Raw genomic sequence first — 72,089 nt, 5'->3', positions numbered from 1 at the left:
TTTTCTTGTACTGTAATTTGAAATTTTACTCAATAAAACGAGTTAAAAAAAAAAAAAAATTAAGTGAAAGACAATGTTCATAGAATGGTAAATGAGCCTAGTAGCCTGTAGACATCATGAAAGTTTCACTTGGAGCCATAGTTATTTCATATAAGATGTGATGAAAGTGAACATAAAATGAAAATGCAAATCTATACGCCAACCTCTACTGCCGTACACAAAATATTGCTGAGGCAGATTTAGGTATAGCTACTTTATTCATCATGAAGCGGTTTCCCATCTCAGGGTTTCACTTGCCCCCTGTCTCCTCTCCCCTCCACTTCCTGGTTTTCAACTCAGGTCAGCAATGTCCTTCATGCTTGTTCTAAATATCAGATATCTCTGGATGTACATTATCAGGGCTCAGCAGCTTAAAGCAATATTCAGAAAGAGAGAAATGGAGAATATATGTGGCCAGAAAGGGAGACTGAGTCATAAGCTTGACCACTAGTTCTAAAGAGAGGTGGTCTGTAACCTAGGCAATGCTGGAAACACTGAGACATGATGAGCAGTATCTGAAACACAGAGTAAGGTAGATAAAGCAATGCATTGGGTAAAACACTTCAGTTAGTTTAAAGAAGACCTTTCATGTCCTCAGGCACATGCGGTTTTATATGCCGCTAGAAAGCCGACAGTGCGCTGAATTAATATAATTGAAGTCTGTCAGTAATATATTAAAAAATGAAACGGTCTTACCAATATCTGATGGTTAGAGAAACCATGGTATTGAGGGTGCAGCACAGGAAGAGAAAAATCAATCTTTCTATGCTTAGGAGTCCAGAGGGCAGTTCTACTCAGTGATTGACAGCATTCCCTGCATGACTTTACTCACAGTGTGAGCAGTCAATCACCCCTACATAGAAACCGAAGGGATTTCATACAATGAAATACACGCCATGTTAAATCTTTACCCACAAAGTATATATCTATCTGTTCCTAAGAGACCATGTTCAACATGACAGCTTGTTTTCTAGTGCATCTTGATGTAACTGTAGTATAAAGCTATGTTCTAATATCTGATGTGGTGAGGTATATAATACAGGATCAGAATAATTCGTCATGTCTTAGCAATATGCATGCTGGACAAGTTTTTCCTTTTCTTTATTTAAGTAGGACTGCACGATACACGTATCTTAGCATGCTGGTTTCTGCACAGCATATCAATAAGCGATTCTGTGCCCAGAATAACATGAGTGGGTACAACTATTAGATAAAAATATGTGCCCTGCAGCTCTTTTCAAAAGAGCAGGCAGCAAGAAATCTGTTGTGTGCAGTTCACTTAGCATAGAAGTAGAGAAAGAGGAAATATAGTCTTTCCACTGACATTTAAAGAAGCAACGTCACCACACTTTTTGATGTCATTTTCATTACGTATCTCTGTGCTGACGGAATTAGATTGTAGGCTTGGGGGAGTATATTCTACATATTAACTACTTAATAATACAGCTGTAATATTAAAGCTTTAGACATGTCTATAAAATGATATCTAGAGCTTTGGCTTAGAATATATAACAGCAATGAAATTGCATATATAGTCAACTAGCATTACCCGCGACTTCGTCCGCGCTGCCCTCACTCCCTGCACGAATCACCTCCTATGCGGCCCCAGCCTCCCTCGCGCACCCGTCCTCCTTCCCCCTGCATGCGTGTCAGCGCTGAGGCTGTTTCCCCGCCCTGCCGCAACCAAGGACGCCACTCCGATCCATGCTCAGCAGCCGGAGCTGTCCGCGGCACGTAACAACTCCCCTCGCCAGTTGTTTACATACAAACTCCAACAAGCGGCCCCACTACCAATTCCCTCCCACCACCACCCACCGCCCCCCCCCAAGCAAAAGCCACCCAGCGCCCCCCCCCCAACCACAAACCACCCACCACCTCCAACCCAAACCACCCACCGGCCCCCCCACCCCAAACCACCAAGCGCCCCCCTCCCCTGCTCCCTGTATCCATTGCACTCACCATGTACATGCTGTGTAGGCTGCAACATCCGCTGGCATGAGCGCTCGTTCCCCAGCCGTCTGTTGTACCGGCCGGCCAGTATGCTGGTACTGCAGCTGCATGCTAAGCCGGCAAGAGGCAGTGTGTAGCCGGCCGCCATGCCGGCCAGAGGCAGTGTGTAGGCGGCCGGCATGCCAGCAAGAGGCTGTGTGTAGGCGGCTGGCATGGCAGCGCGCCCGACACATGCGGGCTGCTGCCATGTTCAGCACCGTGACCTCGGTCAATCATCACGCCCACATTTTGCCGCCAACATATGGTGCCGCAGTGCTGGCTCCAAAGCCCGCCCACACCCTGCCATGCACCAATAGGAGGTACGTGGAAAGACCTGCACTAGCGTAATGCCAGGTCCTACAGCGGAGCCGGAGGGAACTTTTGATGGTCGCGGTGGTGATTTGGGGTGAGTGAGCCACATTTAGAGTAGCCTATCTTTCCTTCCTGGGCAATATGTCGGTCTGTGTGAAATTTGTGATTGAGGTCTGTGATTGAGGAACAAACATGCAAACACAAAAACCCACAAATATCCAAACACAAACTTTCACCTTCATAATATTAGTAGGATTACAGTGATAGCTCGCTAGAAGACTTTGAGAAGACTCCCCCTCCAACAAGGACCATTTTTTATGTGACAAATTTTGATCCTTATTATACCTTATAGAAGCTACCGTATAGGCAGACCATTCTAACAGAAGACCACTTTTTTATGAAGTTTTTCAATGGTGGAACACACAAGATCAGGAGACTTGCAAGAGACATCAGGGGAGGGAAGCTTCCAGGATCATGCACAATCATTGGGGCAGAGAGGAAAGAAGGAGGAGCACTTCCAGCAAAACAATACATCATTGGAAGTAAAGGAAGGCTGTCAGGGAATGGGGAAGAGTGTAGCTAGCATATGCTTTGACATAAACATAGTTAAAGAATTTTCCATAGTAAAAACAAATTTGGTGATGACAAATTTGGTGAAAATAAAGTTACTCGCATCATCTTCTCCATGGTAGCCAATCACTGGTCTCAGCAGTCACGAGCAATATTTCATTACATGCAGGGCATGGACTCTACTGTGAAAGAACATCCTCGACCCCCCACATTCCCCTTCCCGTTCCTTGTTTCAACACAATTCAACCTCTCATGCCTGATCTCCGGTATGGTTTCCCCTTTAATTTGTGGTCCACAGCAAGGTACCTCTCAAAATGTTGGTTCTCAGCTTGGTTTTCCTTCAGGTTCCCTTTATGAGAACCAAGAAGAAACTATGTTGGGGATTAAAATTTGTTGGTTTTCCAAGCTGGGACCAAAAATGATGAGGCCATCTTTCACCAGGAAAATTGCAGAAGGAGGATTAAAGAAAAGAGGACACCTTCTATGGTTGTGTTTGAGGACTAGGGCTAATGTGTATGCAATACAGCTGTTTTATTAGTCCTAGTTTAGACCTTGTTCGATATGATATGTTGGTATGATGCCAAGTATAAAATACATGATTTGTTTTTTTTTCATCGATATTAGATTTTTGGAATTGTACATATTTGGTACTCTGCTAAGCACTTGCTTTCAAAGAGGGTCCATCATATTATTCCATAACTACTGTATTTGCAGGTAACTGCAGAAACATAAATCAACATATGCATTCTTTATCATGGAGTGAGAATAGAGTCATGTGCAGAAGATGCGGGAATCTACTCATTTTGTGTAGTTGTGCATGTAGTAGCCAGTCATTGTCAGGAAAATGTAAGGTATAGAGGAAGAGAGTGCTAGAGCTGAGTAGGGGTCAGTGGACCATTAGCTAAAGGGCTATAAAGCCAAAGTATTCTAGAATTCATTTAATAAAATCATCAAAAATGCTACAAAGAAACATGCTGATTCTTAGACCCTGTAACCAGCAGTGTAAAGTTGTACGTAGAGCCCACATTGTGTTTTCTTTTTGCTCTCCGTTATGAAGGCCTATGAAGTTCTCTATTGTAAAATGCCAATGTCATTCACATTGGTTGCACCGAGCCTGCACTATACATTACATCAGAAAGTGACACAAACTTATGACACATAGTTTGGTCAACTTCTTATATGATTGAAAACAAAGTGACTCAACATTGTGACTATAACCCCCACCTCTACAATGTAAAAAGATACGCTTCAGATTTCATAACATTAAAAGTGTTATACTTGTATTGTTTCTATGCAACAAGGTTGGAGCTTGAATAACCTGAGTTGGTACAGTGGTTATATTTGTGTCCAGGGTACACTGTCAGTGGTCATTACCGGGTCCTGCAAACAGAAGGGACTCCAATGGCCACTCTATGACAAAAAAATATACCATAATTATAAATGGCACATGGTAGGTAGGGGGGCCATTCTAAATTTTGAAGTTGGGCCCTGGAGCTTCATGTTACAGCTCTGTTTGTGACTTGTCACTTATTCTCTAATGTTGCAGATCTGTGCCATGGAGACTTAGCGTCAGTCCAATAATTACCCCATTATTACAGCACTGCAATTTAAGGAATATAAAGCCCTCCCTTCACTGCACAGATAAGAGATATAATAATTTATGAATTATGGATCAGGTGCTATGAAAGATTTTACGCTACATACTGTGGTTACACAGCAGTATTCTCCAGGGCTTCCTGCAGCCCAAAGTACAGGTTACTTTCAAGAAGTGGTCTACAACTGTATGCAAGATTTTCAGAGACACCTTCTGGTAAGGGGCTTCTTAATCCCAATTATCTCAAGTAAGGCCACAGCCCAGTGTAGGTCAAGATGTACTAAGTGGTGTCACAGCCTCAAGTGTGGCTTGTTAGCTGGACCCAACTTCACTCACAGACCAAGTTGGTTTTCTGCTGTAACACTTGACATTCAGTGTGGTGTGTCACATGCACCCGACACTAACTATTCACACTCACTGCTCACTAAAGGACCACAAGGCAAGCAAATTAATTCTGTATATAGCTTTAGCTTCACCCTTTGTTGGAGCCCATGCAATACCATGCTCCGGCAAATATGGTGCTATATGGTATAATAATGAGGATAGTGCTTCAGTGATTAATGGCTGCCATGTCCAAATAATAATAATAATAATACTACATTTTATTTATATAGCGCCAACATATTCCGCAGCACTGTACAATTTGTAGGGTGCAAGTACAGACAAAAAGATACATTACATAGAAATAGTCACTTCATACAATGGGACTGAGGGCCCTGCTCACAAGAGCTTACAATCTATGAGGTAGAGGGGGTGACACAAGAGGTAGCAGGGGCAGCATTACTTATACAGTGGTCAGACAATTTTTTTTATAGAGGTGACTGTGATTACACAAACATAAAACTGTATGAGCTGTCACCAGTCGTGTCCTTTAACATGTGGATGGTGCCTGGATATATAAAGTTAGTCTGAAACAGCATCATATCATGTGGGGTAATGTGGGAGCGGGGACAGAGGAGAGTTTGTTTTAGGGATTCTAACTACGGAAGGGTTTAAGAATAATGGTGCAACTCGGGAGAAGTCTTGTATACGAGCGTGGGAGGTTCTGATAATGGAGTTGCATCTGACAGTCATTGGGGAGGAGGACAAGGGACCAAAGGGATCACTGCCTTCATAAAATGTAGTTGACTCATAAATCTGAGTCTACTGTATTCATTCTTAGCTTCTATTAACCAATTATCCAGTGTTGATTGTGCCATTTGGGCTAATGCCTGCAGTTTGCTGCCCTTACTCAGGGTTTGTATAGCGCAGTGAGAAAGTAACTTTAAAGAAACAATATTACTTCTGAAACTGAAGAAACTCCACATAAGCAACCTATCAAGAGGAAATTAGAGAAAATCTGGAGGGAATTCTGTATTCCAAAATCTCAGTGTATCAATCTACAATAATATTATTTTTGCTACGGTAGGCAATGATATTTATTCTGGGGTTAATTTCTCTAATTAAATGTGCTAAATGTAATAAAATGTTGTCCAAATTGTTCTATGGCGCATACGTAGGCAGCATGAGTCTTTGACATATATGCACTGATAAAATATTGAGGGCATGAGGTGTGTGCTGGTTACAGCTAACAATAGGTGTATACACAAATGATGCATTATTGATGTCTTGAAAAGTCAATTAGCTAAGAAGAAGGATTCTGTCACCATATGTGTCACATCCTTATAAGATCAATGAAGGTAATTTACTGAAAATCTGCATGCAGCTTATTTTTACTGAGCTTACTGAAACTAATTGGAAATGGACACACATAATAAACATAAAAAAGATATATAATTTGGTCAAGTGAGTACTCCAATGATATCAGATTAAGAAATCTTTATAACTGAATATATAATGTTTCGTCTTTTGTCCTAAAGTTTTTTTCATGCATAGGATTTTTGTATATAATTAGCCCATTTTGCAAAAATTCCAGGTTGTACTTTACAAACTCTACGGATATATGAAATTTGTGGGCTGCACACATGTGCTGTCTGCTTTTAATGGACTCGCGGATATTCAAAGTATATGAAATTATTATTTTTTTTTTTAAAAAAGCTGATGCATTTTTAACGGATATGAATAAAGGACAACCATGGACATCACACCGCAGCAACTTATGAATGTCAGATTGTGAATGTATGAATAAGCTCTTAGAATAAGCTCAAAATTCCTCGGTGTGAGCATACTCTTAGGGGGCGTTCACATGGAGTAAAGTGGCGCTGATTCTGCCACGATAACTCGTGGCAGAATCATCGCTGATAAAAAGACTCCCATTGACTTCAATGGGTTCCGTTTAACACGCGGAACAAATTGAAATCAATGTGAGGCTTTTTTTCAGCACTGAAATTCCACACCAAATTCCTCACCATTTTCCTCCGTGTGAATGGACTCTTAGGCTAAGGCCCCATGTTGCATTTTTTTGTAGCAGACTTTGGTGCATTTTTCTGATCCATAACCAGGAGTGGCTAGAAAAGGAATGAGAAATATAAAGGGATCCCATCTGCTCAATCGACTGCTGACTCAAAAAAACTCAAAAAAACTTTGAACAACATGGGGACTCAGCCTTAGTCCCCTTGCAGACGACCGTGGCCATGATGAGTGTGTTATCCGTGTATTTCAGAGATAGCACACTGACCCATGTATTTCTATAGGCCTGAACACATGACTGTGAATTACACGGTCATGTGTGTGGGCCAACAGTCTAGGCTGCAAAATTTAGAACAGGTCCTATTCCTGTCCTACTTTGCAGCCTATTCTTTTAATGAAAGTAGCCACAGAATCACGGACAGTGCACGGGCGGCACACGGGTGACAACTGTGTGTTTCCTGCTCGCTGCCCGTGTCTTTAATTCACAAAAAGCACACGTTTATCTGCAGCTGGCCTTATGTGGTACTATGTACTATGCCACACATTAGTCCATGGAAGCAGTGCATACACTGCTATATAGGCTCATTGTCTCCACACTTTGTGGTTTTATTAGAAAAGCAAATTATTCGTTTTGCAAAAAAAGAAACCTTTCCAGTCCAAGGAAAACTAAAGCATAAAACTTGTAATAAAACAGGGTCTGTTACGTAGAGCACTATTGTATGTTGTACATGATCCATGTAATCCCTTTCTGAAATGTCTGTAAAGAGGATGCTAACTCTATCCTTTGGAACAGAAAGATTAGCCATGAGGTTACGGCTAATTACCTTATATCACAGGGCTTCAGGGAAACCAGGGAAGGCTTTAGAGGGGGATTGAATATTGCTAGAGAAACCTTGCCAACTGTGTCTTACAATGAACTCTGAAACACAGAGTAAAATGGCATAAACTGATATTGAATGTAACTATTCTCTGAAAAGCAGTAACATGCATTGTCTCATCCTTAGAACATCTCTTCACTTTCATTCCACAGGCAACAAATACATATAAGATAGTTTAGTTGTTGTCTCTCTACAGTTCACCAGTTACAAATGGTAGCCGCCATGCCTGTCAGCTGACTTGGCAAAGGGAAACTTGTCTTTCAACACAGATTTAACAATTAATTCAAAGAGAAAGTTTTGCATTCAGACTACTTAATCTTGGCAGCGTCTCCAGTAGCGCAGAATTGTTGTGGTTCTGGAGAATTAAGAAGAAATTTTTCATTACTTGGTTTGGTCATTTCAGTCACGGCAAGATATAACATTACATTACAGTGGAAAAAAACCCATACAAAGTATGTAACACAGCCCACTCACGTGTTCCTTTGTTTCAGCATAATCTAATGGGAACTTCGGATGCACGGATACACCGCTTTCAGTCCGAGGCAGAAAACAGCATAGAAAAAAAAGCCAAAAAACCTTCATTGTTGTAAAGTTCTAGCAATCAGACCCATTACCAATAATAATGACTAAGGGAATGTCAATCTGAAATGTGTAAGCGATTTTCATACCTATGACATCAGGATTTTTTTATACAAGATGTTAGTATCTTGTTCCCATTAAAAATTAAGTTTTAATATATTTTTCTTAATGGGTCTGTTTGCAGGATATATTCAACTAATTTTTTGTTTGTTTGTTTTTCCATTACATTACAGTGCTGTTGCAGGGTTTGTGAACCCTTCAGAATTTTCTATATTTCTGCACAAATTTAACCTAAAATTATATCAGACTAGCTGGTACCCGCGACTTCGTCTGCGGTGATTGTAGAAGTGGGTAAATACAGGCACGGGTAAGGTTTTCGTACTGTGTATAAGGTATGGGATATGAAATGTAACTGTGTATCTTGTTGTTGCTGTAATTCTGAGAATACATGAGACTTTTGTGTTGAATGTAGTTTGTTTTTCAGCTGCTATACGATGTTGTGAGAAACTGTACATAGTGTCTTCGGGACAGAGGTATTTCAAGTGAATATACTTGGATATACGACATTGTATGATTTGTTATTTTCCGCCAGTACATGTAAGTTTTGGACACAGGATACTCTCGAGCAAGCAACATAAAGTCTGGCCCTGTGCATGACAGTTTAGTAACTCCATGCGCCTCTTAATAGAAATTAACCCCATCACATTAACCCTTGTGTAAGAGTTACTGATATGTGAGAGACTTGGAGGTAATAATTAAGTATCTTCATTATTGAGGTCTTTTATTAGTACCTCCATATGTCTCACATATTAGTAACCTTTATATGAGGCACACAGAGGTTAATATGAGGGACATGATGGGGTTTATTCCTATTAATGTGAGGCACACAGGGGTTAATATGAGGGACATGATGGGGTTTATTCATATTAATGTGAGGCACACAGGGGTTAATATGAGGGACATGATGGGGTTTATTCCTATTAATGTGTGGCACATGGAGTTACTAAGACTAAACTAATAACCCCAAATGCCTGACATTAATGAGAATAGTAATCCTATGTACCTGTGTGTTTTTCAGTTTCACTTTGCTAGCAGCTTCCTCTCCTCCTCGGGGAATCTTTGCAGGATGCAGACCACTATAGCAGGCACAGACCTGAGCGATTAAGCTCCACCCCCTGGGTTTCCTGCACCCCTCTCAAAGGGGAGTGTCCTTATGCCTCAGCTCTAGCAGAGCACTGAAGGGACGCTTGGACTTCATTTAACTCTTGCAGGTCCTGTGCTGCTGGTGTGCCAGTGAAATATGGCAGGAGTGCCACTCTTGGCACGTGTGCCAGGGGTTGCTGACCTCTGCTGTAGAGGGTAATATGAAATCTGATACAAAAAGTAGATAAAGAGAACCAAACCAAAGAAGTGATTCAAAATATTTAACTTGAAATGCTATCACTAGCTCATTTGGCAAGACTACAGGAACAATGTGTTATATTGTAATCAGAAATTGGATGTTCCTGAGGAAAGTGTGTCTCCTCCTGAGGCCCTTTGAGGAGGCCACCACATTTGCTTGCAGGGAAAATTGCAGCATCAGTTATGTCCCCCCTGTAATGCATATATTACAGAATAAACACCCATGCAATGAGGAACAGAAGAAGAAGAGCAGCTTCAGTGTCTTGGTCCAGCTCTGAGTCTTTTGGGGATCCCATCCAGCACTTCATCCAATACACAGGCAGACATGTTAATTTTTCAAGGCTTTTTATTTTTAAAACGTCAGTGACTATGCAGTCTATGTCTATACTAGAAATCTGTATCCACTGCCTACCATCCGTTTAGACATACTGTATATATGCTACTGTCAGTTTGACATTACTTTGGCTGTGTTTGCCTTAGAGAGCTAGAAATGGGTTAGATAAAGCCTTATGAGCCCTGGCAATCTCATACACTATGTTTGAGGCAAATTTAAACTCTGATTAGGAAAAAAATGGATTTCGACCAAAACGAATGATGGGACCAAACCAGCCAAACCTGCAATTAAATGAAAACTTAATAAGTTTGTTCATCTCTACTAATTACAGTTATGGAGCTGCCTAATATGGGTAATTATTATTGGTTTGTAACTGTTATATAAGAATAAGTATAAATATAAGTATTATATCTAAAGAGATTGTATTTGTGGTATTTATATTTTTCAAATTTTTCACTGCTATTTATAATTTACTTTATTTACAATTTCTAATCCAATAATGGAATCTTTATGATTATACTATATACATATATGCAAATACATTAGCATGTGTACGTATAAGTCTAATGCTAAGTTCATACGTGAATTATGTGTGGCGTAATTTGGTCCGGAAAAAAAAACGCTTCCTAATTAGGAAGCGGTTTTTGGACCTTGAGGCGTTTTTTGGAGCGTTTTTTTGGTAAAACCCGCTTCAGAAAACGCCAGGTAGTTTTTGGCAAAAAACTGCAGCGCGGTTTCCGCCTCCCATTCACTTCTATTGACTTCCTGAGGTGGAATCCGCCTCAAGAAAGGTCATGTCGCTTCTTTTTTCCGATAGCGGCAACATGCCGCTAGTGGAAAAAAGAACGCTAGCGGTCTCCATAGACCACCATTGTGAGGGGGCGGATTATGACAAGGATTCCGCGCCATAATCCGTCCCCTCTGTGCCTGTGTGAATGGGCCCTAAGGCTTTCAACCTAGAAAAGGTATGGTTATAAATTGTATTACAGGAATTCCCTGTGATGCATTCAAGCAGTGATCGCTCCTTTGCTTTCCTTTTCTATGTCACAACCTGCTTTAATTGTGACATACAAAGGGTTAAATAATTTTTTGCCAGAGCAGGACTTTGCATGGTTACAGCCGTGGCCCTGCTCCTAAATGTGTAGACACAGTGACAGTACCATTCATTAAGAGCACCTTAATAGTACAGCATGGGTTTTCTGTAGCCTCCTGCCTGCTTCATACCATTCTACTTCCATCAAGAAGTTAACAAATTAGGGTTGGCCTCATTGGCTTTACTGGAAAAAAAAAATACTATCTGAAATTATACAACAATGCTAAAAAATCCAAGGGAGAATAGTAGCCTAGTAGGGAAAATGATTCAACAAAATACTTAAAAAAGACCTTTCATCACCTCCAATAAGTCCAGCTATTTGCATCCTGGCTCAGTTGGCATTTTTTCTCTAGCCACCACCATTCCTGAACAATCAATGTTATTAGTTTTGGTGCCTCATATGCTACTTAGGCTCTGTACTGTCAGGAGGACACTTTCACTCCTTATCTATCACTTATCTGTGGTAACTCACATACCAGCTGTTACAAAAGTATTATACATCACTTGGAGAAGACAGTAGCTACAGAGGGGTCAGAGGTCAGGGAGGGGAAACTTTATGACACAGGGGGTTGCAGATGGATGGCAGCAAGTTTACCAGGGTTTTTTGTTTTCACTTCTCAGCTGGGCAGTGGGCCCCCTTGAACTCCATGGGCCCCAGCCTAACACTGACCTTCTGACATTACAGAACTTAAATAGCACATCAAGCATCAAAATTATCTGTTCTTGTTGATCAGAAATGGTGGAGGCTAGCGAAATAATTCCAACTGCACTGGAATCAGTAGAGCGGCGCCTATTGAAGGATGGAAAGCACTGGAATTGTTGGAGTTGATGAATGATCCTCTTTAAAGGAAGATATGAGTGATTGGTTTAAAAAAAAAAAAAAAAAAAACTATTTTGATGCTGAATGTTGAAGTGTGTAGTATTTTAATAACATGACAATAGTGATAACCAGCACGTCAATGCCTCTGTGTTGCTAAGAGACATAGAAATCTGGATTATCTGTCTCTTATAACTATATGACTAGCCCAATAATATAAGTGCAGAACAACACAATTTAGTATCCACCTAACATGTTTCACCACCGCTTACCCTTGCTGGTGAAATATATAGGTGGGCACTGCGCAGGGGCATGGGGGGGGGGGTCCATGTCAAATGTTCGCCTTGGGGCCCCGCCATTTCTAGTTACACCATTGGCAATGCATGCATTGTTCTGTGCTTTATTAACCTTCTGTTAGCATTGTGGTTATATATTACAGACAAACAAATTACACAAATATCACTACTGGTTTTTTTTTTGTTTGTTTGTTTTTTATCATGGGTTCTCAAAAAAATAGTAAAAAAAGAACAATGGAGTCCATGATAAATAATACAGTAAGTGTGGCATTTAGTATGCCTATTGGTGGCACCCATGGGCCATGGGGTTGGTAATACAGACTAATAGGAACTGGATGTGCTGCCATACAGACCCATGTACGTGCATGAGATGCTCATTTGAATTGTAAATAGGGAGTTTGAGGGCAGGTTTCGAACACAAGCCTTATAACCTACATTAACCTGACATACCTCTATTGTTTCACATATGTCTAAACATATGAAAGAAGAAGCAATGTAAACATATCATTTGTATACAGCACACAGCATTCACAAGCACCTGCAAGGTAAAAGCTTTATTCCAATTATGTCCTTGTTTACACTTTGCTGGTCCCATACAAATAGCAAGCTGTAGTAATACATATTGACGTCAAAGTCAATAGTATACTTCCTCTAGTATACCTATATATAGGTTGTATATTTATGACTCCTACTTACTTTCTTGGATCAGTTTTCCTGGGGCATGGAAAGGCTCCATATAATTTACCATTTCATTGTTTAGGAACCATAGTGAAAATGGTAGCAGCATAGTTCTATAGCTATCTACACAATGGCAGTGGCATGCAAGACCGTCATTTAACTCACGGACATACTGTAGTAAAATAAAGTATTTTACTACTCTATTTGCTGAATGTTGGTCTTATCTTGATTAATAACTCCAATAGGTGTTGAGACAAGTGTCTATAAACCATGCACTGATCAGCGATATTTATATAGAAATTGTTGGTCCAACAAACTTTGCCTAAATGAAGAGTACAAGTGATTGAGAGAAACTTAGTGATATCTTATCAGAGAGGAATGCCTCTTTCTGCTCCTATCAGACTTTTCACTGCTCCCTTTTCTCTGCTAACTTGACTTTCACTGTGAAAATTACTGCTCTGTCCATCTTGCAGGTTACGTCACTCACGTCTAAAGAGATGGGAGTGGGAAGGAGAGAGTAAAGAATGAAAGAGAAGAAACAGAAACATTCATCACAACCAAAGTACATTTGAAACTCTACAGGAGACCCACCCTTTAAAAGACCAATTTTTTCAGTGACCAATTTTTTCTCCCTTATACTCTATGGAAGATACTGCTCTAGACCACCCCCTTATCCAACCAAAGACCATTTTTTGAGTATTTTTTTTTTTCAGTGGGAACCTCTCTGAGAAGACCACATGTCGAACATGCATATAGGGTTAGACCAATATGGACACAGCTCTGTGCTGTGCTGCATCACTGGACCTCAACAAGCAAGAGCCTGGCAAGAGGCAACATACTGGAGCAGAGAGTTAATCTCATAGTCAATGAAATCTGCCACTGAGGTGCCGAGGTGCCAAAAATGGGTGTTTTATGTATGCAACATATCAAAAATTCTTGAGGTTTTCCCAGGTGGGTTTGAAAGTTCAGATCTTGGGACTAGGAATGAGAGGGAAACCATGCTAAAAATCAGGAAAGAAAAGAGTAGTCATGCCGGGATCTAGAAAGGGAACCATGCTGGGGACCAAGATTCAAAGATTTGTGGACTGTGAATGAGAGTGGAAGAGAGTGGAACCATGCTAAGGACCACAATTTAATAGTGGAACGGTGTGCTGGTGATTAGGACTGAGTGGGAACCCATGTTGGGGACCAACATGGGGACTGATGGGTTTAGTTTGAACTTGGAAACTTGGGCCCTCTATGATGATGTATGTGGGTTGGGGTAACTTGTGTACACCACCAAGGCTGTTTCATTAGTGCAGTTCAATGTGATACCTGGTTTTGTGTAACATGCTGAAGCATAAATACGTGTTTTTTATAGCCCGTTCATCATTATTTGGTAGTTTGGGGGTTGTACATGGTTGCTGACTCTAAGAGACACTATAACCTGCATTTGGTATATGTTGTTCTTGAAAGGACCATTTTTCTGTGCAGATTTATGTGGTCAACTCGAAGAGGTTTCGCTTCATTTTATTCACAACAGTACATGTCAGTACTTCTCTCTATATTTCTTGCACGGTCCTGGGACTGAGTAAAAGAAAGACGGTTAATGTATGTTCACACAGGACCAACCTCAAAAACGCCTCCCAACTATTCCATTAATTTCTCTATTTTCCTCTAGCTAGTTTTTCAGCTGGAAAATAATAAGTGTCATGACCTATATTTAGACAGATTCCACTTTGCCAGCCCAATTGAAATGAATAGGAGGCAGTGGGTAACTCAATCAAATTTTAAGACAGGCATTCTTTGAGCTAATAGTGGGTACATGTAAGTCAACAAACGAGAAGGGAGCCACCACACCAAGCACCACACTTGAAATCAAGTATGCTGTCAGCAAATAACCACAGGTCAAGAAGGGTAAGAAAGGTAACAAAAGGTGAGAATGAATGTTTTTTTAAAAAATTATTTGGCTGCGTTTGCCTTAGAGAACAAGACATTGGGAATATAGACCCCAGAGTATAATAGGTGGAGGCCCAGGGGAGGAGACAAAAAAACCCCCAAAAAACAGTTGTACTCACCTTCCATTACTTCTCGTCAAAATTTGCCAAGTTTAAATACAAAACATTAAATATAGTTATTAAAAATTAAGATCTCTGAGATATCTATACCAAGTGCTGTTTTTAGTTTTAACTCTCCCCTACAACTAATCTTAAGAAACACCAAACCTTTCACAAACCTTGCATTATGAATCAGTAGCACAGTATGTGTACATGAGGAATATCATTATATGACCATTACATGACTATTATTTCACAATAAACAGTGTACCCTCTGCAGTCTCACTCTGAAGTTTTCATTCCTGTCTGAACCAGTGGCTGGAGGCTAGTTGCCAAATGCTGCTTACAGTAGGTATAGGAGAATCTGCTCTATAAATGTCTCTCTCACAGCCCCATGATAATGTAGGACATACAGATGAAGGCATTGAATCTGATACCTCACAGCCAAAAGCCATTGAAAGCAATGGGAATAAGATATTTTCTTTATATATTAAACATACTAACATGTACTGATATACAGAAAGTTCTTTGGCTGTGATAGAAAGCTCCTATGTAGCTGCAGCATCAGACTAAGTCTTCCTTTATTCTCTTCTTCAGTGTACTTTGGTCAGGCTTCCCCACTCCACTCTCCATAGAGTTCTATAGATATGTATGGCTCACCTGCAACCCAGATAAATATAAACAGAGATTTTCTGATTTTTCAAGATATGTTACAAAGTTTCTTAGAATCGCTTGAAATATTGATTTATGCAAAGTTTGTTGAACAGTTAGTGACCATTAAACAAGTAGTCACAGAGTCATAGCTTATTTGTGTTAAGATTTTTCAGAAAGTATGCTTTGTCAATAAAATTATCTTAGCGATTCCCTCTGCCTGAATATAGTGTATTCTTTTACTTTGAATGTAGCCAACCTGTTCCTACCATGACACTACATCTGCCAGTCTGATATGTCATTGTATCTTCTGTTGCCAGAAATCACTGTATGCCAATTTTGTTTTGCACCAGTAATTCATTATGCATATGAATGAACTACGACATTGTACAAGTTCCAGATTGTACAGAGACGTAATACAGCAACCACAAAAGCATTCTGCACTCCTACTCAATACTATATCTCCATATGCCTACAGTTTCATGTTTACTCTTGGATTCATACATAATATGACAGTAAAATAATTAGACCATATTCCATCAGAGGCCTTATTATGTTAAAGATGACCTATCACCAAATCTGGAAATCCCAATGACTTACATCATATAGGTGCTGTCATTTTGGTGTTTTGTGTATCCCATTCCAAAGATATAAGCGCTTTAAGTGTTGATGCAAATTTTAGTGTATGCTAGCCAAGTGGACTACATGATATACAGCACACAGGTGACCTCACCCCCAGAGAAACCACAGTGTTACCGCCCACTTGGCTAGGATATCATAATGTGCATAAATGGGCTTATAGCTTTGAAATGGATGAATGGTTTTGACTAAACCAAACACCAAAATGTGCAGAGTGACAGTGAATTTCATCAGGCTTTTTTGACCTAGTAACAGAAGCTTTGTAAAGTGCATTGGTGTCCTACATGCTGAGCTTCGACTGTGGGTTTAGACCTCTCAGGGGTTGTACTATACAATGTGCCACCGATCATCCCCCCTGTGACATGTTCAGGGGGTGCTGGTGTTCCAATCGGCAGCCCGGGTCCGATCAGTGACTCCACGTCTTTCCGCCACATACCTGGTTGATCCTCCGTAATGGAGGCTGGCAGCCACTTATACTCTGCAATACATTGGATTTAGTCAACCACTATGGCACATTATACTGTGCAGAGGGGCCACTATGGGACATTATAATATATGGTGACCACTGTGGGACATTATACTATGTTGAGGGGCCAGCCCAGGGTTCATTGTACCCTTAAAATGCCCCAAAATTGTTACAATAATCTACAATGCCAATTGAGAATCTCAAATTAAACTTTCAGATTGACAGACAGATGAAGAGGACCCAAAATAAGATTGAGATCTACAGTAGAGCTATACAAGGCAGATATTGTAGATGGTGTACGGAACTGGAGATATTCCCTCACCCAGGTTTAGCTTCAGAGGTAACATTAAAATGACTGGAGGTAAAATAAAAGTTAATTTAAGGCCAGATCTGATGGATCTGAGGAAGTCCTCCATAGGTATTTTCTTAGAAATGGTTTAGTTCAGGTTTTATAAGGGTTTATAATATAGTTAAATAATAATGTACAGTTATTTATGTTGATAATATATGGCTGCTGTGGCCAATAAATTCCATTTCAATTGTTGTGTGTTTATTTAAGGGATGAATGGGGAAGGAACCATGGATAGAGTAGACAATGTCCGTCATATCTGTGTTACAAGTCACTGCTGGAATAAGTAGTCATTGCAGTCCAGATGAAAAAGATCAGAAATGTGAATGATCACAGCCAGAGACATCACCTGTAAGTCACTAAATGTTTTCTGTGTTGTATTCATCAAATTTTTTGGCAAAACCCTGTGTAGAGCTGAATCCCAACTCTATAATGTCACATATTGTTACAATATCAGTATACCTGAGTTGGGGACTCATATGTGTTTGCCCCTCCCCATCTTGTATATAGTTTTTATTATAATTTTAAGAAGATTAAAGGTGGGGGCCCCACGGGACTGAAATGCTGCGATTTTCCCACAGTGGAAACGCCGCAGGAAAAGTTGTCGCGTTTTACAGTAAGTGCAAAGTGGATAGGATTCTGTTTATTTTTTAATTGATAACGTTTTTTTTAAATTTAAAGGAGTTGTCCAGGCACACATTTTATTTATTCATTAGGCCTGGAGGAGGTGAAAAAAATAAAATAAAACCATACTCACCTATCCCCGGACTTCTATAGGTTCTGCTAGCTTTTTTTTTTTCTGCTAGCGAATTTTTGCCGCTAGCGGAAAAAAAGCTTCCTTCAGGCTAAAGCCCCACTGGGCTGAAACGCAGTGCTAAAGCACACTCTGCTCCGGATTAGGCCTAATGAATTAGCCTAGTCCAAAGGAGCTTGTGTCTTCAGGCTCCCAGAAAAAAGACCTGAGCAGCTCCCATTGACTTCAATGGGAGTCGTCTTTTTGGTCATGGTTTTGAGGCGAATACGGCCTCAAAACCCTGACCAAAAAACTCTGTGTGAACTTACCCTAAAAGTGTCCTATATATTTCCTATTTCTTTTGTAGCCATTCCTGGCTTTGGCTCAAAAAAGCACACACAATCTGCAAAAATACTAAAATAGTTGCATTTCTTCAATGTGAGGCCTCAGCCTTCAGATGGATCCTGCCTTGAAAAACCCAGTGAAATCTAGCTAGTTTGGTTTTTTTTTAAGTGAATTTTCCAGGTCCATATAGCGTGATGGAGTCAAAAACTGCATAAAAAATTACAATTAAAAACACATAAAAAATCGCATCATGTAAAAAAAAAATGTCAAAAATGTTTCAAAATTTCTGAAGCAGATTTTTTCAGCCTTCAGAGAACGCTGTGCGAACAGAATCAAACATAAAATATTTGCCCCAAAATATAAAAGAAAAATTGAAGGAGCAGTTAAATCAATAAACACACTGTTCTAACCTAGTAAAACACATCCTAATATAACATGTGTATGGCTTTCACTGTTCTCTTATGGGACAAATCGATTTACATCCCCAATGAAGCAGGTAGCTGTATTGTACAAACCACTAATGTAATAATGACATTAATAAAGATGGTCACATGATGTGCATCACCATAAAATGCTGCCCACAAGTTGTCAAATTTTTACTTACCAAAGCTCTTTAGTCAAATAAATATTTTAAGTGGTTTGTTAGAAACAAGAATGTTACAATAAGGCCTCATGCACACCACAGAGGCTGTAGATGAAGGAAGTTCTACATTGTGTCCCTAGGGGTTTGTACTACAAAGCCATAAAAACCCTAAAGTTTGTATGGAGCCGTATCATGGGATTGTGCATGAGACTGAACTTCAGACCCCGGAGTATAATTAGCGGAGTCCTGGGGGAGGTGAATAAACATAACAATGCTACTCACCTCTCCTGGGCTCTGACGCAGGTCCCAGTCCATCTCCAGCCTCCAGAATGACGTCAAGGACCACTGAGGTCCAATCACAGACTTCAACTCATGTCAACATCATGACACATATACTCAAGTGTGACTGAGCCTCAGCAGTCCTCAATGTCGTTCTGGAGGCCAGAAGAAGACTACTGAGCTGAGCTCCTACAATATTCCAGCAGATCTTTGGGATCCTTGGTTTTTGCAATTTGCTATAGGGATGCAGAGAAGGGGAGAGAGCTGTAGCTACTTTTCACTTTATTTATTTGCTTACTTATATAGCACCAACATATTCCACAGCACTTTACAGATATTACCATCTCTCACTGTCCCATGCAGGGCTCTCAATCTAAATTCTCTGTCAGTTTGACTTTGGAGTGTGGGAGGTTTAGCTGACTCAAATAACCCTGACAGGTTCCCTGACAGCAAGGCTTTCACATAAGTTTTTAACAATTGCTGTGAGACAAGCCTTGAGAGAAGAACATCAAGATGCAGCCAGCTCTGAGCACTATTCCGCAAGTAGGAGTGATATCCTATTTTTATGGGTCTAATTAATATGACCTCAACATATGCTCGTACAGGAGCTCAGCGTTTCTGAATCCTAATGTAGTACATAACAATATTCTCCATATGTTACCACCTTCCTGTTTAGATATATAGATTTTCCTTCTGATATTCTGGACATAATTATTTTATAATTAGAATCAATGTTGGTGGGGGTCCGAGTACTGTTCTCTCACAGCATCAAATAAATATTGCCATACAGAGTCAGATACATAGTGCTTGACATTGTAGCCTCTAGACATAACATGCAGAGTCCACAACCTTTTGATTTGAAGTATTCCCTTGTGAGAACCAACCAACTACTCCCAAAGCAGTGATCACTTATAAATGTTAATACAATAGGGCCTCTTTTGGAGCCTTTGTTAACAATTATGTAATGGTCTCCTCAGTGCCCCCACATGTAACATAATCAAACCTTCAGGTCCCCCATGTGTAGTATAATGTCCCTCACACTTTAGTGCCACACATGTATTATAATGAACCCCACAGTGCACCCCACATATAATAAAATGGCCCCATGGACAGTGAGGCCTCAGGCTGTTATGAAAGCAGCCCCCCCCCCCCCACCAACCTCCGTTCATGTCAAACATCTCTGTAACAAAATAATATCCCATAGTGGCCTTCCATACAGCAGAATATCCCATAGTGGCCCTCCATACAGTAGAATGTCTCATAGTGGCCCCTATACTGTACAATGTCCCATAGTGACCTCTAGCTAGCAGAAAAAGAAACCCATTGAAGTCAATGCAAGGCTTTTTTTTCAGCGCTGAAATTCCACACCATTTTCCTCCGTGTGAATGGACTCTAAAGGGGTTGTCCAGGGGTGGTGGATAGGACATGAGTATTAAAACTCCATTTGGGTCCTAACATTTTGTGCATGCAGAAAGTAAGTATTACTTACAGGTGATAGTCATTAGGTTGCCAGAACAACTGATATGTGCGGGGTCTTGGTGTTGGACCTCCACGGATCACATAGTAATGACTTGTCCTGTATCAAAACTCTATATGGACCTTGAAAAGCCCTTTAGGCTAAGGCCCCATTTAGTGAAACGCAGCTAAAAAATACTGCGGAAAAAACTGCAGCCGAAACACATTTTTCATAGATTTTTGCTGAGTTTTTATCTGCAGATTTTCCTCTCTTATTAAACCTAAAGTTAAGAAACCAGGGTATGCACAGTTATAATTGACATACTGTGATTTTCAAAAGTGCGGGTGTTTTTGAATCACAGATTTTCTATAGTATTTTTTTTTCTGCAATGTGTAAATGGGATTAGCCAGACTCTCATTCAGTTTGCAGATACTATAAAATGCTGCTTTTTTTCCATGGCATTTCCCCAATATGGGGCTTTAGCCTAAGTGGTAATTCATTATTTTTAGCTTAATCACTAAGGCTGTAACCTGAAATTGTAACACATAGACCCCTACTGATGGTTTACAGATTATTACAAACTCTGGAGAGCTGATTATATTTTCTCAGAAAGCCCCAACACTAACATACACAGCTTGCCATAAGGATTACTCTATAGCTATCTTTGCTTCTCAATAGGAGAGCAATAAAAATAAATCAGCAAACTGCATGGATAAAGTAAGTAGCAACCATATTCATACAATGCCATGCGAAACCTCAATATGATGTTCTTCAGGGATGCAGGGCTGGATTGCATCCGACATGATGACTTCTTTTAGGCTATGTAATAGGACATGAGGAGGATTGGCCACTTACAATTGGGGTGATGTTCTGGAAGACAATCTTATGTGGCTCTAGTAAAATTCCATGCACTAGTAGCTGTACTGACTAATTTAATTCCAACTGTTATTAATGTTTTTTAGAACACAATTGTTCGGTTACCTAATCTAATATTTTTGTCAAATATACTGCACCCAATTGCAAAATCCAACGTCCCATGTTATGGACTAGTGCTCATTGAGGCAAATTCAAAATTGCGCTATCCAATAGTCACTGGATTAAACAGTGTAAGACTTGTTAGGGTGACTGTGATGGAAATTGCTTGTGAAAACCTGCTGTTTTCCATGGGCAGCTTTGCGGGACCCGTTTTCATAGATCCCTCATAGATCTGAGTCTGCCAAGGCATGGTTGGTAACAGAAAACATGGCAGTCTTCATAACCCCATCCTCATAAATAAGGTGTACCCTTCGCTGGGTCGTACACACTCAGGGAGATTTCCTGCATCGTTTATGCCAGACTTATGACGTAAATGATAATAAATCTGGCAGGCAGATGACCCCTGCACACTCATGCCCCTTTTCGGGTAAGTGGTGAGGTAGGAATTAAAAAGTTATGATTTATTTTTTTGTTGTTGTTGCAAAAATTTAATTTGCACAAAAAAATGGTGACTTTTTATGCCTTGTGCGTTAGAAAACTGCTACATGAGGTATAATAAATCAGTCTTATTGATTTGAATGCAGCCCATTCTGGGTAAAGACCATGAATCCATCTTGAGGAGCTCTGGTAGTGTTATTTCAGGGTCTACTGGAAGCCATGAGGGTATCTTTATTGCTGGGATGCTTTTTCCATTATTTTAGGAGATTGCCACGGGAATGTATTGCCATTCTTCTCCCATTTGTAGAAAGGAAGACGAGGCAATATTGTTTTTTTTTTCCATTTTGATGGGTTTTGTGAGCAGAGAATGCAGAATGTGCCATTTTGCTAGCTCGTGAAAGAGACAAAAGGGGGCGCCTTCAATGCTGACTCCTAGTATTGCTGCAGTATTAATGTAGCTCAGGAGCTTGTACACCAGAGTCTCGGCAGGGCTCTTGGTTTAGGTTAGGTCATAATGCTCTGTGGAAGTTATTTTAGAGGTTTGTTCATCTCCCAGTAGGTTTGACAATATCTCTGTGACAATGTTTGACAATGCATCAGCAGTGTATGATTTAGGGATGATTTCCAGAAGGGTGAATGCTCTGTTAAATTGACCTTTTTGACCAATCTCAACTTTATGATTTAGGGAATCATATAACGTAACAGAAACAGTCATTGTGGACCCCACAAGGTCCACTTTGTGGCCAATGTGAAAGACACTGTTCTTAATCTTTGTCAGTTCTTTGTATATTGAACAAGATAGTGCTATCCCTGAAGAGATTGTTTGGTCATCCTTTGGTGCTTTTAGTGTCGTAGTAGGAAGTTGCAGAGGACTAAGAGATGACTTCTTTTTTAAAAACGTCCATATCTACTTATTTGAGGTCCATGGGGATTCCCATGCCTTTTATTTACCAGTATTGACCACTTGAATGTTATGAGATTTCTGGATGAATGGAGCAGTGCAATGGATGTGTAAGGTTGCTATTACGGGAGCATATCTGTCTGTGGTCCCCTCACATTCTCACAATACGATAGTTGAAGGGTGAGGGTAGCATAGAAAAAAAAAAATAACTATGCAATGTAGAAAACTTTTTACCAAGACACTGTGATGCAATACACCTGTTTTAGCTATATATGGTTGTATACTTTTGATGCTGTTTTGGGTTGCCCAGCATAGACGTCCCTTACTGCCCTTCGGTATAATGGTTTAGAGGGAACCCTTTTTAAGTGTAATAACTAGTTGTATATTTGCCATCATGAATCCAAACCTATATATAAGTCAAATGTAGTACTGTAAATATGTTGTAAAAAATGGCAATATAGAAATCAGAGAAAAATGTTGTAAAATGTTAGTAATAATGGTGTGCATTTTGAGCTCTTTCTTCTCTGACATAGGTGTGCAATTTTGTGTTTATGCTCCAATGAATTTCATAAAGGAAGAAAAGGTCATGCCATATAGATAGTACCATGGCTCTGCCAATCTGACAATCGTAAGGAAAGGAAAGATCATGCATATAGTAAGCTTGGTGGCTCAGTTGCTGGTTTTGTAGTCTTTGTCTATGCCCAACTGAGTCATCTTGAGCTGACCTTCAGAGGGGAAGGAAAGGTCATGCATAAAGTAAGCACTGTGGCTCAGATGCTGGCTCTATTGCCTTTGTCTTTGTTTTAACCCTCTTGGGCTGTCCTATGTCTATGTCTGAATTAGACTATTAGAAAAATAAGCATGGAGATTGTATGTTCCCTTTACGTTTGCTTGGATCTCCTCTGGTTACTTCTCACAAAATATACAGAGTCCTTTGAAACTGACCTCAGTCTGTGCAGAAAATAAAGTAAGATATTTAACCCCAGAATGAAACCTATGTCTGTAAGAAACACTATGGAATATTATGGCACTTTGTTATCGATTGAAATAAACAGTCAAGGCTACCAACTGTCATGTTTAATGACATCATTTGGATTTTTTATATTATATTTTAGGCAATACAGCTTGAGGGTTTTTCCAGTATTAGAAAAAATAAGTCTACTTTCTTCCATAGACAGGGCCATGACTTCACATTCATTATAAAGGTTTTCGATCATTAAAGTCAAAATTTTTGTCCCTACCATGTAGGTATAGCCTTAAGAAAGGCTATTCTTCTCCTACCTTTAGCTGTCTTCTCTGTGCCGCCGATCTGTAGAAATCCCGGTTTTCGCCGGTATGCAAATGAGTTCTCTTGCAGCACTGGGGGTGGTCCTCAGCGCTCAAACAGCACTGGAGGTGTCCCCAAAGCTGCAAGAGAACTCTCCAGTGCCGCTTTCATCTTCTTCAGGAACGGGTCTTCTTTGCATCTTCTTCCTGGAGTTGGCTTCAAACTTCAAGGCCTCAGGCCTTGTGCAAAACCAACTGCGCATTCCCGCTGGCCACAAGAAAATGGCCGCTTACACAGTAAGTGTAAACAGCCACTTTCTTGTGGCCGGCAGGCATGCGCAGTTGGCTGCCCGAGGCCTAGAAGTTTAAAGCCACCGCCGGAAGAAGACATGAAGAAGACTTGTTCCTGAAGAAGATGGAGGTGGCGCTGGAGATCTCTCTCACAGCATTGGGGACGCCCCCAGTGCTACGAGAGAACTAATTTGCATACTGGCCAAAACCGGGATTTCTACGGAACAGCGGCGCGGAGAAGACATCTAAAAGTAGGAGAAGAATAGCCTTTCTTACAGCTATTCCTACGTGGTAGGGACAAAAAATTTGATTTTAATGATAGGATGGCTTTAATGCCGCTGAGCTGTAATAGAAGACGCAACCAATGTGACACTAGTTTGGGAAAAAAGCAGCCATGTTTTTCTAATTCTGGTCAACCCTTCTAAGACATTACAACTAAAGCGTATAAAATGATGGTCTAATTGGAGAGGGGTACAATTTCTTTAACCCTTCATACTTTCAAGGGTCTAGGGAGCAGAGGTCTGCTCTGTTGCTTGCTTTTGAAACAGAAGTTAAAATAAGGACAACACATTCACCACTGGATTTTTGTCCCTTCATGGAGTTATCCAATTTGTAAAAAGGCATGTATACGTATGTCAGAGAAGGGAAACCTTGCGCTGAGGCTTAATGGAGAGCTGCTCTGTAAGGATTCTGCTCTGGCTGAATTGGCAGATCTATACATCACACAAACAGTCATTTACTTGCTGGTCATCTTACACAATAAGCAATATGCAAATAAGCAGTTTAAGGCACGGAGGGCATATCCACACCTGCCAGCATATCTAGTTTTGCCTGTGGCCGTTGCACATTGGGGCCTGTCAATAGTTTATGTTGGTGCTGACATAAAGCAACCACAGTTGAAAATGTGTACTTTGACAGGCACAGCTACGTGCCGCCAGTACAGAACTGTTCTTTTGCTAATGTTTTATGGCAGCAGAAAAGTATATTCACTTTACCAATAATGGCACAGGAGTAGCTTATTTGTCCTGATACTATAGTCCCCAACTGAATACCCTAACACGCAGTGAGTTGTACAGATTAGATATACCTGCTGTTATCCCATACAGTGTGCAGGCCTATAATATTGCTACAAAGTCTTAATGTTTGAAGGTCCCCTGATGAGTATTGGTGTCTTACTGAATGAAATACGTATTGGAACAGGGTTTCATAGGTCATTTGTGTATCGGAGAGTCGGGGCACTGTCTTCGTCAGGGTGGGAGTTATATAGGGTGCAGGGTGAGGATTACAGGGCTCAATAGCGTCAGTTGGTAGGACCTCTTTGGTTTGGTGACTCCCACAGATGTGGGTATAATTTTCGCTGGAACTGAGTATCCCTTATAGTGAACTGTGCTGATAATGGCCCCTACAACAGCATATATGTGGTTTAGAAGAGATTTGGTGATACTACTCATTTGACTTTTGCCTGTATAGTATTATTGCATTATTATTTCTCCACCCACTATTGTTAAAGAGTACCTGAGTTTTCATAAAAAGTTGAAATATGTGTGGGGTCCTGCTGGGCAGTCTGTTCTATGACTGTATAACCCTTCCTATATTCCTATATGATGTCCATTCAGTTTTTCTTCTGCTGATATCCCCATTATGGCTGCAGCACATTTTACATTGGGCTCTAAGTCTGTGGGCATGTACAATAAGTTGTGAAAGCATATCTTAGTTACACATAGCAACCAATCACAGCACAGCTTTCATTTTGTATTCTACTACTGACAAATGAAAGCTGCATTATGATTAGTTGCTATGGGAAACAAAAACAGCTTTGCTTGTAAGTCATTTTAATAAATCTCCCCCAGGAGGGGAGAACCAAACCACAACACTTCTGAGTCCCATGCAGTAGTGTGAAAAGATCAGACTCATAAAATATATTAGGCAGTGGGCAGTGGCGTAACTAGGAATGGAGGGGCCCCGTGGCGAACTTTTGACATGGGCCCCCCCGACCGACACCGAAGACCTCGACCGACCCCCTCCTACGCATTCCTGCGCGTTCTATTATGCCCCATAGTGGCTCCTGCACACAATACTTATCCCCCTTAGTGGCCCCTGCACACAGTATTATCCCCATAGTGGCCCCTGCACACAGTATTATGCCTCATAGTGGCCCCTGCACACAGTATTATCCCCATAGTGGGCCCCGCACACAGTATTATCCCCCATAGTGGCCCCTGCACACAGTATTATCTCCCATAGTGGCTCCTGCACACAGTATTATCTCCCATAGTGGCCTCTCCAAACTGTATTATACCCATAGTGGCCCCAGTACACAGTATTATCCCCCATAGTGGCCCCTGCACACAGTATTATCTCCCATAGTGGCTCCTGCACACAGTATTATCCCCCATAGTGGCCCCTGCACACAGTATTATCTCCCATAGTGGCTCCTGCACACAGTATTATCCCCCATAGTGGCCCCTGCACACAGTATTATCCCCCATAGTGGCCCCTGCAAACAGTATTATCCCCCATAGTGGCCCCTGCAAACAGTATTATCCCCAACAGTGGCCCCTGCACCCAGTATTATGTCCCACTGTGGACACCCATAAACAATTATTATACTTTGGGGTATTTTCAGACCCCAGAGTATAATAATCGGAGACCCGGGGGAATAAAAACATAAAAAAAACTACTGTTTCTTACCTGTCCCCGGCTCCTATGCTGTCTTCTCCGCTGCTGTCCCTCATCAATGACGTCGGACGTCACATGACCCGGGTCGCAGGCCGGGTTCATGTGACGTCAGAGACATCAGTCAACTACGAAGGAGGCCTGGCAGGATCGTGGAGACGTAAGTAACAGTGTTTTTTACATTCCCTTACCTCTTCCGGTCCGCCAATCATTATACTCGGGGGTCCAAAAAGACCCCCCGAGTATAATGATAGCAGCGGTAGCGGCTGTCACCGGGCCCCTAATGTCCCGGGCCCTTTGGCAGCTGCCTCTGCTGCTATGGCGGTAGTTACGCCACTGGCTGTGGGATCTCCTGCTGCAGTTAATACAATGGTAGAAGTTTTTGTCCCTTGGATATATCCCCTTAAATGAGGCTACAATATAAAACTTAAAATTTTGCAATATTAGTAGAAAAAACCTGGGAAAATGATAACAATCGAAATATATTTTATTGTAATATGCAGAGAAAATTCATCACAGAGAGCAGGGCATATAAAGAAAAACTTGCAAGAGGATTTTTACCGAAACCCCCAAGGAGGATTGCAGCAGGATGTGCAGGTGCTGCAAACGTGACAGACAGGACATGGACCAGTCTGCTTCACTAGCAGAACTTGTGTTACCATGACAACAGGAGGAAGCTGCTCACACCTCCTCCATCCCTCCAGTGTCTTCTTCCTGTCCCTTCTCAGAGCCCGCCCCTCTGCTTCTATGCAGCAGTCACCTTCCTCCCAGTCATCACACTCCTCCTCTCCTTTCTTCTGCATTGCTCCCTCTCCTTGGAGCCCTCTTTTCTCTGGCATCCCCCTCTCTCAGTGTGCGCCCTGCCTTCTCCTTATTTCCTCCTCCTCCTCCTACCAGTGGCAGAATGGATATAAATCATAACCACCACCCACTCCCTAAATAAGAATACTGAAACAAAGGAGCCCTGCAGCGTCCCAGGACTGAAAATCCTGCCAGCTCCTCCTAGGTTTTCACATCAGCAGCATCCAGCACAGTGGAAAAGATGGGAATTCCAGTCCGCAGCAGAAGTAGTCGCAGGCTGTTAACCCCTGCATAACTGGACTTTACAAGCCCCGTCATAACGTACCGCCAGTGTTTGTGCAGTGCTCACAGATGTAGCAAAGTTTAACTTGACTTTATCATAGAAGACAACAAAAGCCATTGAAAGGGCTGAGTGAACACGTAGTGTCCCAGTATTATCAGTGCATTAAGTGTTAAGTCAGGTTCATAGCGATTTTGGCAACGTTCAACCTTTTTGCAACTAGAAGTCACGTCACGAAAGTCACAGCCAAAATGACCATGTAACCCTAGCCTAAACTGTTGGAGCACTTGCATAATCTGTGCCCTTTTTTAATACCGACACTCCTTCCATTCAGCCCAGGTGTTTTCCATTAGCAGGAGACTGCATAAGGCATTTACCTACTGGCCGCTTAGGCCATATGGTAAGGTAAACTTTTTTAGACCCCTGCACATGGTACAGTGTTGCAAGGCATCTGCCATTGCTGGGTTTGTCGACCCATGGCCTGGGGGCTTAGCCTAGCAGCAGTCGTACTGCTAGGTCAGGGTCCCTATGTGTTCTTTGTTGTGGTGGTTCCTGTGTGGCGTTGCACCCTATAATTAAACAGACTGAGGCCCCACGTTGCAAAAATGCAGCTTTTTTTGTTGCAGATTTTGTTGTGTTCTTTTTTTTTCAGCCATAGCCAAGAATGTCTACAAATGGAATGGCAAATATATAGGCAGTTCTTATACTTCAACCTGTTGCTCAATCCACTCCTGGCTTTGACTCAAAAAACCGCAACAAAATCTGCAACAAAAAAAGCTGCGTTTCCACAACGTGGGGCCTCCGCCTTAACCTAAAATGACTACATACCTTGATCAGTGTATACTAAAAACCCTTATATTCATTTTGCAGATATTGTTGAGAAGCATATATCAATGTATAATACTGGACTATGTGGTCCATGTGCCTTTTTCTGTGCACTACTCTGTCCCCTCATTTTTTTTTTTTGCCTTGGTACCAGCTCTCCTGCCGTTTGGCCCAGGTTATTAGATAGAAAGAGACTGCACAAAGAGATTTAACTACCAGATCTCATTCCTTTGATTGAAATCATATAGTAAGGTGAACTTTTTTGGGGATCTGTTTACATGGTGGGGTGTTGCATGGCAGCTGCCATTGTTGTGGTGCCATGGCGCAGAGCTTGGAGGCCTAGCCTGGTAGGAGGGTGCTCTTGAGCTACTGGGTTGCTGCCCCTGTGGGCGCTGTGCTGTAGTGGTTGTGGTTGTTATTCTATTATTTATAGTATGTTTCCAAATGTGATACATTATTGCAGATATGATCGGTGCACACACCCCAGATGCCCATGCCTATCAGTCACTATTCTTTCTTTTTTTTTTTTAAATGTAGATTGTGAGCCCCACATAGAGCTCACAATGTACATTTTTTTTCCCTATCAGTATGTCTTTGGAATATGGGATGCAAATCCATGCAAACACAGGGAGAACATACAAACTCTTTGCAGATGGATTTTTCCCCTTGGCGGGATTTGAACACCAGGACTCCAGTGCTGCAAGGCTGCAGTGCTAACCACTGAGCCACCGTGTGGCCCCTATCAGTCACTATTCTTGCCCAGTGCAAGGTCATGTTTTAACCACAAGAATCACACAAGCATTTGTGCAAGAAGAGCATAGAAACTTAGAGAACATCCAGCTCAAAACTTCTGCACTGCAAAAGTAGCAGCGTTATTGCATAAAATCAGAAAAAAACACATTATATTAATATATAGTATAATAAAGACAATCCACTTGTTCTGGACAAATATCATAAAGTACAAAGAAATCCATTGCAACTGTCTTATACAAATACAAATGTGCTTTATTAGCATGACCGAAGAAAAACATTTGGTGTTGCCGAAGCAAAGAATGGTTTGGGGTGTTATAAATGGGAAAAATTACGTGTACATGCCACAGGGATACATCCATATCTTTCTCAGACACATTGGGACATCAGAGATAAAAAAAAAACATTTTTTTAAATTTATTTTTTAAACAAAACCAGGGTCTGTAAAGTATGCATCCAATGAATACATGACAAATAAATCTGTATGCTGTCCGTGATGCAGATTGCATATGGATGTAAAAACCAGATGTGTGAATAAGGTCTTACAAACAGTCCATACAATGCGCTGTGTAAGGCAGTGTACTGTTATTGGATACGTCATAACACACAGATTGTTTTATAATGGACAGTAGGTACAGTGGGGGAGATTCATATCTGTGTTGAACCAATTTACAATGAGATGCACACCTCCTCATAAATGCGGTGCATTTTCCAGCAGGGTTCTACACCTATACTGAAACCTATGGCAACTCATAGTTTTCAGGCAGTAAATCTTAGGCATTGTTTACACCATCTTTTTAGGAATGTGTTGAGGGCAGCGCAAAGTAGCAAAAAGCTCAGAATTTTGGTAAAAACCTCTTGTGCAAAAAAAGTAACTTTTCCTGCCTAGATAAAAAAAACCTAAATACAGTACAAGGTATAATAAATCTGCCCCAGTAGGCAGTTACTCCTGACTCCTTATGCAGTTCACTGTGTGGCTAATATAATGCACTGGAGCTATTTTATAACAGTAGTTGCAGTGTGATGGCCAGAATGTGCTCCAGCTACTTTATAGTGTGCACTGGGTAATATTTGCAGTGAGTGATGAGACTCCATAATGTGCACTTTGATGTACCGTATATAAAGCACTGGAGCTATTTTGTAACTGTAGGTGCAGTGTGTTTACTTACTAGGTGTTTGTGTATTGACACCTGACTTCCCATACAGCACTATGCACAGAATGTGCTGCAGCTACTATATAATTTGCACTGGGTAATATTTGCAGTGAATAATGAGACTCCATAAAGTTCACTTTGCTGTATATAAAGCACTGGGCTATTGTATTATGTGCACTGGGTATCTCTGTAGTGACACCAGATGTTTAGAACAGTGTATGATGGCTATGATAAACTGGAATTATTTTATAATGTGCATTGGGTATCTGTACAATAACACCTGATGTTTAGTGCAGTGCACTGTGTAATGGTTAGGATGCGCTTGGAGCTATTGTTTAATATTCACTGGGTTTCTGTATAGTATTGTATAATATGCATTAAGTTTCAGTAAACCTTTTGTTTAGTTCACTGTATGATAGCAATGGCACACTGAAGCTGTTGTATAATACGCACTGGGTATCGATGTAGTAACACCTGATGTCTGTTGCAGTGCACTGTGTGATGAGTATCAGGCACTGGAGCTACTTCATAGTGTGCACTGGGTTTTTGTAAAGTGTGCGATGGCCATGATGGTCTTTAGTTATGTTATAATGTGCACTGGGTAACTGTACAGTAACTCCTAATATTTAGTGCTGTACACTTTTTGATGGCTAGGATGCACTGGAGTTGTAGTATAATATACATTGAGTATCGATGCAGTAACACCTGACTGGAGTTATTTTATAATGTGGTATCAATATCACCAGATGTTTAGTGCAGTGCATTGTTTGATGGCTAGAATGCAGTGGAGCTATTGTATAATATCCACTTGGTTTCTGTATAGTGACACCTGATGTCTAGTGCACTGTATGATGGCTATGATGCACTGGAGGTATTGCATAATATGCACTAGGTATTGATGTACTAACAACTTATGCTTAGTCAAGTTCACTATGTGATGGGAATCGGGCACAGAAGCTGTTTTGGTGTACAGTGGGTTTCTGTACAGTGACAGTGTATGATGGCTAAGGAGCATTGGAGTTATATATATATATATATATATATATATATATATATATACACACACTTATAATATGCACTGGGTACAGATGCAGTAACACTGGATGTTTGTTGCAGTGCACTGTATGCCTGTATGCTGGATATCACTCACTGGAGCTACTTTATATTGCACTGGGTATCTGTACATTGACAGTGTATGATGGCTATGGCACATTGGGGTTAATAACTATATATATATATATATATATATATATATATATATATATATATACAAACTTATAATATGCACTGGGTATGGATGCAGTAACACCTGATGTTTGTTGCAGTGCACTGTATTGTGGGTATCACTGACTGGAGCTACTTTACAGTGCTTTTGGTATCTGTACAGTAACACCTGACGATTAGTCCAGTCTTGTGTGATGGCTAGGATGTAGTGGAGGTATTGCACAATATGCACTGGGTATCTGGGCAGTGCCATCCGGTTTTCCGTGCAGTGCACTGTGTGATGGCTCGGATACACTGGAGCTACTTTCTAACGGGCCCTCGGTGTGTGCAGTGATTCCTCCTCCAGGACACTGTGATATGACGTGGAGGTGTGCCAGTGTCCTTCCGCTGCTGCTGGCGGAGGGATCTGTAGCGGCATTACAGGGGGAGGGGGGCTACACCCGGGCGCTGCCCTATTTCCTTGGCTTCTCCCGGCTGTCGGAGCTCAGATTATCTCCGGCCGTGACGGAGCCGCTTCATCCCCAATACCGGCTACCCTCATCCCTACCCCGGGCTCCCTGCTCTCATTAATACCGGTACCTTCGGTCGCCCCTGTCGGTGCCCCCCCCACTGAAGATGTCCGGCTGGCAGGATTACGTGGATATGTTGATGGCCGATGGCAGCTGCCAGGAGGCCGCCATTGTCGGGTACGTGGACGCCAAATACGTCTGGGCAACAACCGCCGGAGGCTTCTTCCAGACACTAACGGTAAGAGCGATGTGGTGTGACATGATGGATGTCCGCCGTGTTATCTCCACGGCCGCGGTACACAGTGCACCTGCCGCGGGGGGCGGAGAGCCGCACACACCGGCTGCATCACCCTCATCCTCCTCATCTTCCTCCCCATCATCCTGCGGCTCTTATTAATAATACACACTACATATGTGCCCCGCTACATCCAGGCTATTCCTGAGGCTGCAGGGCCCGGCGCAGATTTTGCTCACTGAGGGTCTTTTGCGTAGACCTAAGTCACTGTCATCATGAGATTTACGTATTTGACGTAATCAGCTTTCGTGAATCCCGCCCCCGCCGCTGCTGACACCATGTTCTTCTGCAAGATGGCGTGCTCCCATTGATTTTTATCCTGCACAAGGGGCCTGTGCGATGCGGTACTTAGCAGACGTAGTCCACACGCCGGCTTTCTCTTCCAGGATCGCAGTACATTTAGGCTGATGCTTCTTCCCGTTCTGTATGTGCCTATTAAATGGATGGCACCTAAATGATCTCCTAGGTGTCCATAGAGACTGATTCTGTGCAATGGAGTCTCCTACTCATCACCTATAGACCTGTGTATGATGTCATCCAGCCTGTGGTGGCTGATGTCTAATGCAGACCTATGGGCAGGAGGGGGATTCTGTATAGGGATCATCAAAGTATTGTTAATATTCGTCAGATCTCCATGGTATCTCCTGGCTAGATCTAGGTGCAGCAGCTCTGGCCACTCAGCTTTTCCAAACCCCTGAATAGTAAAATAGTAATAAGTGAGATCTATCTATCTATCTATCTACACACACTAATAAGAGGTGCATCAGTATACATATTCATTGCACAGGTCTATAAATATTCTGGTAAAAGTGTTAATGCCCATCAATTGTCTAAGTTGTGTTAGTAAATCTGCCCAATATGACTGAATATCTGGATGGGTATGGAGAAGCTTGTGAGGTGTAATGGTGGCCATTTAGATGCAGCCTACCTATCACAGAAATGGGGACAACTAAAAAACTTTAAAGTGGTTTAAGTGAAATTTCTAAGATTGTGCAGTAAAAGAATATTCTAGGCCAAAACAATATTCGAGTCTCGCGCTGTCTGCTTTAATAAAGGGGTTTTCCCATGAACATAACCGTATTTAATTATGTGGACAATTAAAAGTACCATTTTTGCAAATCTAAGGAATTTAAAAATGTGCAGAGTTTTAAAGATTTTCTCTATCCATCCTAGTGCTGACAGTCTTTTGTCTTGATCCGTTCCCAATGCATGCAGGAAGTTTCTATGTTCTGCCACTTGCCAGAAACCCAGCTGTGATTTCCTTATTGTGGACAGGTTATCTTTTTGTGCATGTAATGTACTTGTCTGTTTCTGTGTAAGGAATAAGGAAATCATGGCTAGGTTTCTAACACGTCCTAGAGCGTAGAAAGTTTCTGCTTTACTGGTCATATCCTTTGGTAACCGATCAAGACAAAAGACGTTCACCACTAAGATGGTTGGAGAAAAGCTACTCTGCAAAATGTAATTCCTTATAGTTGCAAAACTGTTGTCTACAAACTTAAATATGGTTATGTTCATGGGGAAAATCCTTTTAAGTACTAACTTGCTGATCCGGGACAAGTTTTTAGGACTCTTCATTGTATTCTGCCTCTTAGAAGTGTATAAATGGACAACTGTGTTACCATTCCTATTGTTAGAGATGTGAAGCCAACAGTGGTAGGACAATATTACATGTGGGAACGCTTCTTCACCCCAATTACTAACATCTAGTTGTCAATTTATTCATTTTTGAGAGGAACTGTGCAGCACAGAGGTCTAAGAAAAGATGCTACACAATTGTTATATTAGAATACAAGTATTTACTAAAAGATACATGTCAGGAGAGGTGACTGGTCCTTTTTAAAGGAGATTTCTGGGACTAATCCCTGATTCATATACTTTTTCACAGTTTTTGTAACTTTTCAAGCCCCATGCCATATATATGTTTAAATACCTGTGCGATGACATCAAATGATCAGACCAATCACAGTCATGGTGATGTCATTAGCTCACCGGTGACTGGCAGGTCTGAACGTATGATGTGATTCCCTTGTAGATCACACGCCAGCGCACACAAACGGGCCAAAAACAATGGAAATAATGAGGTAAATATGTTGGGAGGTTGATTTCCTGGAAAATGCTTCGTCTAATATTTGTTTCTATAGCATTGGCTTTATAAAGAGAATCTGCCTTCAAGACCAACCTTCAGACCCCCTCCTAATTCTGAGATAAGGAATAGGGACCAGCTGACCGTGTCCTGATCAAGGGGCTGCAAGGAAGTGGGCATCTTAGTCCCCATCTAGTAGGTCCGTGTTATCAGGGTGTCTAGTAGATGTCCTCTAGGGTCATAGACCCTCAATAAATACAAGAAGCCTCTGAAGGACATAAGTCACTGGAGCCTGGCAGCTGATGGACATAAAATCATTCCTTGAGATAATGCCACCGGTGCCTGTCACTCACTGAAGTCAATGGGTGCTTATCTTCCTTGGGCATTACATTGACTGTCTGGTACCTAACTTGTCCCAACATCTTGGCTCTACTTGTCATCTATACAAGACAATACAACTTTCTGTAATAGATACCTACCCTATTTCTAGGTATTTTAGGTGCTGGGAATAGTTTCTTGGCAGTAGACATCGGGATGATGGTCTGTTCCAATACATTACCAGAACAGGAGTAGTATTGCTTTCTGATCCTGCATTCTGTTTTTTTAGCCTTTTTACCGGTAGTGTTCATCCTGAGCTCTCTGTTTCATGAATAACATACCAGAATCTTTGACCGCGTAGTTCCACATGCCTTTCAATGTCTGGAAATTTGGGGAACAATGAACTTTTTCATTTGTCACCCGGATATCTCAGAATTATTGAGACAATGACCATTACAAGGGCACAAGTTATTTTGATAATGAAATCTGTGACTTGAGATCTTGCTCATACCTGTGATAGTTGCTCAGTCTCTAGATCCACCAGGTAAAGCTGTTAGATCCTGTCTTGCCAGTTAGTCTCTGTTCATATCATGTTTAGAGTCTCTGTTAGCTGAATATGCCAATATATACCTCTGCCAGAAGGCTGTGTGATATCATACTGTATAGACATATGTTGAGGTAAGTCTATACATACATATATAATTGTACACTTCAAAAGTTCGTCTCAGCATATGCTCTAACTGTGCATCACTGACATGGTATGAATAGGACCTTACGTCAACCCACAAACCAGCCCTTGGCTTGTTCCTCAAGACTTGGGTCTGTAATGGGCTGAATGTGAATTACTGGGGCATACACTTTTATTGTCTCTGTTACATATACCATTTAGGCACTTAACTATATAAGGAAAGTCAGAGGTTACTCAAGACAAGTAAGAAGGTGACATTGGTCTTGGAACTGTGACTACCACCAAGTCCTCAAATAAAGTGTCCGCTGGCATTCTTATTTGCACCCGGTTTAAGCTTCAAGATCTGCAGTAAAAGCTGATGACGATGCGGCCGTAGTAACAGTCAATGGGAATGAAATATGTATTCAATTCCCCCACTTTAGGAGCTCAAAGCTGAAGACTCTTGGGGTCCCTTTCACTCCAGAAGTTAGAGATTCCAGTTGCACAATGACATCTATTTATGTATCTATATAGTTGCTATACCTGGTACACTATAGAGTGGGGACTCGTATGGTAATACATTTTTCCTGAGAGTCAGCCCATTGACATAGGCCCCTCCACCATGGAGGGGCCTATGTGAACAGTGTGAGGCCTCGTGCACATGACCAGGTATACAGGCTGAGATGGTATACGATTTTATAGCAAAAAGTATGCTGGTGCCTTCGTACCCCCATTGATGGTTGGGCTCCTTTCTGTTCCAATGCTATGGAGCAGTATAGGGCCTACTGTATAATAAATGGAGCATCTGAGCCCCCTTCAGACAGCACACGTAGTCATGTGCATGGGGACCTCAGTATTTTAAGTCAGTAATATTTGTTGCAACCCAAATGTGTGCATTGGAAACTGTCGGTACCTGTTGTGTGACAAATCCAGTAGAGCCTTGGGGCTTCTGCTGTAAATGGAAGCAACACTACAGGTGTGAACCATGTCATACATGTAATGAGTTTTTACACTGAAGTTATAAAATGCATCTAGGGTTTTCTTTGTGATCTGATGCTCATCCTCCACCCCTGTATGTATACTGCAGTTGTATACAGCTTGGTTTGGTAATGGCATTGGTACCTTTACAGCTCCTCGCCCATACTCCACTGTTTATAAGGAGCGGGTGCATTGGGTGCTGCTTAGTCTTTCTTTGAATGGTAACCACTTGCAATTTAAATAGGAGAACTCATTATGGCTTGACACGTGCGTCACAATGAGTCAGTGCAGCGCTCCTCCCCCCACATGAGACCCACGCATGCAGACACATTTGCCGGGGCTGGCGATTACGGAATCAGCAGGCCTGGAATGACTCTGCAGTTATTTGGGAGGCCTACGCTTTCTTCTCCAGTTCTCATGCGGTTGCTATGCATCATTGTACAGGGTCTTCTCTCTAGCTCGATCTATCTGCATTATATCACAGTGCACAGGCCTATAATGTCAAGTCATCCGCCTTATCTTTTATACCTATAATTAACGAGGGTGTCCTGGTCTTTGTTTATGCCATACGCAACCGTATTCTATAACAGGCCGTTACCCCCCCCCCTTCCCAACTCTCTATGCTCCTTCACTAGGAGGCACAGAGGGAGTTAAGGTCGCTGGACGTCTGTGGTCATCTGACATGTTGCCTATTTTTGCTCCTGTTTATCAGAGGTGACTAGTTGTGGTCTGCAGACATGGCCATCATACATAAAGATTAGGCCGTTTATGTATCATCCATTCGGTATGCCGCTTTTGCTGTGTTGTGACCTTTGCTTATCTTGTTTCTAGATGGCCTGGTGTGGGGTGGGTGAGGATCCGGACATATTCCTATGTGCTGAATATAAAGGCATCTTCTTACTGAATGTCTGTGCTTCTGCCAGGCTGCTTAGTAGTAAGGCAGGGAAGGTGTTAACAGCATGCGTGCCACTAAACAACGTATGTTAAGGTCACGGTGGATTCGAGGATGAGCAGATGTCTCTCTCATCATTATTCTCGGTGACATATGCCCGTATTTGGCCTTCCCTCATGTATGTTGTAGGTACTGTACAATTTACTCCTATAGACATCCACACATATATTCCTGAAGTTGATGAAAGCTGAAATGGTCTGTCGTCCAGGGTTATCTGTCCAGATAGGAGCTGTGAATGTAGGCCTCCAGAGCTGTAGACAGATCAGAAAGCCCTCAAGATAGCTAAACTGGACAAAGTGTCAGACTGTAGAGGGGAGGGGGCACTATCATCTTAAGAACAATAAGGGCAAAAAAAAATATGAGAATTTGTAAAAGCAGGCACCCTCCATTTATTCTATAATCTAGGGATCTACTTGCTGTGTGATTATAAATGCCTATGGTTTTTGTTTGGAAACCTCAGATTTTAGGACTAAAGATTTGGTGTCAATTATAAGCAAAAAATGTATTTCTGAAGGGGAAATGCCTGCTAGATTATAAATGGAGGGGGCAGGGTGCTTTGTCTGTATGAATGAATATAATCCTGGGCACGCCTCATTCAGACAACACACAGGCATACTACTCAGCTGTGCTTCGGTATTAGCAAATACATAGTAATACCTTAATACTATTCTAAGGCAGGATTAACATATATCGCTTGTGTCCAGCCAGTTGCTTTTTGCTTGAGTGGGACACAGACAAATGTATTTCTGCCCTGGTCTAACATCTATAACTGGACAAATGTAGGGTGACATCTGATCCGTCAGGGGCCAAAACTACTCCCGTAAGAAAACAAGGGGCATCAGTTTTCCTTCTGCTTTTCCGTACCAGGACACAGGAAAAGTAAACTAGATTCTCAGACACGTGAAGGAGCAACCAATGAGACTACATCTCTCTAGAGAAGGAAGCACATTATATGATTGGGTAGTATGTACTTGTTTGTGGAACTGATCTTATCACATGGACCATATGTCACGTGACCACGGACTGTATGTAACATGACCATGGACTGCATTTTATCCACTGGGAGTAGCAGAATGAATGACAACAAGCAGAGATCTAGAAAACCGTGAGGAATTGCTATAAAAAAGTATATTGGAAAATTGTATAACTTTTCATTGTAAAAACAATGTTTATTTGCTGAAATTGGACATACCCCTTAAAGAGAACCTGTCACCACCTCCGGCAAGTTCAGCTCTTTACATCAATTCATGGCTGCTGCTCCACTGATTTTTGGAATTTTTTTTTCTAGCTGTGGATTTTTGGTTATAGTTACATGGTAACATTCTGTTTGAGCTTCCGTCATTCTTGAAGCTAAGAGCAGCGCAGCATGCAGCACTATTGTTATACTGAAGGCAAGCAGACCTTCAATGACAGTGCAGTGTGTGTGTGTATATGTGTATGTATATATATATATATATATATATATATATATATATATATATATATATATATATATTTTTTTTTTTAAATTTACAAATACTACTCACAATACAGATGTGAGCAGAGTCTTCTGGTAAATGTTTCTTGTTTGCCATTCTGTTTTTCCTGCTCTCCTATTGCGAGTGGTTCTGTCCATCTCTGTGTTGTCTGGATAACAGATGTCTCACCATAGTTGTAAAATACAACTTGATTTCTGTCTGTGGCTTCCTTGGTACTTTGTACTGGGAATCTCCAGCTGCTTCTAGAGTCACTTGGCGGTGCTTTATGGCAGACATAATATTACAGCAGCTGATTTTGTGACTTGTCTTTATTAGGTTATGTGGAGGAGCAGCTGCTTTGGACTGTAAGGAACTGAAAGGAGATCATTTTCTCCGGAGATACATTGGAGAGCCTCAGACTGATGAGTCAGGATTTTGAAGGAAGCAAAAAAAACAAAACCATGTGCCATATAGTGTATGACCTGCAAGAAAGCCAAGTCTAGTGTGACTATGACAGGACCATGACATAATGCTGCTCCATTTCCCAAAAATGATTTCACTTTGTGGAAACTTATTTTTAAATGCAAGTAAGCAAAGCCATACATATTAACTACTTGTCCACTAAACACATTACTTAGACTGACAGTTGTTTCTCTGACTTCACAGACTTCACAATGGTCTGCTCGTTCAGGGAGAGAGGATAAGGGGTGGAAAGAAAGGAACAGCATGTTAAAGCGACACTCTGCGTTAACGTCCAACCCTCCACCCATTTGTCATGCCAATGCTGTACATGAATATCATTAAAATCCACCCTTATACCATATGCTATGGTGTAGCTGTGTGAACCTGAAGTCACCTTCAAACTTATAGACTTGCATGGAGAAAGTGAATTCTGGTATATGGTGAAAAGAGTTGGCCTGATTTGGTAAGGTAATAGTGTAGTGTAGTTATGTACAAGAGTTCCTCCAAACTATCAGTAAAGACTGGAGTACACCCAAACACAATAATAGAAACCCTACAAATGCAACACAAAAATAATTGCAAAATACATCAAAATATACATTAATTATTAATGAGTACAAAACACAACATAAATCATAACATGAAAAGATGGCGGTCGCCAACCTTCGCGCCATTATACTAAAAAGTATAAATATTTTAAAGGGGTGTTCCTATCTACATAATTATTTTTAAGTTTGTAGATAATTAAAAGTTAAACATTTTTGCAAATATAAGTAATTAAAAATTCTGCAGGGTTTTAAAGATTTTCTCTAACTTTCTTAGTGGTGACAGTCTGTTGTCTTGATTGGTTGCCAGTGGATACGACCACCAATGCAGAAACTTTCTAAGGTCAGAAAATCATCCATGATTTCTTTATTGTGGCCGGGATATCTTCTGATACATGTAGTGTCCCTATACAAACAAAAAACACAGAACCAAATAAAGTAACATAAAAATTACAAATTTTTTTATTAAATACTCTAAAGAATAAAAAACATATAAGACACTGGAGGGCAACAGAGGAGGATCCACCTAGATGTTTTTTGGTGGACAAATACCGCAACCCTCCCACAAATGGCTGACTGGAAGTAACCCTAAAAATGACACAATATATATAGAGACCCCAATAAATGTAGGTAACAATGGAGATATGTCCATACATACACTGTCCTTAAGAAATAGCATTCAAATGGTATCCTATATCCACAATATAGTATAATGACTAGTCCAGATTATAAATAATGTTTGCCACGGCATTATATGCAAACCGAAAGGATCAAACAAAGATAACACTGATAAGAGTATCTACAACAAAGGAACCAGTCATAATAAATAACAATACATACCAATTGACATGCTGACAGCGTAATACTATGCACAGGGGAACTCCCAGGGTGCCACTTGTGGGACAAAGAAGAATGCCTGATGCGCGTTTCGCCTAGTGTGGCTTCATCAGAGGCAAGAAATTCTAAGCCATGATGCGATATATATATCCCACATATCAAACAAAACAAGATTCACCTGTAAAACGATTCGTGTGTAAAGCCCCTGTGTAATACTGCATTTCCGCATGTAGCCGTCGGTACGTGATGACGTCACCACGCACGCGTCACGCGGCGACGTCATCACGCCCATCATTAAATAAATAAATAAAGCCAGCCGAATGCGCACGTGTACACGCATCGGCCGGAATCCAAAAGGTAGAGGCATCTGTTCTCATGCTGCACTACAATAAAATGGCCACCGGGAAATCATGTGACTATCCAAAGGTGAAATTTAAAGATATGAATATAGGAAACCCCTAAATAACAATTTTAATGATAATATAGATAATCTCATATTACAATGCACAGTAATGACCAGTTAAAGGGCTAACAATTAATACAGATAAGAATAGCCAAGATGCATATACAGGATGTTGCTAGTTAATTTAAAGGGAAAGCTACAGATTTTAATGAGAGAATAGCTAAAAATAAATAGACAATACATCTGAGTATTCATACAATCTAATAAAATGACCCCTAATATAGAATATACACATATACAAATTTTATTAATATGAAATTTACACACAGTGGAAAAATAAGATCCCCAATTATTTGGAGAATATAAATATATGTGAATAAGATCCCCATAAAAATGGGAAATATAAAAATTAAGAAAAAAGTGAAAAAAAACGTGAAAAAAAAGCACCAAAAAGCTGCTCCCAATTCTCCAAACATCCTAAGCGAAACGCAGATGAGGCAGAGAAAATCCGAATACAGATGAACCCTGACACCTCGTGTACATGTGGTGTCCCTGCCTGATAACCCGGCTACAATAAGGATATCATGGCTGGGTTCCTGACAAGTCCCAGACAATAGAAAGTTCCTGCATTAGTGGTCATATCCATGGCAACCAATCAAGATAACAGACTGTCACCATGAAGAAAGTTAGAGAAAATCTTTAAAACTCTGCAGAATTTTTAATTACTTATATTTGCAAAAATGTTTAACTTTTAATTATCTACAAATATAGATCTGATTATGTACATGGGAATACCCCTTTAAGTTCAGTATGCGATAATAAATTTATCAAAAGCTCATAAACAAATCAATGATCATAACCATATAAATTATAATGCCTAGCAACAAATAAACATGATTGTATATAAGAGATGAAGATGATTGCAGATATATACACACACTGTATATCTCATAACACAAGTAACTATGCTTTAGAGCGTGCACTTAAACCATATAGTCTTCAACTGTGCTAGATTTATCGTGTATCTATTGCTGCTTGGTAAATCTTCTGTATTGTGAGATTGCCTAATATTGGCTTCAGTTAAAAAAAAAAAAATAAAAAAAATTTTGGTGCATATTTTTGATGCGCAGAGTCGCATGCTATACCCTGGCTTTTTCATAATAGTTGTAAATGGGGCTCAGGGCATGTTATAGTTTTGTTGGTGCATGTTGCTTAGTAAATTCCCCCCTCTGTGATTGACCATCACTGTGTAGGTCATATAGCGTATATCAATGGATCCAAATGGTGTTCATATAACCCACATTGTGACTTGTCTGGATCATAGCCTGCTGTGTGTAATGGAAGTCACTTGCAGTTGTGCATAGAGAAGTTGGCTTCTGGTTTACAAGGAAGACGCTGTGTGATCCTGACAGTCACCATGCAGATCATATGACTGCTGCCTAGGTCACTTGTTATACCACAACAAGTGAGGCGGGGGAAGGGGGGGGGCTGATAAAATCACAGGTATGCACAGAACATACATATTAAATGGAGGAAAAGCTAAAGCCTTTGCCCTAGAAGTAGATCTATACAATCCTAGCCCAATCCTTTTCCAATAATTGCTCCCATTAAATCTGTAGGATTTCTGACCTGGAATCTGCTTTAAAAAATGGAGACAAAGTTCTGCAAGTGGGAGTTTTCTCTTTGCATTTTTTGGACAGAAACTTGTTGAACCCCATTGTAGCCTATGGGGTCTGTTCGTAATTGCTTTTTAAGCAGATTAGGTTTCATTTCTTCAGGTCCCAGAGTGGACCCAAAGAATGGAACCCCAGGAGCAGGTATGAACCTAGCGTAAGATGGAGTAGTTAACATTTTTATGCCATATACTGACGAGAAAGCCCTTGATTCCTAATATTTCTCATTAATTCTCCGTCATTCATTCTGATACTAGGCCCGTCACTTATAGGTTTCTGAATAAAATGCTATCTGAGCCCTGAGTCCAACTTTACGACGCTGGTAGCAACTGTATCAATAACCATCTTCACTTCTAGTCACATGGCATAATTTGGTACTGATACTGAGGTGGATTCTGCCCTGAATTTGCCTCCTATTGAATATGGTAGTTAGAGACCAAAGGTGGATGTTGAAGAAATAGGCATCCTGCTCGATCTTGTCACTGCTTCAGTGTTTAACCCGCGAAGCAAGCCACTCCATTCACTAGGCCTAATCAGTCAGGGGGCAGAAAGTGGAGAAGAAGCTGTAGTGGAAGTCTACCTCAAATTCCTTCTCATTTTCCTCCATGTGAACTTGCCCGAAGTGGTTGGATAATAAGAAATAAATATACTGTGGTATCTACATAAGTATTAATACATTACATTACTTATCCTGTATGGTCATTGCTGTAAAAAAAAAAGAAGTAGTGTGTGTGTGTGTGTGTGTGTGTGTGTGTGTGGGGGGGGGGGGGGGGGGTTGATGTGTGTTCATTTGTTGCTTCCCCTCCTCCCAATTAAAGGAATAAAAAGTGAACAAAAAGTCATACCGCTAAAGCATACAAATAGAAACTACAGCTTATCCACCAAAATATAAGCAAAGCAGCAATTATATCACGATAGCCAACACAAATACCATCAAAATGGTGAAAAATTGAATCCGATACATAAAAACAAGAACATAGGCCACCAATGGAAAACACAAGAAGTCTACCATCTTCTAGGAAATGGGTTTGATCTTACCAGGAGGTGAGTTCCTATCACATACATAAGCACATTGGGGTACTCAACCAGGTTCAGAGTCTCCAAGTCGATATTTACTGTATACCCTTCCTAACTTACCCTTGTATGCTTACTTTGTGCCACGTGGTTACCCTGACGAGGCCAGTACTCAGACTTGTCCTTACTAAAGTCACCCTAGAATTCCCTATCCTGATATGAATTTCGTCACGGTATAGAAAGGACTCAATAGGGGATAGATACCATATAGTACATGAAAAGTAATGGGCTGGCAAGTGTCTATTCTAGGCCTACTAAGGGTGGGTCTGGGTACTGCTACTGGCAGGGCCACAGTCAATACTGGGTACAGGGTAAGCATACAAGGAGTATACTAGGAAGAGTATACAACAAAGCTAAACATGGTGACTCCCACTCTGGTTGAGTTCCCCAATTGGACGCATGCTGCATACATCAAAATACAAACCAATTGCACCGATCAGTTTATGGAAAAAATTAAAATCTAGTAACAAAATATTTTTTTAAAGGGTTTATTTTGTAAAAGTAATAAAACATTTAAATCTGATATCCATTCATATTGCAGGAATTGTACTGATTCACATAAGCCAGGGGTGGGCAACTAATATTCCCATGGGGCCGCATGAGAAATTGAAACTGTTCTAGAGGGCTATGAGCGCTGTGGCACATTTAGCTCCACCCACTTCTATGTTGACTCCGCCCATTCTCAATAATTTTTCCATGTGCACCCACAAAGTATAATCCTCCTACAGTCATCCTAACATTATACACCCCCACATTATAACGGATTCCTCCAAATGTCCCACAGTATTACCGTATTTTTCGGACTATAAGACGCACTTTTTTCCCCCCAAATTTGGGGGGAAAAGAAGGGTGCGTCTTATAGTCCGAATGTGGCGCCTGGCACCCGCTGTACTAGAGAGGCGGAAGCCGGAAAGGGATAGACGCCGGGGCCTGAGACATCGCTGTGCTCCTCTGCCCTGCATGAAGCGAGCAGCGGGAGGAGTGATGCTGCTATTCTGCTCCTCCGTGCCCCCGCCGCTGGCTTCATGCAGGACAGTGGAGCGCAGCGATGTCTCAGGCCCCGGCACCTGTGCCAGCGTCTATCCCTCCCCGGCATCCGCCTCTCTAGTACAGCGGATGCCGGGTCAGTATCGGTGGCCCCTTCTCCCCCGGGGCTGGTCCCCACCGGCCCCGTACCTGTAGAGTTGCAGGCCGGCTCCTGCGCGGCGATATCGCAGGAGCCGACCTGTTCGGGTGACAGCCGGGAGCCTAATGAGGCTCCCCGGCCTGTCACGGCTATATTAGTATTGCGGCTGGTCTCTATGACCAGCCGTAATACTAATAGACAGAATGTCCCATAGACGGCAATACAGTTGTATTGCCGTCTATGGGACTTGCAATCAAGTGACCGCAGGTTCAAGCCCCCGGGGGGGGAATAAAATAGTAAAAAAAAAAAAAAAAAAAAAAGCCTTAAAAATATAAATAAAAGTTCTAAATCACCTCCTGTCCCTAGAAAAAAAAAAAAAAAAAAAAAAATATATATATATATATATATCATAAACCACCGGGTTTTTTTTCAATACAAGGTGATCTAAGCAATAGCTATTCCCCAAAATGGTATAACTAAAAAGTACATCTGGCCCCACAAAAAAACACTCTATGCATCCCCGTACAGCTGCAGGGTCACCTGTCAATGTTGCCTTGCAGATGTTGCAAAACTACATCTCCCACATATTAAATATTTTACCATTTTTTGCTTCAAAATTTTTTTTCCCTATTTTCCTCCTCTAAAACCTAGGTGCGTCGTGTTATAGTCCGAAAAATACGGTAAGTCCCTCTCCTGGTGTCCCAGTTTAAACTGGGACAGATGGAGGAGGACATTAAACAGTGGGGATAGTTGGAGAGGGACATTAAACTGGGAGGCAAATAGGCAGACATGTTCCCCTCCAGCTGTCCCCCACGGTTTAATATGCTCCTCCAGCTGCCCCAGTTTAATGTCCCCCTCCATCTGCCTCCTAGTTGAATGTCCCCCCCCCCTCCATCTGCCTTCAGTTTAACTGCCCCCTACATCTGCCCCCTGTTCCCTCTTCTTATTCTAACATACTGTCTCTTCTCTCCTTATCTTCCTTCAGTCTCCATTGTCAGCAGCTTGCTCTGTGTAACAGCAACCACACTGTCCCGTGTGTCTCCGCCCACTAACGAGTCTTAGCCTATCCTAGTTGAGCTAAAGGACCTGTGATGACATCATCAGGTCCTTTAGCAAACTTACATTGGGCATCTACTTTTATCTCACAAGCTATTGCGGGCTGGACAGAACCAGTCAGAAGGCTGGATGTGGCCCGCAGGCCGTACATTGCCCAGGCCTGAGATAAGTGGTAGGATTGTGGGGTTTTTTTTTTTTTTTTTGAGAGGTTAGTTTTTGGGTTTTTTGCTTTCCTTTTTCACCATCCAGCCTTTGAATACACAATATGGTAACAATAAAAAATACTATTTGTCTTGTACAAAACAAACATAACTAAGGTATGCTGATGCAAAATGTAAAGCTCTTAAAGTCCTCACAAAGTCTCTGCTCATTCTGTTTACAAGTACCGTAGTCTGAGACTGTTCTTATGACCTGAAGGTTGAGTTTTTTTTTGTTTTTTTTTTCCTTTAGGCAGCTCATGTGCTGGTTTACTTCACTTTGCAGACGTGCGCCATTGTTTATTCCATAAGTAGCCATGTTCTGTTAAGCATTATAAGCCACTGTATTATAGATTAGTCTGGCTTTAGAGACTGTGTATAGTTCTCTACGTTCCATTGCTGAAGGATTGACTTTTCTTGCTATACTTTGCTATACGTATCCATTTGTAGACTGAAGAATTTAGTGATGCTTGCACTTGACTATCCCTTTATGTTTGACCAAGGATGGAAACAATCCAGTAGGCACTAGAGTCCGGGACACACGTGATGAACCTGCAGCACAAGTCTTGGGTTAGAGGTATTTATACCTGTCAGTTATTGTTGCAGGTTCGACCACGATTTTTACCTTTTACAATGTAAAGGCTGTAAGCCAAGGCCATGCCCCTGGATATAGTGGCTAATGGTGGTGGCGAAAGTCATCTAACCAGCCACAATAGCGTCATAATGGAGTTTTCAGTCTTGTCTTATAAATCATAAATGGCTCTTTTGAGAAATGTTACTATTTGGTGGGTCACCCAATATAGCTGCAATTCCAGCTGACAGTTCTGCAAAAAATGCCCGCAAGAGCTGTCTCGAAATATGCCAGTATCTATGGAAGCAGCGCTGAGAAGTCAGGGTCAGTCTTGTTGGAGTTGGTAGAAATGTTCTTCAAAATACAGTCATGAAATATATGTTCTATTACTCTAAAGACCCCAGTCATGCTGCCCACTAGGGGGAGCTCCCTTTAGCATCATTTCCAACCTTCCCAGAGGCCTTTGCTGCAATGATGTGGGATTTTACCAAGTTAGTTTCTCAGCCGGGCATGATGTTAAAGGGATCTCCCCCTAGTGGGCAGCATGACTGAGGCACTGTATCCCCTATTTACATCTCGGGAGACAGATTTGCATATTCTTCCCATGATCCCTCACAATGGCTTAATAAGACTCCACACGCCTACATGGTGGTCTCTCCATAAGGAGTGACAATATCTCCTTTATCTAAAGACCCCGTATATAGCTATAATAGAGATGTCCGTTTCTTTCTTAGATTTCTTCTTCCTTCTGGGGGTATTGATGCTTCTTTCATGATCCTTTTTCTCTTTTGAGTTCTCATTACTGGCTTTTCCCCTGAACTAAAGAAGCTTTACCTACTACTGGTCTTCAAGGCTCCTCACGTTCATGGAATGGGCTGATGCTTTGTAATATGGCTTTAGCACTGGACTCCTCCTTGTAAGAAGCAGCAGATGTTCTTTCAGTCATAATTCTGCTTCTTTAGCATTAGCACAGTCCTATGTAGTGAGTGCTGCCACTTCTAGACCAGATTTACTTCTTTGACCTCTTCTTGAAACTCCAGACACTGCTTGTGGACATTGTCAATCATTTTCTACATGGCTACCTGATCTATCTCAGTCAACTGGCGCAATTCTGTCCTATGTCTTACAACCCTTTCTCCATCTAATGCATCTCTTTGTTATGGATGAGACTTTATTATAACTATCTGCTCTTTATGAAGTGGCCAGGTTTGGACTGTGAATAACAGGATTCTGAGTCAGAGGTTTGGCTTCACAACAATGTTTCTAAAAATAAGCGCCAAGCACCGTCTGAATTACTGATATACGACCATTTGTCTCTTTTTAATGGAAATACACGGATTAGCTTTTTTCACATTGCAATATTTTCTGGGAAGGCATGTTTTTGGTTAAGTAGGGAATGGGCGATGTGAGTAAAGAGGTTGTATCCCTAAATCATAAGCTCCTGTGTAAACACAATGTACTTTGTTTAATGTAGTTTCGTAACACTAGGAGGGCTGTTCAAATGCAGAAAATAAATAGAAATTTATCAGCACGCCGTCGCAGCCTTCTGCTGCTGATCGGGCCCAGCTACATGGGCCTAAACAGTGGGGAGAGTCGAGCCGCAAACTTTGCGACTTGTGCTAGGTTCACTCCAGCATTCGGGGGAATCTGCCGGAGATTCCACTTAAGGGCCCGTGCACATGATGTAACGCGGCGTTGATTCTGACACATAAACTCGTGTCAGAATCAGCGCTTCAAAACAGAACCCCTTTGACTTCAATGGGTTCCGTCTTACGCGTGCTACACATTGAATCAATTGGAGGCTTTTTAACCCATTGATTTCAATGTGTTACGCGCGTTAAATGGAACCCATTGAAGTCAATGGGATTCTATTTTGAAGCGCTGATTCAATCAACGCCGCGTTGCATCGTGTGCACGGGCCCTTAATCGGCAGAGAAAAAAAGTCTTGCTTGCAGGACTTTTTCTCTTTGCCGACTTCAGTATAAACCGGGGTACACCATTATAGTCTATGGGATCTGCGAGTTTCTGCAGGTAACCACTTTTTATAGGTGGACAGTGATTCTGTTCTTTGGGTCCCAGGCGGTCCTGAAGGACAGAAACCGAGCGATAGTTAGCTCTTGCCTAAAATTAGCCATGGAAAGATCGAGCAGGACACTTAATAGTTTTTCACCATCCTGTTGTGATCTCTGCCTCTGAAATAATGGGAGATGGAGTCTGCTGCTCATTTGTTGGGTGTACTGGTACTGTAACAGAGGTGAGAGTTAACGGAGATGTGACCTAAATAATCGCCATTAATCAATGTAAAATGCCTCACTAATTGCTCTAATTAGCAGTATATAAAATGGTGCACAAAGTCCGTGAGAATGATTGTAAGTATTTTGTAAAGTAAGATGTAGGACTCCAGGTAAAACTTCCTAGCATCCCTTCCTTTCAGTATATTTCCATTTCTGGTTCCATTTTTATCTCCTTCGAAGTTCCATTTGGAGACTGTTTAAGTTTACGTCAAAAATCGCCAGACTAAAAGTACGACTTTTTCGGCCGTCAATTTAAATTAATGGACGCTTGACAGTTCCCATTATAGTTATTGGGGTCCATCTGGCTCTGTGTGTGACTGGTGCTGTAGTAGTCCTTCCATCTATGGTCCAGTACAACAGACTGTTAGTGTGACTCTAGCTTCTTTCTGATGAATCTTCAGGGGACACTTTAAGTCACATTATTAGACATTTAATAATAATAAAAAATAGCGCCAACATATTCCGCAGCGCTGTACAATTTGTAGGGTTCAAATACAGACAGAAAGATAAATTACAAAGAAAGTAGTTTCACACAATGGGACTGAGGGCCCTGCTCGCAAGAGCTTACAATCTATGAGGTTGAGGGGGTGACACAAGAGATTTCTAAGGATATGGGGCCACACGGTGGCTCAGTGGTTAGCACTGCAGCCTTGCAGCGCTGGGGTCCTGGTGTTCAAATCCCGCCAAGGGCATAAAACCATCTGCAAGGAGTTTGTATGTTCTCCCTGTGTTTGCATGGATTTCCATCCCATATTTCAAAAGACATACTGATAGGGAAAAATGTGCATTGTGAGTCCTATGTGGGACTCACAATCTATATAAAATAAAATAAAAAAAAAAAAATTTCTAAGGATATATTTTTATATCCTATCAGGTATGTTTGAATTAAGTCAAAGTTGATACAATGTTCATAAGGTACGAGTAGTAAGTATATATAAGAAACTTTGTAATATATTTTTTATAAATGAAGAATAAAGTATTATAAGGATGAGTTATTTCTAAGGGAGCATTCACACTACCGTCGGTGTCCGACAGGTAGTGTCCGCTCCTAGTGTCCGCTCAAAATCTGTCACGGACACTAGGAGCAGACACTAGCTGTGTCCGTGACACCTGCCATTTATTTCAATGGGCATCGGGTGCGTTCTTTTGCACTCCGTGCCCTTCCTTCACTGTCCGCATCTAAAGAAAAAGAAAAACCCGACATTTTGTATATTTTATATATTTTTCTAGACGCACCGGACTATAAGATGCACCAAGGTTTTAGAGGAGGAAAATAGGGGGAAAAATTTTTAAAGCAAAAAATGTGTAAAATATTTAATAACATAATAATATTTCACCAATGTAAATAGAACTGGGGGTTTTTGGACACAGGGATACCAAACGTGTATGTGTGTCAACAGTAATGTTTTTATTTTATGTGTATTCTAGGGATATGGGGGTGATTTGAACTATATATATATTTGCAGTCTATGGGAGATGCTCCATATTACTATTGAGGCTGGTCAGGGGAGGCTCCCGCGTGGCACAGTAACAGGTCGGCTAGTAGTAACACCAGTAGTAGTAATGCCTGATCACGGGCATTAGCTCTTAAGACTTGTGGCCACTCCTGCAGAGCGATTGCCATAGCGATCGGGTCTCCTGTACAGCGGAGACTCAGTAGCTATGGCAACCGCTCTGCAGGAGCGGCCGCCATCTCCCATCCCAGTACCTGCCCACACTCTCCTAAGCCCCGCCTTCTCTATAATACTAGTCTAGGGAGGCGGGGGCAGGGCGCTCTGAAGCCACATGAAGGACAGAGCACCGGACCAGCAGAGGGCAGCGGCAGCAGGTAAGTTGAGCAAAGTTCACGAGTAAATAGATACTACTGTTCATTGACTTGTCTATGTACAGTAGTATCTATCTACTCGTGAACTTGCCTTGTCGTCCTCACAGCAGCGCAGCACACATTCTGCACATGCTGCATTCGGACTATAAGACGCAACCCCATTTTCCTCCCATATTTGAAGGGAAAAAAGTGCGTCTTCTAGTCCGAAAAATATGGTAATAATTTTCTCCTTCAAACTTTGCTTTCGCCAAAGAATGCTGCATTTGCAGTAATTACAGCATTGCAGACCTTTGGCATTCTAGCTGTTAATTTGCTGAGGTAATCTGGAGAAATTTCAGCCCATGCTTCCAGAAGCCCCTCCCACCAGTTGGATTGGCTTGATGGGTACTTTTTGCATACCATACGATCAAGCTGATCCCACAACAGCTCAATGTGGTTGAGATCTGGCGACTGCGCTGGTCACTCCATTACAGATAGAATACCAGCTGTCTGCTTCTTACCTACATAGTTCTTACATAATTTGGAGGGGGCTTTGGGTCATTGTCCTGTTGTAGGATGAAATTGTCTCCAATCTAGCGCTGTCCACAGGGTATGGCATGGGCTTCCTTATTCAAAATCCCTTTTACCTTGTACAAATCTCCCACTTTACCAAAACCAAAGCAACCCCAGACCATCACATTACCTCCACCATGCTGGACAGATGGCGTCAAGCGTTTTCCAGCATCTTTTCAGTTGTTGTACGTCTCACAAATGTTCTTCTGTGTGATCCAAACATCTCAAACTTCAATTCGTCTGTCCATAACACTTTTTTCCAATCTTCCTCTGTCCAATATCTGTGTTCTTTTGCCCATATGAATCTTTTCCTTTTATTAGCCAGTCTCAGATATGGCATTTTCTTTGCCACTCTGCCCTGAAGGCCAGCATCCCAAAGTTGCCTCTTCGCTGAAAATGTTGATACTGGCGTTGTGCAGGTACTATTTAATGAAGCTGCCAGTTGAGGACCTGTGAGACATCCATTTCTGAAACTAGAGACTCTAATGTACTTGTCTTGTTGCTCAGTTGTGCAGCGGGGCCTCTCATTTCTTTTTCTACTCTGGTTAGGGCCGGTTTGTGATGTTCTCTGAAGGGAGTAGTACACACCATGGTAGGAAATCTTCAGTTTTTTTGGCAGTTTGTCGCATGGAATAGCTTTCATTTCTAAGAACAAGAATAGACTGTGGAGTTTCACATGAAAGTTCTCTTTTTATGGCCATTTTGAGAATTTAATCGAACCAACAAATGTAATGCTCCAGATTCTCAACTAGCTCAAAGGAAGGTCAGTTTTATAGCTTCTCTAACTCTAGCTGTGCTAACATACTTGCACAAGGGTTTTCTAAACCTCCTTTACACAGTTAGCAAACACAATGTACCATTAGAACACTGGAGTGATGGATGCTGGAAATGGGCCTCTATACACCTATGTAGACATTACATTAAAAATCAGACGTTTTCAGCTGTTAAAACTCCCAAGTGTGCCAAGTAACAAATCTACATGTTCACAGTCCTAGATACCTATGATATTATTCAGATTTGTCATCTGGGAATCTGTGTGACGACTACTGCTGTGTGGTGTAAGTCCCATTCATTTATGTCTCATATATGGTCTCTGCAGTACCAAAAAAATTTCATTAGTGAACCATATTATATTTGCCTTCAATTGTAATATTTTGGGCTTCTGTAGCAAATGACCAGTTTTCCACAGGATTATGGAACTCTAGTCAGCTGGTACTGCAAAGGCTATATGGGGGAAAGTCCTGAAATAAACCTCGCAGGCAAATAAAGGAGATTGCAATCCCCGGATCCCTGTCGGTGTACAGCTTGACTATGATTAGAAGAGTCAGTGATGGAGTCAGAAATCTGTAGCGCATCTCTCCTTGCCAAGTGTTAAGAGTTCACTCATGTTTAGGATTCCTGTCCTGTTCTTTGTACTAGTGATGCTTTGCAGATCATTGGCAGATTTTTTATTTTATTTTATGGATTTTCCGAGTTTTCTCCAGAATATCTTCTGTTTGTTTTTGTTATGAGGTTGGAAACCTGTGTTTATAATTCTGTTTTCTTTATGTATATCACAGTCTGTAATGACCGGTCCCTGTAAGTTGCTCAATAATTGCTCCCTTTTATGATGGGTCCATTTCCTTGACAACATTGTTGACGTAAAATTATTTTATTTTGCCACTGTGTTTAATTACTCAAATTATTAACCCCTTCCCACTGATGCCAGTTTTGGCATTTTTTTTTTTTTTTTTTTTACTTCCTGCCTTCCAAAATCCATAACTTTCTCTTTTTACATTCACAGAGCTTTGTGGGAGGTTTTTTTTTTTTTTGTTTTTTTTTGTGAGACCATTAACACCCTGCACTTCCCATGCTTTCTGCAGTCCTCACTATCCTGTTCTCCTGGCCACCAGTCACCATAATAAAATTCTTGAAAAAGGGCCCTGGATGAGACAGCGTCCCCTTCCACCCAGCACCCCTGGCATGCACCTCCAAACACCTTCTTCAGTGGTGCTTTAGGTGTGTTAAACATTCGTGGAGAAGATCTAATACACCTGCCAACTTCTTTCACTTAAGTTTCTTTGTCCTACACCTTGACAAATAATTCTTTCACCACTGTCCTCTCCCCTTACTCTAATAACTCCAAAACAAGTCCTTGAAACTTTTTATTCCTAACTTCCCCGCATGGCGCAGGCATCTGTCACACACCTTAGTGCTAAGGACTTGGCCATGTACTTTGAAGACAGAATTAACAAGATCCATCAGGAAATAATCACCCAATCTCCAAGCAGCATGGATTCCCCCTCCCCTATCAAACTTCATCCTGTTCACGCTCATCTTTTGATTCAGTTACATATGAAGTATCTCCCAGCTGCTATCTTATTCTCACCCTTCTACCTGTGAAGACTGTCAGCTTAAAAAAATAAAATGATTAATTTTAATTATATTATGCAATTTATAACATTGTATAGTTGATTAGATGCATAGTTTGTTGTATAGTTACTGTCACTACTTACCTTACTAATGTTAAATCTCTTCTAGAATATTTCCTACCTCCTTCAAACATGCTACTGATAAACCCTCCCTTGATCCGTCCTCTGCTGCTCTGTACCGGCCCTTCTCCAATCTCCCCTTCAGCTCCAAACTGCTTCCTGTTCGCTCAATAATCTAATTTCCACACTCTGCTGAAACTACCCATACAATAGTCTCCAATGATCTTCTTACTATTCTATAATTCTATTTGCAACTGTTTTCTTATTCTCAGGAGCATTTCACACCATAGAGTAGACCAGCAACCCCTCAGGAAGTACCACTCTATTGGCCTCACAGACATTGTTTTCTCTTGGTTCTCTTCCCATCTCTCAGGCCACACTGTTGGTGTATCTTTTCTGGGCTCTTTCCCTTCCCCTTGCTGTCGGAGTTTCCCATGGCTCAGTCCTAGATCCTCTTCCATTCTCATTGTACCTAGCTCCTATATCAAAATCCCTTATTGTCTCCCTGATTCACTCTCGATTAGACTACTATAACTCCCTACTAATATCTTCTCCTTACTAAACTCTCCCCTCTACAATCTATTGTGAGTGCAGCATCCAGGGTCATCTATCAGACTAAGCACTACACCAATGTCTCCAGTCATTGCAGTCACTTGCTTATTTACTATAGAATCAAATATAAACTTACCTCCCTCATCGAGAAAGCTCTGCATAATGCTACATCTCCCTTCATCTTCTCACTCTTCTCTGTCTACTACCTTATCAAAGCTCAACATCCTGCCAGTGATCTAAGATTAACATCCTCTATTACCAGAACCTCCCACTTCCTTCTCCCAGATTTCTCCTGAGTTGCAGCAGTTCTCTGGAATGCTTTACCCCGGACTAAGAGATTAACACTCAGTGACCACCGTTTCAAGTGCATCTAAAAACAGACTTCTTCAGACAGCCCCATAAGATTCCCTGAACTGCACTAATGCACTTACATTTCCCGAACTAACCGATTTCTGCACCCCCCCCCCAAAAAAAAAAAAAAAAAAACCTACAAAAAAGCTGCCTTAATCGTAATGCAACTCTGTGTGCCAAATGATACAACTTCATTTATTTGTGTAAAAGCACCTGGACCACTGCACAAGCAGTTCTACCTCTCTTATGGTGTGAACTGATTTATTAATTCATAATATCTAATTTTGCCTGTACATGAACCCTATGATATGTAAAATGCTGCGGGATATGTTATGTTTTATTCCTGGCCTCTACTGTATAAAGGGAGACCTGCAAGTTATGTAATTGTACGGCGTATGTCTGCACTATAAATATGGCAGCTGTATAAAAGGCGAGCAGGCGCTTTATTCATAATGCTGACTTCTATTGTACTATTATGGCACTGTTGCCTTGGCAGTCTGTCCCTTGAACCCAGTATATCAATCCATCGGTTTATGGTCACTTGAATCCAGTGGTGTTTACCCCTTGTGAATTGTTGCTTCCATTGGCAAAACACTTCTGTCAATATGCAGATGGTGTTTGGAGAAGCAAAAACAACACCCCTACACACTGTGGGGTTAATATGTTAGGTCCTGGTGACAGATTTCCTATAATTAAACAATTACCCGGAAACATAGGCTGTTAAGGATATGTGTGTGACATTTTATTCAGCTTTTCGTCTTTGTCCAGTATCTGATACAGGTTGCTATCCGGATTTGTCACATTATGCCGCCACTCGGTCTTGTTAGTGTTACTTTAGGTGCAGTCACACTTCTTGTAGACTGAATTATAACTTTTATCTCCTTCCTTATTTTCCCTCAAACTAATTTTCCTTAACATATCTAGGCCTCAAATTAGATGTTAACAGAGAAGTGTGAATAGCACCTGAACTCCTTCCATCTTTATTGAGAGTGGGATTGGAATAAGCGGCTTATCTTCCAGAAGACTTCTGAAATTAGCTAGCTTTTCTGAACTGTCTCCTGTCATAGCCGCTATATTTAGGTTACCCCCATACACCTATTATTGGTGGAATGCACTAGAAGTTACTTTAAAGAGGACCTTTCACCACTTTTGGGCACATGCAGTGTTATATACTGCTGGAAAGCTGACAGTGCGCTGAATTCAGCGCACTGTCGGCTTTCCCGATCCGTGCCCAGTGTAAAGAGCTTACGGTGCCGGTACCGTAGTGCTCTATGGTCAGAAGGGCGTTTGACAGTTAGCCAGGAACGTCCTTCTGCCTCGCGGCGCCAATCACGCTGTGCTGTGGAGCGGGGAGGAACTCCCCCCTCCCTCTCCTGATAATGCTCGTCTATGGACGAGCTGTGTGAGCAGAGGGAGGGGGCGTTCCTCCCCGCTCCACAGTACAGCGCGATTGGCGCCGCGAGGCAGAAGGACGTCTCTGGCTAATGGTCAGAAACGCCCTTCTGACCATAGAGCACTACGGTACCGGCAGCGTAAGCTCTTTACACCGGGCACAGATCGGGAAAGCCGACAGTGCGCTGAATTCAGCGCACTGTCAGCTTTCCAGCAGTATATAACACTGCATGTGCCCAAAAGTGGTGAAAGGTCCTCTTTTAAGAGAAGTAGTTTTGGGGCTATTAAACCCGCAGGAGGGCAGAACAACTCACAGCTCGAAAACTCTTAAGACCTCCCTGCTCACACAGCACCTGATAAACTGATTTTCTGCAAACTACTGCATATTGACAAGGGTGATACACGTCTATAATATGGGGATTGGTCACAATATTTTGCTGTCCACAAATAGGGGAACATAAGCCTGGTTAGCTATTCAGTTCAGAAAGTAACCAGTAAAGGATCTAGGTGTAACATGGCATGTGCTTACTCTGACGCTGCTTTTTTAACAGGGAACACTCATCAGAAGCTAAAGCTAAGTTGTCACAAAGCAGTGATAACACGGTTATATTGTGGATCAGTGGACAGTCCATAAACACTCAACCGGCACAGACAGACGGGACACAGCCCGTCTACCTCAGATGGAACAAGTGGTGCTGCCAGACAGAATCAGGAGATGGCTGAAGTGTTGATGAGGCAGAGATCCTAGACATGGATTTGGAAGATACCAGAAAAAACTGGGGTTGAACCATGAGTAGGAGTAGGCAAAGTCATATCAGGAACGAAGTCTTGGCACACCATATGAACGCACAGGATCAGACTTTGATTTAGTGTACACTAGCTGGGGTACACTGCATAGGGTCAGGTTTTGGTACAGGCAGAATATCCAGCTCGGGCTTCGGGTTCGCAGGAATAAGACAGGACTGGAACTTGGCAAAAGACATAATCCAGACAGTAAGAGCTCGTTCACACGGGGCAAGAGGGGCGGATTCTGATGCCGAATCCATCTCAGAATCCGGCCCCTCACAATGGAGGTCTATGTAGACCGCTAGCTAGCTTTTTTTTTTTTTTCCTGAGAGGCATGTTCCCGCTCACGGGAAAAAGAAGTGAGCTGCACTTTCTTCAGGCGGAGTCCGCGGCTGATTCAGCCCCGGCGTCCGCCTTGCAGCAGCACCCTCCGGACTAGGGCCATTCATTTGCGCCTATTCCAGAGGGGGACAGTCGTGGCAGGTGCATTTTGTTCCAATTCTGATGTGGTTTCCCGCATCAGAATCGGGACCAAAATGTGTGGTGCTTATCCCCGTGTGAACTAGCCCTAAAGCGGAACAGACCCAGGTCCAGCACAGACAAACTTCCTCAAGTAAATACTGCTGGTACAGGCAGCATCGACATGTTGTGAACGAGAGAGATTTCAATCTACCAAAGAGATTGCCCATGCTGTTTGTTTTTTTTTCTTTTGTTAACTTTAGGCTAAAAAAATAGCACTTTTTTTTTTTTTTTTTTTTTTTTTTTTGTTTGTTTTTTTTATAGCTAAATTGACCCCCAGCTTAGTAGTTACTTTTGATGGTGGCATGGTTTGTCTGAACAGTCCCATTGTCAGTCGGACAGCTGGATTGCAGTCATTCAAAATCTAAAGACTCTGGCCAACCTTAAGTCAAGATCACAATTTGTAACACTGGGCACCTTCTAAGCCTGTCTTTGAGAAATTGTCTTTCCAGATACTCCAATTTCCTAGGAAGAAGGTAACCCTATATGTTAGACTGGGTGTACACACCAGATGTTTTATGCTTCGGTCAGAAACTGATAATATTTTTGAAACATTGTGCATCACTAGTCAGGAAAGGCAGAAATTAATGAACGAGATTTGGATTCAGCTTTCCATGAATTTGACACACATTTGTGGATTTGTCTCCCTCTTTCATGTAAAGGTGTACATACACATTCAGTAGGTGAGCGTTCGGGGACAGTGTATTTTCATTGGAGAGTGTAGTAAGAGTGTGCTTTATATCTGGGGAATACAAGAGGTTCAAGCACAGAAATACATCATGCCTTATCTTTGTTTCCCGGACATCATGTGTCAGTGGAGAGTTCGAAGGCCCCAGTGCACAATGGATAATGGACTGGTCCTGCTGATATTGGTGGGTTAGTAGAGACAAGAGACTGCCTGCTGACTGTCCTTAAATGTGATCCTTCTTCCTGAAATTCTATAGCTTGTTACAGTTTGTGACTGATCGGATTTTATGTTGGAGCCCCCCAGGATGTGAAAAAGGGAATGTAATGTGCATTCTGGATCAGAACAACCGTCCCATTATTAGGTATATAGCACTGGGTGTGTTTTGATTCTAGATAGGACTTGGTGGGCTCTGAGTTTAGGACTGCTGGAGTTCAGAATAATTTTAGTTAAAATGAATATATCTTTATACTTTATTGATCCTATAGGTAGCTAAAGAGTGTATGGATATACATGTACACCCAAATGGACTTGCACTACTTGTCACAACTCAATAAAAATAAAAAATAAAAAAAAAATCAGCGGCCGATTGGTCAACACTTCATGCACCAGTCTTAATACATTTGTTCACATGTGTGAGATGTGCCATAGTTATTAAGAGATTCTGGCACAAGCTATAGTGAGACATGCTGGACTGGTAAATACATTATCTTTGTTTTGCAGAGCCTATCTCTCACTGTGCAGAAATTCATGATTTTCATTAAAAAATAGGGATCTAGCCTAAGATAAACAATTAGACTGCAATGACCGTCTTCAAGCAGTGGCTTAACTAGGAATGGCGGGGCCCCGTGGCAAACTTTTGACATGCGCCCCCCCCCCCCCCCCCCCTTGCTGACCAACACCGAAGACCTTGACCAACCGACCTCCCACGCCACATTCCTGCGTGCTCTATTATGTCCCTCAGTGGCCCCTGCACACAGTATTATGCCCCATAGTGACCCCTGCACACAGTATTATACCCCATTGTGGCCCCTGCACACAGGATTATGCCCCATAATGAACACCCATGAACAATTATTATACTCTGGGGTATTTCCAGACCCCAGAGTATAATAATCGGATACCGAGGGGAGATACAGACATAAAAAAAAAAAAAAAAAAGTTACTTACCTGTCTCCGGCTCCGCTGCAGTATTTGGTGGTGTTGGCCATCTTTAATAACGCACGGATGTCACATGACATTTCATGCCCTCCCTCCATCTGCCCCCAGTTTCATGCACCCCTCATCTCTACCCACATTTTTATGTCCTTCCCTCCATCTCTGCCCCTAGGTTACTGTTGCTCCTAAATTGCTCCTCACCACACATACATACACACACAGACACACTCTCCATTCTCCATCTCACATTAATCCCTCCCCTTCATTACCTAGCAGCACATTTCTCCTCTTCTTCGCTTGCAGGAATGTACGGGCTAAAAAGACACACCCACCTAGTCATGTGACGGCTGACGTCACACAAGGTCCTTCATCCACAGGTCCTGCAAGCTTTCCCCCGATCTTATCGCAGTTACAACAGTTTGTCTGTGATAAGATCGGGGGTAGCAGTGGTAGGGGCTGTCACCGGGCCCCTAATGTCCCGGGCCCTGTGGCAGCTGCCTCTGCTGCTATGGTGGTAGTTACGCCACTGTCTTCAAGGAGAATGGTCTTTTCTGTGCAGATGGTCACTATGCTAAAACCAAAGATTTGTCAAAGGAAATCTGGTTTAAATAAGAAGTGGTCTTTTGAATAACCGTGTTTCATGTACCCTTTATTCTCTAGGGGTGGTATAAACTACATCCCTTCCTTTCCCCACCCAACCCAAACCAATTTTCTTGGCTTGTTTTGTTTGGTTGCTGTAGGTTAATATCCTGACACCCCTGGAAGGTGGGACCAGCCAGTAATATCACCAGCAGGAAAGTGCCATTGAAACAAATGACTGGCCATGTAATGCAAGGAAAGACCAGAGCAGCAGCACTTCTTGGTGTGATTTACTGCAGATTTCTAACATTTCTTGGTGTGATGTATATTTATATGCATATTTATAACATTTGAGTTCTTCTGAATTATATGAATTCTTTGGAGAGTGACATTTCTTGTTTTTGTCTCTTTTTACACTCCAGCCTGCAGAAATAGATGTTCTGATAGGAAAAGACAGAGAAGGATTCTTCACTAATGGTCTAACTGTTGGAGGAAAGAAATGCTCGGTGATCAGAGACAGCCTGTATATTGAAAGTGATTACACAATGGACATCAGGACAAAAAGTCAAGGTGGAGAACCAACATACAACATTGCTGTAGGCAGAGCTGTCAGAGGTGAGACCTTCTCTTCATCCAGTTGTCTATGTAATCCCGTCTTGGTGGGAAATTCTTGTACCATGTGGTCCCTGAAAAACGTGTCCATCCTTGGTTTGTGAGTATCAGGAGGAGAGCACAAGATCCAGAAAGAGGAAAGAAGGAAAAATTGTTCTCTAGTGCTATTGGACACGTCAACTGCCCCTATTTTGAACAACCACTGGGGCAGTGATAACCTTATCAGCAAAAGCTCTTGAACCGCTTTTGGGGATCTTGGTCTTTTAGTTACAGGCAATAATTTGGTTTGGTTGCAAGACCTATTCTTGTTGGACAACAGTAGGAACCCAAATAAGAAGCACTAGAGACACCATTTTCCTTTTTTTTTTTTTTTTTTTAAAAAAAATCTTTGCGTCCAATTTTTTTTTTTTTTTTTGCCTGGGAGCATTTTGCCATCCTGCTAAGAAAATGTTAATAAAATGTCATCAATAAGCCACATTTTTCCCAAAATGATGCAGTAGAAAGGTAAATTTTGTTAGTAAAAAACATATTCCCATATGGCTATGCTGACATTAAAGTGAAAGAGTTATGGCTTTTAAAACAAAACAAAATAGGGCCGTGTCCATAAAGGGGACTTTTCATGTTCTGTAAGGTAGGTGCTGATACATTACATTGTAAATCTGACAGCGCACTTTCAGTTTTGAAGGCATCTGCCCCAGCTCCACAGATATTAGTGCCATTAGTTTCGGCACCGATATCCCTGCACTGTCAGAGGGGCCAGCCTCACAGCTCGGCGTAATCGCTGGATGGTGAGACCTACCCGCCTGATGGTACACTTCTATAGTCCTTTACTGTGAATGGGTTTGTTCCTCACCACGATGACTACACTGCAGTGATATCCGTAGCCGAAACTTATGATTTCTGCGAAAATTAATAGTTGTTAAATTCAGTGTACTGTCAGCTTTACAGCAGTATATTATATCCCCTTAGAGGACATGAAAAATCCTCTTCCATATCAAACTAGCCACGTTCCTAACCCTTTTCACTTGGACGTTCTACCCCGCATTTTAAAGTCATGTGCATCAAACCATCTGTGGCTAAAAGTCTACCCAAGTCAAGCCACAGATGCACTGCACCTCCTAAAAATAAAAGTGCCAGATGTGCTGAGCTCAGAGGTGTTACTTATTCTTAGGTCTACTAGCAATTATCTTCACAAAATCAACAAAACTGAAGACTCAGCAATCCAGATCCCCCTGCTCCCAACCCCTTCCCACACTTCTTTGGCAGTAAAAAAAAAAAAAAAAAAAAAAAAAAAAAAGATTTTAAGGGGGGAAAAAAAATAGATTTTTACTTTTCAGAAACTGCATCACTTGTGCCAATGGTCTTTGTCTGGTATTATCACAGCCTGTCACTTGAATGCAGACCAGTCCTGCTGCTATACTGACTAGAGATGAGCGAATACTATTGGAAACGGTAGTTTCGAATAGCATGCTCCCATACGAATGAATGGACTCAGACGGCGTCCGGCCACTTAATCCCCTGCGCGCCGGCCGCTCCCATTTATTCCTATAGGAGCATGCTATTTCAAACTGCCATTTCAAATAGTATTCGCTGATCTCTAATACTAACCATTCTGTTTTAAGATGACAAAAATTTGCTATTAGATTTAATACAACTCCTTTTGTTCCCACTGAAACACAAATATTCTTGCAGTTTTTTTTTTTTTTTTTTTTTTAATGATGTGAAAAGAATGACATGGCGTGTACTGTGCCTAGTATAATTTCTTTGGCACTGTGCATAATAGTACATTTAATAGTAGTAATAATAATAGTAATTTAATAGCTTAATAGTACATTTCCAGGAGGTGTGTATAATGTTCTGTTAGTTCAGTTGTACCCATGTGGTCAGGAGCCAAAGTAGCGTCCTAAATCATAGCATAGCACAGACAGTTAAAGCAGTCAGAGATGTCATATAGCACCTGATAGTCACCCGGCTCAGCAGTAAGCGATGGTACTAGGTGTGAGCCACACAAGCCCCAGTAGTCAGGGCTAATCTTCTAGTCAGTACAGGTTTTATTCAGCACTCACAAACTGATTTTGTCATGGATTTGTGGCCGATTGCCTCTTATGTATCACTATGGGGATAATCCATAGTGAAAATCTGCTGAAAGAAATTACGTGATGCAGATTTAAAATCTGTACTGTGCCAATTTCCATTCAGAAATTTTGCTCAGTGTGTGGATGCCTTTTTGTTAGTGTCAGTAAGGCTGGATTGACTTATGCACTCAGGAATTCCATCCCCCAAAATTTTTTTTTTTTTTTTTTTTTCTCTCTTTGTCGTGCGGGAAACCCAGTAGACCCCATTATAGTCTATGGGGTCAATAAGTAGGCTTCCCAGTACGTTATATTAAATGCTGCTATCATAAAGAACAATGTGTCTGGTAAAAGTAATAAACCTTCACATCCCTGTGTAAACCGGGAAAATAATAGAGATGGTTTTTGGAAGACTGTGAGTAATAAGTGAAAATGGAAAACACTGTCATCTAAGGGTTAAATGATTCAGGAGAAAGCTGGATATAAATTCCTGAAACTCAGTTGTAGTGTAAGGCCGGGGCCCCACGGGACGTAAATGCCGTGATTTGCCCACAGTGGAGACGCTGTGGGAAAAATCTCGGCGTACAGTGCAAGCAAAGGGGATGGGATTCATGCCAATCCCATCCCCACTTTGAGGAAAAGATCGCAGCACAGACATGCTGCGATTTGAAAAGCCGTTGCGGCTTTGCAAATCGCAGCATGTAAATTATATCTACGGAAACGCTGGCGGCTTTAATGTTAAGAGAGTCTGCAGAGGAAAACTCAGTGAACTTTGTCTTAAAAAGCGCTGCGTAAAGAACCTCAATGTATTCACGCAGCGGTTCTTCCCGCAGTGCTTTAGTGCTGCGGATACGGCCCGTGGGGCCTTAGCCTAAACGACAATGGTGTCAACAGTGCAGATATCTCTCTGCTTTGAGGAGCTCTCCTCTTCCTCCACTCCCCTCTCCATAGACTTCCATTGTACAGATCTGATCAGTGGAAGGAGGCACTTTTCCTTGATAAAGTACAAAGATCTTCACCTGCAGTTCATGCAGTTTCTGAAAAGTTTTTAATTGCGGCTGTTTCACTTTTCTAGAGTATTTCCGTTGCTTGTGAATATAGCCTTAGGGCGTGTCCACACAGGAGTGAAACCCTGAATATTCTGCAGCTTGGCTGTAGATTGCTTTACATTTCCGCACACATTATGTGCTAGTTATTCTGCCGTGTGGATGAAATGATATAACCTGTCCACCACATTGCTGCTACTGTAAAATGAGTTTCAGTCCAGTGTGAACATGTCCTAATACCGATTAGATTCCGGAACAATCAGAAACAACCTCTGCCTTGTCTCAGATTTCCAGCTGCTGCTGACACTTGTGCCCTATACAGTACACATGGCCTCAGCTGCTCTTTTCCACCAGACTTGTTAAATAAAAGAAAAAATGTTTAATGTATGTATGCCAGAAAAGCAGAAGGAAAAGTACATTGTGTACTATTGAATACATGAGGTGGTCCCTAGCTTTTCTTGTAAAAAGTTATGACCTCCTGAATGATGAGACAAAAAACAATTCTCTTTCTGATGGTCAAAATGAGCTGGTTCCCCTGGCTAATACTCCCAGTTCATTCAGAATTAACACATGTATATTCATAGTCCAAAATCATGTGCAGAGCCCAGTCCTATCTGTTCGTAAGACTGTCCAAAACTATTCAGGGACTTATCAATGCAGTTTTTGACATAAAGGGCATGAACCTATAAAGGACAGGTGGTACTTCTATTTTTTTTCAGTTCACTGGATTTGGCTTAGAAACTGCATCATAAATCTGAGTGTATGGATCTCTGTGCAAATGCAGCATAACAGCTGAAGGAGGACACAAGTGGGTTGTCATTCAGCTGTTATGTTCCAATGGCTGCTGAGGGTTGTTAGAGGCAGTCAGCAGTGTCAGACTGAGGATCCTTGGTCCCACCAGATAAAGGAAATAGTACCCATCAAATGTCATTGTCTTCTGCTGGACCCTTATTGTGTTAGAGCCTGGGCCTACTCGAGGGTCCTGGAGTAGTCCGCCAGAACAGATAGCCACCAATCTGCAGTGGTTGCTGCATAATGCACACTCCGGCTCCTTTCTTCCTCCCCCCTTCCCTATATGCCTACGTTTTCCAAAGTTTTTTTTTTGTGTGTGTGTGTAGGTGAATATGAGCTATTAACCCCTTCCTATACCATGTTGTGCAATAATGATACAGGTAACAGATGGGGTGTTAAAGGGATCCTATCATTAAAACTCAATATTTTTTTTTCTCCGCGCCGCCGTTCGGGTTTTCTACCGAACGGCGGCGCGGAGAAAACCTCTAAAGGTAGGAGAATAGCTTTTCTTAAGGCTGTTCCTACCCGTTAGTCAAAAAAAATTGTGTGTTAATGATATTATCCCTTTAAATGCCTGTCACAGATAACAATGTAATGATATTTTAGTTTGGAATTTTGCATCCATTTCTATAACCATCTTTCTCTTTTCTTTTTCAGTCTTGGTCTTCGCAATGGGAAAGGAAGGAGTCCATGGAGGCGGTTTGAATAAAAAGGCGTTTGCAATGGCAAAATACTTGAGAGATATGGGATTCTAGCTGTTAGGCCAACTTATATTCTAGGGGGAAATTTAAAAAAAATTGCTACTAAACTTTCCTGTCTGAACAAAGCATCCTTTCATCTGGAAATTTTATTAGCAATAACTGGGGTGATGGGGGATGAACCTGTGTCTCCTTTGTATCCCTATTTAAGTGGGGAAAGCTTTTTTTTTTTTTTTCTTTTTCTTTTTTTTTTTCCCATTTTATTTTTTGTCTTCTCAAGCAATTTCTTTTTCTCATGACAAATTCTGTCCTTAAAGGGACAACCCAACCGGATGTTCTGTTAACCGCTTTCACCCTTCCTAAAGGCTTTACCACTGAGCAGCATCTCCTGCCAGCAGTCGCTGTGTCTCCCCATCATTCAGGCTGTGGGTGATGGTTACAGTTTGTCTTACGTTTATTCATTATCCTCTTGTTAATGTCGACAATGCTCATGACCCCCCCACCCATGATCTAATTGTAGTCCCATAATGTGAAATACGTGGCTTTAAGTGTGTTTACGAACTAGTCATCCGATTTTCTTAGTATACATAGTGTCTGACACATTGTATTTGAGATTTGTGTAGTAAACTGCGGACACGAGTCCCAGTTCAGGACAACTTGAGTACCGAATGTAAACTTTGCCACAAATTGTACCTCAGCTAAACAAGTTTCAGTCCTTCCTCTTCTAAAACACCAAGTACTTGACTCTAAACCATTTGCTAGAGGTTGGCATTGTATTTTAAACCCAGTTTTGCCAGGAGATTCTCCCATTTTGTGCTGCTCTGCTACAAGCATGAGGTATTTAGCACATGCTTGTGTTGTCTTGCAAGGAGTCTAGGCTTAGTATAAGTAGAGGCCTAGCGTCTTAAGTCTGCAGGACCGCCACAAGGCATGGGCCATATGTATACTGGGGTGAATGGCGGTGCGCAGATGAGAAACACTAGAAAATGAAGCATGTCTATAAAACCACTGGATCGACTGCATTTTGAGTGGTTTGAGCATATCCACAGCTCAGCTTAGTCTTCCTTTGCTCAAACACAGGTGGAAATAACTACACAGAATACTAAATTCTTGGTCCACATCTCATGACTTTTGCATTTTTCTTTTGGTGTGTCTGACTGATCCCTTCTATATTAGGAGTGCAGATCACGGTGCCGCTGTTACCAGTTTGGCATTGACCTCTCTTCTTGGAGGGATGTGTTTTTGGTGCAATAACTCAGTTACACCTTTTTATTCCACACTAGTATATGCCAAATTTTCTTTTTTTTTGTTAAAGAAATGTTTAAAGCCATTTTCTAGAGCCTTTGCCTTCATCGTGGTTGAGATGAGGAAAACTGTCCTTTTACTATAAGCTCCACTCTAAAAGCTCACACCCAGCACTGCAGCACAGCAAAGGTTTTCATGGACGTGGGAATGAAGATGGCAATTGGTACGAAGCTCCAATATAGGAGGGGGTCATGCATATAGTCCTGTAAGCTGTAAGAGATTTGGGGGTATATTTATAACTTATTTCTCTTTGTGGATCTATATTGTAAGCATTTGACATGGCGGACAGTGGCCCATATCACAATGTTAACTAATCTATGATCTGGTCTCCCTTCCCCTCCTAGAAGTCTCCATACCCTTGTTTAGTTCTATTGTGATCTTGTGACATTAGCTTAAATGACAGTGTTGCCTTTCCTGTCTACCACAGAAGATTTTTAGCGGACGTTAGCTGGTCAAAGATCCTGCTGTATACTTCAAGCACTACAACGTCGTACATTCTTAAAATAAAATCCAGAAAGCTATTTGACCTGTTTCACATAACACTACAAATATGAAATCCTTCATTTTTGAAGGAACCGTTGACACAGGCTCTTGATCAGCTAGACAATTTTTAGTTTCAGGTTGGTTTTTTTGTTTTGTTTTTTTGGGGGGGAGGGGGATATTGTGATTAAACCCTTACAATATTGTACAATGTTGTGGTATATTTTTGTTCATAGGACCAATTGCAGCTACATAGTTCCCAAGCACTTCCCAAGTTCCCCAAAACTTAAAGCAAGCCTGTCAGTATCTGAGAATGGGAGATGATAAAGGAAGAGAAGCCGATCTATAGGGTTATATGTTTTGGAGCTGCATATGAGTAAATGCAGATAGGACTCCTAGGAGAGTAAGGGTAAGTTCACACTGGGCGGAGGCTGCCTCAGGTTCTGGTCCAAAATCTGAGTAGCTGCAACTGGATGGCTGTGCAGTATATCGGCATCCAGTCGTGCACTCCGCTCTGGATTAGGCCCAAATGAATGGGCTTAGTCCGGAGGAAGTGTCTTCAGGTGGATGTCGTGAGGCGAATACGCCTGAGAGACTGAGCATCTCGCTTCTTTTTCCAGGAGCTGGCACAAACGGCTCCCAGAAAAAAAAACTGACCAGCTCCGATTGATTTCAATGGGAGCCGTGTTTTTGGTCAGGATTTTGAGGCGGATACAGCCTCAAAATCCTGACCAAAATACCCTGTGAACTTTCCCTCAGAGTCCTGCTTAGGTGTATAGAGAAGGCTGTCAATCTGCCTTTTAGTCAGGGTTATATACCAAATGATCTGCTTGTGTCCCTCTGTCATATCCTGCTCTCAGATAGGGCAGCAGAATTGACTTTTCAGGTTTACGTTAATGCACTTCGAGTAAACCAGTCACATATTGGAAGGAGCGGTTTGTGGGTTGACTCAATATTCAGTATTACATCAGGAAATGGTTACCTTGTGTTTCCAGGCTAAGCATCTCTGATGCAGTTGTTTATTACTCTGAACATTGGTCCAGGCCACAACATGGCCACCTTCTGTTCATGACTGGTCCATTTTAAGGAAGGAAGGGTCAGCTGTAGAGACGTCCATCAGCTTCTATTCATTGGCTGGCTCTCCTAAGAACAATGACATTGCTGCTCGATTCTCTTCATAGTTTTAAGGGGTTGGTAGTTTTTAATAATACTCTGACAAACCGTAACCGCAGATTAACATTTAGGGTAACTTTGCTGCAGAGTCGGCTCAGTACATTTTCCTTGTATTATTATAATATGTATAACCTGGTTGTCAGTTAAATTCACTACTCACCGTCTGTTTTAATAAATGAAAAATACAAGTTCTTTGTACTAAAGAATAGTAGATGGCATTCTTTAGAATGAACCTGGCTGTATTTGTGATAGCTTCATATGTATTCTGTGCCATATGACAAAACCAAGCTGTGAGATGGGTTTTAACTGACACAAGGTCCTACTTCCTCTGGAATGGCACTTCTGTAAAGACATTTTAGTATTTTGCTTCCGTTTGTCTTGTGTATCATGTAAAAGATTAAAAAGAAAAAAAAAAAAAAACAACCTGTAAACATTCTTGTTAATTTGTCCATATCTTTCCCTGCACTTTTGTTACATCTGGGATACAGTCTAACTCATCTGATTTAATATGCATTTAAAAAAATGCCATAAACTATTAAAACACCTTGTTTACAGACAGATGAAATTAAATTTATTCCAACCAAACTGCTGTCGTCTCGTTTTTTTTTAATGTGGAAGTTGTGCATCGGGGTGTTTGTGTGTTTGTGTGTGTGTGTGTGTGGTTATGTGACTATTCTTACTACTTGTTCACGTGCACAAAGTTAAAGGTATATTACCATCTTAAAGATGCTAGCTTGTGTAAATTCTCCAGTTTTCCTAAGTACATTGCTTTAGAACTGTGGCTTTGTTTATCTGCTGTCTTACGCTAGGTTCACACCTGCTCTGGGTTTCCGTTCTTCGGGTCCGCTTGGGGCAGATGCAGGTTTGAACCTAACCTAAGATTATCCCTCCCCATTGTCTACACATTGTCCCTGGCCTGATCTCTCTTCTTATCTAACATCTCAGGATGAGTGAGGACTTTCACTGCTCTCTGGAGAGGGACCAAGTTCTCCCAATTGAGCTGTTATCTCCTGCTCTTAGGTTTTCTCCAGGCTTATAAAGTGATGACATGTTCTTAAGATAGGTAATCAATTGAAGAATGACAAAGTTTGACAGACAAGACTCCACAAATCAACTGGTTGAGGAGATTGCAGTCTTCAGATTGACACTGTGGCCTCTTAACCTAAAACCAAGCTCACAATGTAAGACAACTTTACTTAATATTACAGCTCAGTTGCATTCTCTTGAATGAGACTGAACTGCAAACTGGCCAGGAGATCAATGAATGTGATATCACATGGCCTGTGAAGAAGAAATGCCGCTAATGCTTCAAATAGCTGTTTCATGGGGGGGTCCCGTGTGTTTGATCCTCTTTACCTATCCGTCTGAAAACCCCCTTACAGTTAACTGCACAAGTCTTTTCCTGGTTTTTCAGGACTAAGATATTTATATCCTTTGTATAATTCCTCAATATCTGATCAACTTCCTCTTCTAGGGTCAGTGATATCACATTCATTGGTCACTTATACTTTTTGCAGTCCAGTCCCATTCTAAATGGGATTGAGCTACAATTACATGTCCATTTGCTTTGTAGTGTAGTGTACAGCGCTGTGCATGGTATGTAGTGAAGAGGATGTATTCTTTGTCCAAGCTCTTTAGTCTCTTCGAAAAGCTGACCAGTGGAGGGTTTCGGACCCCACTAATCCGATATGACTGGTGTATACAAAGCATAGGTCACCTGTATCTTAATTCTGAAAAACCTTTTTTATCTGTGGTGTTTGGAAGAAGTCATATCTACCTGTAACAAATCTGTGGTACAGATACTTATATGCCACATAGTCATGTATTTTTTTTCTTGAACTTCTGCACCATTTTTTATATCTATTAATCTGCAATTGTTTGCAGATCTTCTATCCTGCCCATATGAAGCTCCCATTCATAAGATGGCTGGAGATGAAGGGCATATGACCAAGGTGCATTATTTAGCCTTCTCCATTGAAGCACAATGCTTTACCCTCCATACCAGCCTGATGAAGGGACCATTTAAGTAGTCCCGAAAGCTCACAATATGTCATCATTTATTTTTTATTTTTTTAAATTTCATATCCACATATTTGTACTGTGGCTAACACAGTACAAAGATATCTTGTCTAGAACCTGTGCAACCAGTAATGGCAAAGCTTTCAGTTTTCAAGGGCAATAGATGAAAACCACTGCCATTGGTTACTATGAGAAACATTTGATGTGTCTGGCCACATGCTCTTCCATCTGCAGCTGTGGTGTGTGAATGGTAGAGAAGCTTTGCTGGTTAAGGCTTTATTCACACATCTGCGTTTCATGTATTTATGGTGTCCACATTTTTTTGTGGATCCGGAGACCTTCAAAATATTTAAAATGAAAATTTTAAAAAATTGATCCGCTTTTCAGGACTGTAAAAAGCAGATCAACCACGAACAGCATACCATCTGCTAATAAACAGGTACATTAGTAGTTAATAGTGGGTACATAATACATGACTTTAAGCACAGGTTATAAAAGGCTGCTCGAATCCAAAATAATACATTTTTATTTATATAGCGCCAACATAGTTTATAATGAACTCTGCCTCCTATATGGAGATGCTATATAAACTGCTATATAAAGATTTCTTCTCACCTACAAGAAAGGCTTTAATGGAGAAGATAGATACCGTATTTTACGGACTATAAGGCGCACTGGACTATAAGGCGCATTGCCCATGAGCGCCTTATAGTCCGTCTCGGTTCATATATAAGGCGCACCGGACTATAAGCCGCAGTCCGGTGCGCATTATATGTTATTGAAAGCGGCGGCAGGCAGACTTTGCCAGCGGCTGCTTAACCCCCCGCTTCTATTGGAAGCGCTCGGCAGGCGAGGAGGGGCTCTATCAGCAAAATCATGCTGATAGAGCCCAACCGTAAAAGTTAGATTAAACTACCCCCCCACCCCCACCCGTTTTAAAATAAAAGCCTGAAACAGAATGTGAAACTTACCTAGCGGTGCAGGGCGGGCGGGCGGGCATTCAGGCCTCCTCTTCCTCCGATGTTCTGTCCTCCTCCTCCGGCGCTTGCTAACTGATAATGGCCTGGGCGCATGCACAGTAGCCGTAGTAGAAGCATTATGATATTGCGCGTGCGCCCAGGCCATTATCAGCGAGCGCCGGAGGAGAAGGACGGAACATCGGAGGAAGAGGAGGCCTGAATGCCCGCCCGCCCTGCACCGCTCGGTAAGTTTCATGTTCTGTTTCAGGCCGGCGTGACAGCAGGGCTGCCGGATACTTCCCATTCATTTCTATGGGAGCCGGCTTGCGAGCGCTCCCCATAGAAATGAATGGACTGCTTTTTTCCCTTCATTTCTATAGGGAGCGCTCGCATGCCGGCTCCCATAGAAATGAATGGGAAGTGTCTGTCCATTCATTTCTATGGGGAGCGCTCGCATGCCGGCTCCCATAGAAATAAATAGGAAGTGTCCGGCAGCCCTGCTGTAACGCCGGCGTG

General features: G+C 41.6%; 1 protein-coding gene across 1 annotated transcript; it reads left to right on the top strand.

The window, feature by feature from the left end:
- The first annotated feature begins 32,467 nt into the window (after window positions 1–32,467).
- PFN2 (profilin 2) lies at window positions 32,468–68,990 on the top strand. Its single transcript, XM_075268824.1, has 3 exons — window positions 32,468–32,794; window positions 60,840–61,032; window positions 65,597–68,990. The coding sequence occupies exons 1-3, from the start codon at window positions 32,663–32,665 to the stop codon at window positions 65,692–65,694; spliced, it is 423 nt and encodes a 140-aa protein (XP_075124925.1). The 5' UTR covers window positions 32,468–32,662; the 3' UTR covers window positions 65,695–68,990.
- Window positions 68,991–72,089: the final 3,099 nt, after the last annotated feature.

The sequence above is a fragment of the Leptodactylus fuscus genome, chromosome 3 (genome assembly GCF_031893055.1).
Source record: "Leptodactylus fuscus isolate aLepFus1 chromosome 3, aLepFus1.hap2, whole genome shotgun sequence".
NCBI classification, from domain to species: Eukaryota; Metazoa; Chordata; class Amphibia; order Anura; family Leptodactylidae; genus Leptodactylus; species Leptodactylus fuscus.
This window is presented reverse-complemented; position numbering and strand designations above follow the sequence as displayed.

Excerpts from the sequence above, each read along its gene's own strand:
- PFN2 (XM_075268824.1), top strand. The coding sequence starts at position 32,663 with ATGTCCGGCTGGCAGGATTACGTGGATATGTTGATGGCCGATGGCAGC. Across the intron at positions 32,795-60,839 it reads GCTTCTTCCAGACACTAACG|CCTGCAGAAATAGATGTTCT; the intron begins GTAAGAGCGATG and ends TTTACACTCCAG. Across the intron at positions 61,033-65,596 it reads TGTAGGCAGAGCTGTCAGAG|TCTTGGTCTTCGCAATGGGA; the intron begins GTGAGACCTTCT and ends TTTCTTTTTCAG.